The sequence below is a fragment of the Tasmannia lanceolata genome, unplaced genomic scaffold (assembly GCF_043159265.1).
Source record: "Tasmannia lanceolata isolate RefF3 unplaced genomic scaffold, GAP_Taslan_0.1 ptg000011l, whole genome shotgun sequence".
In the NCBI taxonomy this organism is placed as follows: domain Eukaryota; kingdom Viridiplantae; phylum Streptophyta; class Magnoliopsida; order Canellales; family Winteraceae; genus Tasmannia; species Tasmannia lanceolata.
Window position 1 is genome coordinate 22,382,694 of NW_027518688.1, and position 72,089 is coordinate 22,454,782.

Sequence of the window (72,089 nt, forward strand, 5' to 3'; positions counted from 1 at the left end):
AATATGCCTCTTCATGTTAGAATAGCGTCCAAGGTTAGTTAGATTGCCTCTTAACAGTGAGTTTGAAGATATAATTGTTATTTTTTTTTAATGATTTCCTTATTAAGATTAGCTTCTTTTTCTTATTGAACGGTTTTTGAACAGCATGCTCTTGCGTGAGAATACTCGAAGAAATATCGAAGGTTGGGAACTTGTATGTTTCTTTTCCTTCATATAATCATCAATTGTTTTGTTTTTATCTCCTCTATCCTTCAACTGTTTAGGTTAGGATCTTGGAAGGGAAAGTAAACTTTTACTACCCAAGATTCCTTTTGGTCCTGTCTCATAATATCTAAAATATACTGCTCCATTCTTGAATAGCAACATAATTAAACCGAAGTTGCTAATTCCATTCTTGTTCATAGCTTCAATTAAGAGACATACTCTGGGTTACATGTAAGATTTGCGTACTCATCACATGATAACATGAGAAAAACTTGTTTCTTCTTCTCACTTACTGCTCGCCATTCGTTGGTGGCTGCTAATTAATTTTGCACTTTGGCCTTAACTCAGTATTCATTTCTCATCATTATGACCTAAATTTTTATCAATCTGAGATTTCTAGACTTGTACAAGTATGCTTTTAACCGATAAGATTTTCCGGTCAGTACAAACATTGCACGCAAATATAGTGGACCAGTGGAGATCTGGTTGTCAATCCTATTCTCCCTCCAATACCCATCCTTATAAAAGCTTTCTTGCAAGGGCACGGCATGGGAGCCAATGGGTTTGGTAAGTAAAGCCTTCCTTTGTCATTCATTTTATGAAAATGCTTGATTATGTTGGTGTGTGGCATTGAAGTTTGCTAGATTATTATGAAATTACTAAAATATGTTTGGTAGAAAAGCTTTTTATGCTTTCTTGTAAAATGGCTGTAAGAGCTGATTGTGGAGCGAATGTCATAAGCGTTATGTTCTTGTGCTTGGTCAATTCAGCTTGGGAAGTTAGGAAAGGACTTGACTTTGATTTTCTTTCCTAGCAGAGACCTGCACTTCTTAAAAGTTGTTAAAACATTTTTAGGAAGGCCTTTAAATAATTAAGATCTTGATATATTGGAACTTGCAGCCAAACCCTGGGTCACATAGTAGAGTCAGATCTGTTTTGTATATTGCAAGGAGAAGGAAAGGCCCTTGATTTTTAGAGATTTCTGAGTCATTAGGGTCTTTTTACTGTTATTTTTTAGATGCAGATCCGCATTTCTGTAAAGCACATGTTATATATGGTAACAAGTTTTTAAAAAATTGAGATTTTTCCTTGTGAAATTGCTGTCTTGTAATTTCATTATAGTTTCAACATTTGATGGTTTCCAAAAAGAAGCATATTTTAGGAATTCTGAAAAATCAACCTTTTATGTTACTATATTTGCACAAGAATGATTCGAGGGACACATGCCAACAATTAAATACATGTGATCCTGATCACTTTAGATGGGAATATGTTTGTATTTCTGACAAATAATCCTTTACTGTTAGGTACTCCATCAATTTCATTGGTAAATGTTGATACAAGCCAGTACGATTCTATCCAGAGAGAACATGATTTGTATTATATGCCAATGTGTAGATGAACATCTCGCATATATTTCAACCAGCAAGTGCGCATTTCTCTGATACATTACCTTGTACATTTACCGGTAGTATCTTTATAGAAATCTCCATTTCAGGTTATCTTTATCATTCTTTTGTTAAAGTAAAGTTCAAGCTATTTACACCATATACAGGCTTGTAACTATAAATCTTCACTCTCCAATGATCTGAATTATGTGTTTACATATGATGGGGTGTGTATGCGTGGCTCCATTTTAAGCCCTGAACTTTTGGGCGGTGATTAAATTTATGACATTTGCATCGTCCTCATTGGTTATATTTGTTTTAGGGAGCTGATATTTCCGCTCCACTTTTAGACTAATCCACTCCAACTTGGAGTGGATTAGTCTAAAAGTGGAGCGGAAATATCCAAAGCATAGGGGAGTTGTTATTTCCGCTCCCCTTTTAGAACAATCCACTCCAACTTGGAGTGGATTGGTCTAAAAGGGGAGCGGAAATATCAATTTCCTTGTTTTATTAATTTTGTCATTTTTCATCTAGTACACATCATGTCAATTAGGAGTTTAAGCTGAAATTAGAGGGCTTGCAATAATTTATGCTTCAGAAAATAGGGTTGAAAGGAGTAATTTCCTCGTTTTTATTGATTTTTTTTTTCTTGTGATGTTGCAGGTTCCGGAAGCTGTTTGTGTTGTTCTCCAGTTACGCTTATGTGAACACACTTAGAAAAATCAATGTTTAGTGGTTTACAAGGTAAAACTACTGAGGGGTTGAGTATCTAGCTGAATTCGTAAAAGATTATATTCTTCAACCTTGAGATCAGAGGTTTGATCCCAGCTTACCTACCCAAAAAAGGTAACACTACTCATGGATTCATTTTTGTTTCATCTTGCTTATAATTGACTTGCCTAATTACCTTTTATAATATTTTCATCGTAAACTTCCAAAGTTATACGACCCCAACTAGTTTGGGACAAAGGCTTAGTTGAGTTGAGTTAAACTTTCAAATTTATACTTGGGGGTAAACTATGAAAATGCTGACTGAGAGGTTCAGAACTAAAAAATGGCCCTAAATTTTTGAATGAACAGAATACCTTTAGTTGCCTGTCAATAGTGTACTTGGATTCAGCTTAAAGATTCAGAAAGCTCGGTGTTAGATTTTGGTTACGTAAGGGGAGGGAAGGGGGTCTTGGGTAGACCTTTTGTTATGGGAAGTCCCATTACACTGTATTTTCCCATCTTTTTAATCTTCTTGTTAAGGGTTAAGGATGTTGGGTTGTAGGTGTCCAGATGTTATGATAGAGTCGTGGGTGGGTGTGTGTGTGTGTGTGTGTGAGAGAGAGAGAGAGAGAGAGAGAGAGAGAGAGAGAGAGAGAGAGAGCGGGGGTGGGGGGGGTGGGGGGTCGGTCTCGTAGTATTTTAAGAGTCTGAATCTACTTGTGTCCTTCGGCATCCAACAATGATTGGAGGGTTTTGGCCGCTAATGCCCACGATGATTTTTTAGTGAGATCTTTCTTCTCCACTCTCATGGGATAAGGAGGCTCAGAGACATTATGTTGACAGATGTGGAAGTCAGCCATCCCCTTCCTGATCCAATGCTTTGTTTGGAAGGCGATTTTTGAGAAGATCGCCATCTTGGATATTTTAGAAAACAGGGATTTCGTTTGGCCAACCAGTGTCTCCTATGCAATCAGAATGAGACTGAGGAACGAGTCTTCATTCATTGCATAGATAGATGTCGTGGTTGGTTCTTCGAGGTTTTGGGGTTGTTGGTAATTTTTCTCCATCTCTCAAAGAGTTGGTAGAGACCTAAGTCCTTTGCTAGGACTGTATTCATATGCAATGTGGTTCCTTGTTTCATCTTTTGGATCATTTAGAGTGAGAGGAATCAACATATGTTAGAAGACTGTTAAGAATATTACGATGCGAGGTCAAGTTTTTTGTTGCTACTTGGGCTCTTGGCAAGGAGGATTTCAATGTTCATATTTCATTTCTTATCCTTAAATATACACATTACCCTAAAACGAAACATGTAAGACCTTACTATTAAATAGACACTACCTTGATTTTTAGTAGTTGTCATTTGATTATTTTTTTAGTCATATTGTCTTCTTATTCTCTTTCTTCTATTGCAACTCACTCCAGTAAGACAGATGTAAACTTATATCTTTGCGACTGTTGTCCTAATCACTTGCCATGTCATTCTTTGCCACTCTTAGGCCCTGTTCATATTGGATTTTCAGAATTGATTATGATTCCAAAACTGATCATTAGCCACAAATTTGCATTTTATTTTGCAGGATTTGCTAGGGACTTCCACAGATAGGCATTTTGCGGCTGGCTGTTGCATGAGAGAGCAGCCACCTCAATGATTAAATGAATAAGACAAAAACTGCTGAAAAGTGAGCCTGTGTGGCTGCTCTCTCATGCAACAACCAGACGCAAAATGCCTTTTTGTGTTCGCCCCTAGCAAATCCCTAATTTTGCTCTATGGATTTCAAGAATTTTGTTGAAAATTTTGGAAAGGAAAAATAATTGTAAAATTTCCTACATCATTCAAAAAATTTTTTGTAAAATTTCCTACTGTTTTTTTTTACATGAAAAAGATATCTGGAACCAATCATTTTCAATTTTTATATAGAAGGGCATTCGATTTATTATATTATTTCCCTTTAAATTGTGGAAAGAAAAAAAATTCGCAAGAAAATCTTTTTCTTGCAATCCAAACAGAATGTATTTTTAAATGAGAGAAGGCAAGTGTTGTAAAAACAAGGTGTATGTTGAAGCAATAGCTGTGAAGAAAATCAAATTTTGGGCTACAATGCACAGAGGTTTGTCCTTCTCTTTTTTCTGATTCTTCTGATATGTTTGATTCTGTTGAATGGATTTCATCACTCTAATGTTTGCTACAACACGAGAAGATACTGCATCGCATCTTTATCAAGACATTGGAGCGCTCAAATCATTTACAGCCCTTTAAATACTACACGACAAGATGCTGGGTCGCATCTTTATCAAAACATTGGAGCGCTGAGATCATTTCCCTTCTGTTGTGCTGTATATCGAAGATATGGAAGGGAGAATTCTGCTAATGGGGTGTTTGCTTTTCCCTACAGTGAGTTGACTACTTGGAACATGACTTGGATAAGAATTCTGCTAATGGGGTGTTTGCCTTTTGTTCTCAAAAAATTTAATGGGGTGTGTTTGACTTTTGTTCTCAAAGGAGGTGTGTTTGCCTTTTGTTCTCATAAAATTTAATGGCTGTCTCTATTGCTTTTGTGTATTTTAAGAGGATGTGAGTGAAGTTTAAGCCAATGAAGTTCAATACTATTTGTCTATATCCCATACCCACGAAGTTAAATATTTGCATGTGCCATGGGTGAGACAAATATTGATAGCGAAAGCAATATTTATGAGAGTGACCCACGCCGTGGAATTTGTCTCTGCCATGGTGGAACAAATATTGATAGTTTGATACTACTCTAATAAAGCAATATTTGTGAGAGTGGGTGGAATCTTTGCCTCTGCCATTGTGGAACAAATATTGATACTACTCTCATAAAGCAATATTTGTGAGAGTGGCCCACGCAGTGGAATATTTGCCTCTACCATGGGTTGAACAAATATGTGGAACAAATAAGTATAATATTTGCCTCTACCATGGGTTGCGGCAAGAATCCGCCGTTAGAAATCCGGTTATTGGCGACTACTCCAACCAAACAACGACAAATAGCCTCCGGCAACCCACAAAATTAGCCCAGATGAGTGTGTGCAACAAATAAAGAGTGTAGTGAAATAAAGAAAGAAAATAATAGAGCAAGTGATACAAGAGATTTACATTGTTCGGCACTTTGGCATACTTCACGGGCAATCCGGCATTAGACTTCACCGATGAGAAATTACAAACAAGGGTTAAAAACCTTACCTCTCCAACAATAGTGAAAACCCCACCAGCACTCTCTTCTTGTAACCCAAGCAAAAAACCCAATTCCCTCTTACAATATTTTCAACCCAAAAACATCATAAAAGAACCCAACAACCTTGGATCAAAGTTGCAAGAGAAGAAGAACAAGGAGGAACCCTTGTAGAGAGGAAAAAACCCCTTTCTTGTGTAGAGAAAAGCTCTTAACCTTTTTAAAAAAAAAAAATTTAAGCCACCCACTAAAAGATAAAAACCCTTTTTAGTGGACTTAATAAACACATTCCAAAAATGCCCCTCACAAAGAAGATATTACCAAGTGATTTTATTTCACTAATCCAACAATCTCTACCTTGATAAAAAATCACCACTTGCCATTGCCAACATTCTGCCATGGGTGGAACAAATATGTAGACTATATGTATACATATTGATACAAAAGTAAATATGTATATTGATAGCGAAAGCAATATTTGTGAGGGTGGTATTAATATTTGTGTATACCCGATCCCCACCCAACAGTCAAATATTTGCCTCTGCACAATTTGATACCACAAACAAACAAACATAACTCCATTTCGATATCATTTTCCAATATTTAATGACACACAAAAGTGAGAAAAGCCCCATGCCATTTGCTTTAGATTCTTCTTGTTGAGAGAGAGAGAGCACCTAGCTTATTGGATCCAAATTGGCCATGAATTGGTTATTACAGTTCATGTTTTGTTATATGCACGAGTCCTAGCTTGTATTTTAGTATTTCAGGAGAGCTGTTAAAAGGTTATTACAGTTCCCAAAAAGCTCTCACAAGCCAATTAAATACTAAAATACAAGGTGGGAGCATGCAAATAACAAAACACTGTCATGCTAATTTCATTTTCCCTCTTTGACTAATGTGCTCAGATTTTCTAACCCCTCTCTATTTTAGTCGCCTCTTATGTAATTACCCTTCAGTTGCTAGCCTATTTTAGTTGCCACCTACCTAATTACCCTTAGTGGGAACTTTAGGGCTATTTTATTCATTTGACAGAAATATATTTCGTGGAAGGAAACGTACAGCCAAGAGTAAGAAGCAGTATCACCGATGAAAGCGGCATAGGTGTAGTCACATTCGATGAAGGATACCCATATATAAAGGTTTCAAAATGTGGAAAAAACCCTTTAGTTGAACGCCCGTGGTCTCCTACCCGATAAAGTATATTACATAGTCCTTTTTAGGGATTGGGACTTTCCTCGGTGGCGGACAGTCCCAAAATCACTACAACAAAAAAGGTCTTTAGCCGCGGTTCGGGTTTCCACCTTATTCCATTGGCTCGGGGGAGATTGACTATTCCACCTATAGCCACTTGCATGTGCAAAGGAAGAGAGGTTAACGTCCCTTTCAAACCTATGTGTTATGTGTCGTTTACTTCAACGGTTCCACCTTTATTCTTCTTATTCCTTTTCATATCTATTTAAACCCGGCCCCTATCCACCCCACATGGAACTCCATTTTCCAAATCTCTCTGAGTTTCTCCTTTCAATTCTCAATCTCTCTCTAGTCTATCATCAGTTTCTTTTTCAAATCTTCAACTAGCTAGATGGCAGAGGCAATGCCTTCGAGGGAAGAGAGAAGGAGGGAGAAACTTAGCGAGCTGAAATCCTTAGCTAATATCGTGGCAACCCTGTACTTGGGCTACCAAGGTGGTCTGTTGATATAAATTGGAGATAAAAAAGACTTAATTACATGCCGTAAAATTCATCTACTAAATGAAACGGACTCATAGTGCCTAATTGGACTCGTATAATTACGTGTAGCTATGCACTGTTCATTTTAGATCCTGAGAACAGAGTTTGACTCCAAAACATACTACTGGACACATATTTGCCCGGAAGGATCTAATTTCGTGACCCACCTGTATGATTTTGGCTTCCATAACTTGACACCTTTCTAACTTTGGAATTTTCTAAAAGTATATAATTTCGTGACCTACCTGTTTTGATACCCTAGTGAAATATAGACACCTTCATTGGCTCATATAACTCACTCTAGGCAATGCATGGAGTCGTAAGAGATAAAATTTCAAAATCTCCATCATATTCCAATTTGATTTAGACTCCCACTGTCTTCCTATTTTTTATGGTATTGATGACTCAGAAAAGTGAGAAGACTCCCATTTGATTTAGACTCCCACTGTCTTCCTATTTTTTGTTTGAAATGGTGAATCATATTAGAATGGAAAGGGAAGCCCGAGGTGGGACAACCCAACATCAACGGACCAAGACATGGCTACAGACTCTTTTTGCTACTTAGCTGCCTATTTAAATCCCTTCATCCTTCCCACAAACAAACACACCTCCATTTCCAAATTTCTCTCGTGTCTCTCGGTTTCTTATTCAATTCTTAACTCTATGGCAGAGGCAAACCTTTCTGAAGTAGAAATGCGTTCGAGAGAAGAGAGAACAAGGGAGATAGTTAAAGAGTTGAAAACCTGGGCTTACTGTGTGGCTACCATTTACATCGGCTACCAAGGTGGTCTGTTAACGATAATTTCAGATAAGGGAGCCTCAGTTACATGCAAACATTGGTGGATTCCTTTTCTTTTTTCTCTAATTGCAACCTTCATGAGCTACTTTTCACTCATTTACATAGTCTTCAAGTACGTAAGAGCAACAGAGATGGTCCAGGTGGACATAGATCAAGGACAACAAGTGAGATCGGCATTAAATTTCGCCATCACGCGCTATATATATATGGGTGTGATGATGCTGTGTTGGCTTATCTTCACCATTCTCGTCCTAATCACTTGCCATCTAATTCTTTGTCACTCTTAATGCACTGTTGCTTTTAGATTTTGAGAACTGATTTTGATTCCAAAACATATTATTGAACTCAAATTTATTCACATATAATTTTGAGCCCAATAGTCAGTTTTGGACATAATCAATTCTCCAAATCCAATCCCAATAGGACCTATATATGCTACTAGAATATATTTGAAAAAACAAGGTATGTGTTGAGGAAGCGGCTGTCAGGTGAAAGAGATTTTTTTCTTCCTTCCAGGTCTTCGCTCTTTTCTGATTTTTTTAATCAGTTTTATGGAGCAAAAGTGTGTATGGTGAGGTAATGGAGAAAGTCAGATATTTGGCTACAGTTCATGAGGTGTTTTTCCTCCTCCTTAGAACACTATGTTTGGGTTATGGGCCTCTAGGCCCTCTACTAATAAATGTTGAATGGATGTAAACAAACTTGCTCTGTTTTTTTGTTTTTGATCTGTTTGATTGTGTAGAATGAATTCCTATGTATGAACTGCAGTTGCATAGAAATCGGAATATGGTTCAATTTTTCATCTCTCTCTCTCTCTCTCTCTAACCAGCCCCAGGTTTTAGAAGGCAGATATATAAAAAATACGCAGAGAACCCACTGCAAAGATACTGCAATCGGACCAACCTCACATTTCTCAATCTGTCATATAGTCACATTTTTTTTTATTAATTGGGTTCCTGGTTTTATAAAGGTATTCGTTTGGATACATGGATTTTAGAAACTTGGATTTCCTCAAAATTGTACATGGGGAGATGAGAGTAGAAAGAGACCAGCCGTCGTTTTTTTAATTTCTCGCTGTTCTTTCCAGCAGCAAGAGAGCAGCATATCACCCCACATTTCAAGGTTTTAGAAATCAGCCACGTAAAATCCAATCTAATGAACATTTCTACTCTACATTATTTGTCAAACGGAAAGAAAGAAACGACCTTGATCTATTTTATTAGCATATAAGTTAAGTTGAAAGCATGTCATGAATGGAATTATTAAGGACATCTTATCATTCAGAGATCAAAAGATTTCCTACTCAAATTCCAATCCAAACCCATCACTAACCACACATAATTTGTCTCAAAAATTACCTTTTCAATGACCTTTGCCACTGCCAAAGAGAACAACAATTATATAAATATTTTGGAAAAACCCTAAAAATGTATTTCCATACGTTGATCCTAACCTTCCGATCTGAATGATAGAGGGTTGATCCTCTATAAATTGGAGGGTTAGGATCAACCTATGGAAATAAATTTTGGGGCACAACCTATTTAGGCTGTGGCCCATCTACTGGACGGTTCGGATCATCCTATGGTGCGGGCCACACCGTACTTTTAATAAACCGAGGAGTGCCATCATCAAAATACAGTAGTGCTGTTCCCATAATATATTATGCTATTCAAGAGATATTTAAGAATTTTATAATATGCTCTATAAGCATCAGGTCGGATTTCGGGTTTTTAGTTTTTTTTTTCCCCTTTAAACCCGACATGAGATTGGGTCGAGTTTTTCATCCCAAAACCCGACCCAACCCAAGAGCCAAGACCCATGATTTTAACCGGCTATGTAAGGCAACTTTAACGTCTTGCGTTAAAATAGATGTTAAAGTGGTTGGGGTTTAAATAGAGGATATGGAGGAAGAGATGAGTGGTTAGTTTAAACTGTAAAAGGAGGTCCAATAATTGAAGAAGAGGAGGGTAAAATTGTAAAAATGAGACCCTGTTAGATTTGTCTTTACAGGGGACCATTTAAGAATTTTTCTTAAAGTTTTTTTAATCTAAAAAAACGAAGATCTAGCCTCCAATTTTCCCCTCATTGAATGCTCGTCTTTCTTTGTACTAGTGGGTCTAACCGTGCGATGCACGGTTTGGGAGTAAATTAGGATTGAAAATAAAATAAAAGTTGATTAAAGAGCAAATCAGATGGGTTGAAAGAGATAGCGAAAGAAAAAAATCAGAATTTTAACACCTAAAAAGGTTAAAATCAGTTTGGAATAAGAGATGGTGAAAGAATAAATTGGAAATCCAATAACCAATTTCCCAATCACAACCCGGTCTCAAATTCATTAACAGAAAGGGCTTAAATCTACATTTTTAAAATATCTGGAAAAATCCTATCTTACTATAAAGAGGGTGAGCATAGAAAAAGCCCAAACACCAAGATTTCTCTCAATAAAACAGAAATGGATTCATAAAAGTGACATTTTCAAAAGGGGTTATCCTCATAAACACTGAGTTTTAACATGTCACATGAAAATTTAAAAAGACAAGCAAGGAAACTTAAAGATTCAGTCCTTGGTTAATCAGTACTATGATTAGACTGCCCCAAGAAATGAATAATAGATTAATTAGAATTTCTTACGTAAGTCCTGTTCGTTTGAGATTGTGAAAACTGATTGTGAGGCCCAAACCAATAATTGGGCAATAATAGGTTTGGGGCTCACAATCAGTTGTCACAATCTCAAACAAACAGGGTATAAGTTTTTTGTGTAAAATGAATGTCCCATTAACTTGGCATGGCCTACTTCGGAGCCAATTAGGATCCAAAAAGCCCACGGGCTAAGCCCATTTGAGAGCCATAATTGGTAATAGTGGAAGAACAAAATTAAAAGAAATTTATTGGGCCCACCTCTAGTGGTTGTTTATTGGGCACTCTTCTCTTTTTCTCTCTGTCACTATTTTGGTAAGGGCATCCGTACCACCCCCTATTTTGGTAATGACAGCCAACACCAAGAAACTACTTCATTTGACAACCAAACACTACTTACCACTACTTTACCAGGAGACTACTTCACTTCTATTACACCTGTTGAGTACTTCAGTTCTTCGTCACCATTACCCTACAAGGCAACTGCGTGCGGCCAAACTCACGCTTTAGAGGACATATATCTCGTGCTAAAAACCATGTTCTTTTCCATTCTTTGATTGAAAGCTTCTTGTTGAAAAAACATCTTAAATGATGATTTTTTTTCCAACTTACTGTTTAGATCAGCAAAAATCAGTCAAAAGTTCAAAACACACATGCTAAAAAACAATTTCTTTCCCCATGTTTGCTAGAAGGCCTTTTGTTGAAAAAACAGCAAAGAAAGTGATAAGTCCCCTCCAGAATATTTGTAGGTTCCGTGTGAGGACACTTCGTGATTTTGATAATGACACTCTGCTCCTTATTTTATTTTGGGGGATTCTAAACTCACAGTCTCACAGGTGCCCTTGCAGATTTGAGATGAAAGGGCGCTCCCACTTTGGTGATTTTCACCCAATGGCTTTGACTCTTTTACTTTTGACTACTTAGGGCCGGCGGCCATGGCCCGCCAAACACTAGTCTTGTTATCAAACCCTTGATCTGATTATCGGCCTCATGATGATACATAAGATCTATGGTCTAAATTACACATACATGTCCTGGTGCGGGACCCAAAAGTTGATCGTTAGTACTTAGAACTACTAATTGGGGGATATCCCTGATCAACATCTTGGGTTTAATTAAACCAAGATGATGAAGACTAAGAACTTTTTATTAATCTCCCTGTTCTTCTCTATCAATATGCCTCTTCATGGTTGTACAAAACTACAAATAATATTCTCTGTTAGAATAGCGTCCAAGGTTAGTTAGATTGCCTCTTAAAAGTGAGTTTGAAGATATAATTGTTATTTTTTTTTAATGATTTCCTTATTAAGATTAGCTTCTTTTTCTTATTGAATGGTTTTTTAACAGCATGCTCTTGCGTGAGAATACTCGAAGAAATATCGAAGGTTGGGAACTTGTATGTTTCTTTTACTTCATATAATCATCAATTGTTTTGTTATTGTTAGAATTTTTAAACAAAATAATAAAAAGATTTGAAAAGTCAAAGATGTTTTTTCTTTTTGTTTAAAAAATTTGGAGGGAAGATTCAAATTATGTTTCCCTTTCTTGTTTTAAAGCAAAAGACTTTTGCATATGTGGGGACTTGAACCCAAGACCTTGGTGAGTGTGCTTGTGGTGTGTTTTCAAAACCAAAATCGTTTTTGTCTTTTAATGGTAATTAAAAGAGAAACGTTTATATCTTTTAACGGTAATTAAGAGAGAAACGTTTTTGTCTTTTAATGGTGATTAAAAGAGAAACGTTTTTGTCTTTTAATGGTAATTAAGAGAAACGTTTTTGTCTTTTAATGGTGATTAAAAGAAAAACGTTTTTTGTCTTTTAATGGTGATTAAGAGAGAAACATTTTTTGTCTTTTAATGGTGATTAAAAGAGAAACGTTTTGGTCTTTTAATGGTGATTAATTATCCTCCAACAGTCATATTCTCATCTATAAAAAGAAGAGAACAGCACCATTGGAGATATAGTTTTTTACAGAAAAAACATCAAAGTTTCTGCTTGTCTTCTTCCTTTCCTCCGTTCTGATCTGAGCACAGTTCTACGGTGACTCTGGGTGGACCAGTCAGCGAGTGCACGTGGACTGGAGCCAACTTTGGCTGTTTTATCTTGGAGCATCGGTTCGCGGATCCCGGTTTGCACCGGTAGGGGGCGGATACGATTCTTAAGGAGAGTGACCAGTGGCACGACTCAGCCTTCTTCTTCTCGATCTGTTTTACAGAAACGTTTTCTACAAAAGCTAAGTACTGATTTATTTACATTTCTAATTTCTGGATTCAATTAAGCCATATATCAGACCCTACTGGACAACATCTAATTTGTCCAACAGTTTTTATCTCCTGTATCCTTCAACTATTTAGGTTAGGATCTTGGAAGGGAAAATAAACTTTTACTACCCAAGATTCCTTTTGGTCCTGTCTCATAATATCTAAAATATACTGCTCCATTCTTGAATAGCAACATAATTACACCGAAGTTGCTAATTCCATTCTTGTTCATAGCTTCAATTAAGAGACATACTCTGGGTTACATGTAAGATTTGCGTACTCATCACATGATAACATAAGAAAAACTTGTTTCTTCTTCTCACTTCTAACTGCTCGCCATTCCTTGGTGGCTGCTGATTGTGGAGCGACTGTCATAAGCGTTATGTTCTTGTGTTTGGTCAATTCAGCTTGGGAAGTTAGGAAAGGACTTGACTTTGATTTTCTTTCCTAGCAGAGACCTGCACTTCGTAAAAGTTGTTAAAACATTCTTAGGAAGGCCTTTAAATAATTAAGACCTTGATAAGTTGGAACTTGCAGCCAAATCCTGGGTCACTTAGTAGAGTCATATCTGTTTTGTATATTGCAAGGAGAAGGAAAGGCCCTTGATTTTTAGAGATTTCTGAGTCATTAGGGTCTTTTTACTGTTATTTTTTAGATGCAGATCCGCATTTCTGTAAAGCACAAGTAATGGTAACCAGTTTTGTGGCCCTACAAATGAACGGTTTGATCATTATATGAAGTGGGCCCCATGGTACTTTGGAAAATAATGAACTTCAAACGCGCACACAGCATATAAAATGTCCACCGATAAGCTCATACGAGTTTTAATAGGGTGTAAGCTCGTATGGTCCGGTATTTTTTAAAAAAAGTCATGTACAGTTTACCATAGGATAATCTAAGCCATCCATTTGATGGGCTACATCGTAAATATGTAGTGCCCCCCAAAATCATTTTCATGAGATGATCCTAAACCTCCGTTCTATAGAGGTCTCCATAGTATGCACTATTATCGTAGAGCTAGGATCATCTAATTGAAATGAATTTTTAGGCACAACCTATTTATGTTGTGGCCTATCACATGAACGGTTTGGATCATCCAATTGAAATGAATTTTCAGGCACAACCTATTTATGTTGTGGCCTATCAAATGAACGGCTTGGATCATCTTAACAAACACATAACAAGCACTTTAAGACATAACAACTAGGGCTGCAACTCGAGCCGGGTAAAACCCGACCCGCATCGACCCGACCCGAAAATAGCCTGGGTCGGGTTCAGGTTTCATGGGTTTCGGGTCGAGCCGGGTTCAGCATTCAAAAGCCCGCATGAATCTCGGGTCGAGCCGGGTTTGAAGGGGCCCGACCCGACCCGACCCGAGTTACATAAGTTATAGTATATACATTTTTTTCTATTGTTAGTTAAAAGTTAAAGGGATAATTACATTTACACCCCCTCTAGTTTCTGACACATCCACTTCCACCCCTATAGTTTAAAACGTGACAAATACACCCTTGTAGTTTCAATTTGTTTAAGGTAGGCCCCCTCAGCTGAAGGTTCGTCCATAGATTGAAGGGTTAGGATGATCTGATGGAGCTGATTTTTTTGGCACACCCTAACTATGTCAGGACCCATCAAATGAACGCTTTGAATCATCCAAACAATGTGGGCCCACATTATTTGGATGATTTTTTGGTAGTGTTTGGATTCGGGTAGGGGCCCACATTATTTGGATGATCCAAAGCGTTCATTTGATGGGTCCTGACATAGATATGGTGTGCCCAAAAAATCAGCTCCATCGGATCATCCTAACCCTTCAATCTATGAACGAACCTTCAGCTAAGGGGGCAAACCTTAAACAAATTGAAACTACAAGGGTGTATTTGTCACGTTTTAAACTATAGGGGTGGAAGTGGATGTGTCAGAAACTAGAGGGGGTGTAAATGTAATTATCCCAAAGTTAAAAGTGAAAACCCACACACCCACTGTTACTGTATGTGAGTGTAATTTATGCTTCTATGAGTTGAGTTGATTCAAGTGTTTGATTCAGCATTGTTTGATTGTAATTACAACATTGTTTGATTACAGCATTGTTTGATTCAAGTGTGATGTGAGTGTAATTACATCATTGTTTGATTCAAGTGTAATGTGAGTGTAATTTCTGCTTCTATGAGTTGAGTTGCCTTGCCAAACAAGAATTTTCCTTAAAAATTTGCGTCAACGTGAAAAACCCGACCCGACCCGAACCGACCCGAGATTTATCATGGGTAGGGCCGGGTTTGGGAATCGTGGGTTTTCCGAAAAAAAACCCGACCCGACCCGACCCGACCCGAGATATTTCTCAGGTAGGGTTGGGTTCTCCAAAACCCGACCCGCCCGACCCGAGTTGCAGCCCTAATAACAACCTTCTTTTTAGTAAAGTCGACACTGACATGAAAACCCGGTTACCAATGCATGCTTTTCGGGGTTATTCTTTCTTTACACGTGGAATTTAGATTTCTTTGCCATTTACCTTCTCTATTTTGTTATGATATTTTTGAAGAGATGTTTTGATGTCTTTGATGATGTGTTTTTAAGAATCTCTCGGCCAAGAAGTCCAAAAAAGTTGCTCGATAAGTCGATAGCCGAGTCAGGCTTCGAGTCTGATCCTAACATCTCTCTTTAGTTTAATCTGGCAATGATTTTTTCGGCCCCCTTAGGATAATGCGCCCCCCTTTAACATGATTTTGATATTAGCACTACTACGTTTTGATAATTGCACAAACTCAAGCTTCTCTTTTATTATTAAAACAGCTGTCAACGGCTATTACAGTTCCCAAAAAACTCTAAGAAATCAATTAACAGGAAAAAGACAAGCTGAGTTAGTACAATTATCAAAACATGGTAGTGCCAATGGAGGCTCATCTATGGTAATTACCCTTCAGTTGTATGGTAATCTTAGCTGTCTCTTATGGTAACTACCCTTCCGTTGATCAAGCATCAAAGATGGTTTTAGACCCTACCAATAACCAGTGCGGAGAATGTAACCTGAAGTCACTTCGAACGTTTAGCATGAGAGATAATGAGACTACTAAAGGCTGTGTTCATCAGGACGACCTTGGTAAGCAAACTTGTCTAGGGTGGTTATTCAGTTATAGCCGAACCGAATAAACCGAAATTTGATAACCGAAATAATTTTGGTTATCAAATTTCGGTAACCAAAACCGAACCGAAATTCCTAAAAACCGAACCGAAACCGAACCGATTAACAATTCGGTTGGGAGAAAAAGAGGAAAAAAAAGAAAATCTTAGTTTGGATCGAAGGGCTAGGAATATCCGATCGAAATGATTTTTTGAGCACAACCTAATTAAGTTGTGATCAATCAAATGGACGGGGAGTGCACATATAACACTTTTTTTTTAGAAAAAAATGGTTTTCATCCAAAATTTCAGTTATTCGGTTAACCGAATTTCCAAAAAAAAAAAAAAAAAAACCGAAACCGAACTGAAAAGATAAAAAAGGGAACCGAACCAATTCGGTTATAACCGAATAATGAACACCTGAAAACATTTTTAAAGAAGAAACGCGAAGTGAAGCCTTCTTCCTAAAGCTCAAGCCAAAGAAGGTAGCGGATCTGAGGATCTGAGGACTATTCGAAGGATAACAGCAGATCTTGGTTTAGATTGAAGAAAATCATGAATCAACAGATTTTTAACTTAGAAAACAAGATTTAGAGGTATGGATCTAGGGTTTCTAGAGGAGAAACAGATAGGATTTCACAATGAAATTAAGAAATGAAGCGAGAAAACGAAGATTAGCAGAGAAATAAAAGGGAAATACTGGCCGGAGTACAGCCGGAGGTTAATCGGAGTATACTGGATAAGAAGATGATCTGCCGGATTCTATGTTCGTCGGAGAAGATCGATCGGAGAAAAGAACGGCGAGATCTACTTTCTCTCACCAGCTTTCTCTCTCTTCTGTGTTCCTTTAAATTTCACCACCGCCATAGCCTTGCAAGGGGAAATCACCTTTTTTCTGCCTCCGATCTGATGAGAAAACGAAGATTTGTTTGAAAATGCAGAAAATCTGAGAGAAAAGCCTCCGATCGGATTAGAAAATCAAAAAATCTGTTGGAAAAAGTAACAGATCTGAGAGAAAAGGGAGATGAAAGGTTCGGCTTTAGAGATAAAGAAGGAAGAGAGGCACGGCCGGAGGTTTGGACCGGAGCTCGCCATAGATCCCGTCGGAGAAGGTAGGTTTGGGGATTTCTCTCTCTCTCTCTCTGCCGATTTTTCTTTTTTCTTTTTTTAAAAAAAACGAGCGAGCTGCTCTTATATAAGAGGAAAATGAAAATTTTCCACCCTTATCAGCTTACTTGGACAGCCCTTTCTATGATAATCCACTCCCTTTTCTGGTTTACACTACGGTCTTCTCGCAGTTTGTTCGCTAAGCAAACGCACTCCGATTTCAACGAAATTTTATGGGGACCTAGCCGGGACCTTGACCTAGCTAAGGGTGGAGTTTGGGACCCTACCTAGTTGATTTAATGGGGTTTTGCGCAAAATCGGAAGGATTAGGGCACAGTCAAAATGGGGTGTCTACAGATGCCCCTCTTTGGCAGAGCGTGCTTGTCGCGCGAATGTCAAAGCTGAACAGACAACACATTTTGACTGGCCCAAAATTAAAGAGTTTAAAATTTTTGATTTTTGATTTTTGAAAATGATATCAACAAGATAACACGGTGAAATAGCCTTTCGCCGGACTCTGACTCTGCAAACGCTGGTGAGATAGCCTCTCTCCAACTCTTAACTCAGTACATATTGACGAGATAGCCTCTCTTGCAAAACATTAAAGGATAGATTTGATTGTAAATGATCTTGAAATTTGAAGAGAAAATGAATCTAGATGCCGTGTGAAAACGGTCTTGAATGCCGTGTGGAAACGGACTTGGAATGCCATGTGAAAATGGACTTGGAATGCCATGTGAAAATGGACTTGGAATACTTGAATGCCGTGTGAAAACGGACTTGAAATGCCATGTGAAAATGGACTTGGAATGCCGTGTGAAAACGGACTTGAAATACTTGAATGCCGTGTGAAAACGGACTTGGAATGCTTGAATGCCGTGTGAAAACGGACTTGGAATGCCATGTGAAAATGGACTTGGAATGCCATGTGAAAATGGACTTAAATGACTTTGAATGCCGTGTGAAAACGGACTTTGAATGACTTTGAATGCCGTGTGAAAACGGACTTTGAGTGCCATGGCGAAAACATTTTTTTTAAATCTTTCAAATGGTGAAAGAAATGACCAAACTCCAAATCGCGGAGCCATTGGCGAAAACAACTTTTAAAATCTTTCAAATGGTGAAAGAAAGGACCAAACTCCAAATCACGGAGCCATTGGCGAAAACAGCTTTTAAAATCTTTCAAATGGTGAAAGAAATGACCAAACTCCAAATCGCGGAGCCATTGGCAAAAACATCTTTTAAAATCTTTCAAATGGTGAAAGAAATGACCAAATTCCAAATCACGGAGCAATTGGCGAAAACAGCTTTTAAAATCTTTCAAATGGTTAAAGAAATGACCAAACTCCAAATCGCGGAGCCATTGGCAAAAACATCTTTTAAAATCTTTCAAATGGTGAAAGAAATGACCAAACTCCAAATCGCGGAGCAATTGGCGAAAACAGCTTTTAAAATCTTTCAAATGGTGAAAGAAATGACCAAACTCCAAATCGCGGAGCCATTGGCAAAAACATCTTTTAAAATCTTTCAAATGGTGAAAGAAATGACCAAATTCCAAATCACGGAGCAATTGGCGAAAACAGCTTTTAAAATCTTTCAAATGGTGAAAGAAATGACCAAACTCCAAATCGCGGAGCCATTGGCAAAAACATCTTTTAAAATCTTTCAAATGGTGAAAGAAATGACCAAACTCCAAATCGCGGAGCAATTGGCGAAAACAGCTTTTAAAATCTTTCAAATGGTGAAAGAAATGACCAAACTCCAAATCGCGGAGCCATTGGCAAAAACATCTTTTAAAATCTTTCAAATGGTGAAAGAAATGACCAAACTCCAAATTGCGGAGCAATTGGCGAAAACAGCTTTTAAAATCTTTCAAATGGTGAAAGAAATGACCAAACTCCAAATTGCGGAGCCATTGGCAAAAACAGCTTTTAAAATCTTTCAAATGGTGAAAGAAATGACCAAACTCCAAATCGCGGAGCCATTGGCGAAAACAACTTTTAAAATCTTTCAAATGGTGAAAGAAATTACCAAACTCCAAATTGCGGAGCAATTGGCGAAAACAGCTTTTAAAAATCTTTCAAATGGTGAAAGAAATGACCAAACTCCAAATTGCGGAGCCAAAGGCAGAAATATTTTTTTTTTAAATGAAAGGAAAATTCATTGAAATGATTGAAGAAATGACCAACTTTGATCGATTTCACAAGGTGAATAAGTCATTCTTCGCCAAGAATGATTGAAAATGCATGATCTTTGCTGAAGATAAAACTCAAGAAACTTGAAGAAAATTCCAGGTATTGACCCTTCTTTAACAGGTAAAAAGCATTATGCTGAGGTTTGAAGGTTGGGGAGCAAATTCTAGACTCCACTGAGGAAATTGATTTTTCTTGGGAAGTTGACTCTTCAGGAGAGTGGACTCGTCTAAGGAGTTTAGAAGTTTGGTTCGAGATATACTCTTACATCTCTTATCTCAACTTATTGAAGACATTGACACTGATTGCCTTTTTTGCTTGATATCTTTTATGACGCAAGTCATAAAAGATGCCCTTAGTGTATTGTACTTCCATAACAAGAGTCCCAAGGAAAGTAAAACCAGGATAGGTAGGAAAATTTGGGTTTGTATAGGTTCTTTCTTTGGAATAAAGATGGGATAATGGCTAAGCTCAAAGACTTCTCCTTTCATTGACCACCTTCTGCTTGAAATTTGACATCTTCAACATTTCTGAACAAGATATTTCTCGCTTTTCTCTGGTACTTAAACCAGGGTCTATTCTGAGTTTTTTTTTTCACTTTGGAAGGTATACACTCATTCTTCCAGTGCCAGACAACTTTAGACCTTGAAAGGAAAATGGATAAGAATGAGGAACAGACTTCCCAGACTCTATCAAAGAAGATGTACATTATTCAAGGGACTTGACCCACTTTTGATTCACCCTTAAACTAATGTGTTTTTTTTTTTTATGGTAAAGTTAGCCACTCTCAAAATAATTTCGAAAAACCATGTCAAGAAGTTCTAATTTCCTCCATCAGGAATTCTGTCATGGTTATTACCCCTTTGGATTGCTCAGTTTTAATGCCCCTAGTTTAGAAAGGAGTCAAAGTAAATCTCACTGACACTACTTGGATTCCAAGATCCTGCCCTGTGTAGAGATTGCTTCTTCATCTCTTCGAATTTCCTCTGGTGGGAACTCATGATTATTGCATTCCAGGTTTCTGGTCTAGCAAACCATTTGCCTTAGCTTTTGCCTGGAATTCTCACACTATTCAAACATCATAGTTCTTCATAACCGATGAACTCCTTCCATGTCTTATCAGCTCACTTTTTGTGGGAAGTCTTTACCTCTGACTGGATTGCCTCTTCAATTTTCAACCCATCAGACCGCTACCATCACTTTCGCATAAGCCAACCCTTTTGGTTGTTGACTTAGCAAACGCATGACTCTAGGCCGCCCTTTCGGGTTTTCAACCTAGTGGGTCTTCAGACTCTCGTTCTTTTCATTTCTTTCTGTTTTTGTTTTCAATTGCCTTGAACCTTTGCTTGTTTCACCAGAAGAACTTTATAGGTAGGCTTAGGTTCAAAAGGGTTAGATATCAAAAGTTCAAACGATTTGGACCGAATCTGGTCTTGCCAGACTACCTACGTACCCCAAAAATGGAGGATCAGATCCGCGTAGTTCGCTTTGGGGTTTACAAAGAATGGTTTAGCTTTTTAGCTTCAAAATTTTGAAAGGGGAATGATTTAGCTTTTATCCCCCAAGGTTTTGACCGAACCTGAGTTGATCAGGTTGCCTACGTACCCCCGAAGAGTTGGGGATCAGGTCCGCGTAGTTCGGGTGCATAAAATGCCCCTGGTTTATAATGTGATTGAAAGAATTGTTTGGTTTTAAAACGTTGGCTCAAAGGGCTCACAAAAGGATTTTTTTTTTTTTTAACGTTGGGATTTTGGCTATAAAGGCTCAAACGTCCAAAGATGGCCTCCTGGTGTTTTGATGTACAAGCTTTTTAATGTTTACGGTTCAAGACTTTGAATTTTTTTTTTTTTTTTCGAGAGTCTGGCGGTATTTGCAAGCAAGACTTCTATCACAATACTCCACTTTCGAATCTTGAAGATCTTGAATTGGTACTCAAGATTCTACAACTCTTACGAGTCTCCAAATGCCGAAGACAATTCTCATATTCAATCTATCTCATCGACTCCATCATTTGGATCTTTGATTTTTCTAAGGAGTTGTCTTAAGGACACATTCCCTTCTCCTTCTTATTTTTACATGCTCTTGTTTCTTTTGGACATAAGAATTGTCCGTACTCTCTGAATACAATGACTTGAAATCCCACCAAGATGTACAACTTGAGCGTTCTTCTTGGGGATCAAGTTCTATGAATACAACTTTGCATCTGAAACCTTCTCTCAATGTTCTCATCAGCTTCACTTGATGTCTGATATTCATATCTCTTTCGAATCTTACTTTTGACTAATATCTAAAGTTGATGGAGTCTTATTTTTCACAACAACAGGGCGTTCACCTGGTTTATCCTTATAGGATCAAACAAGACTACCTCAAACCCCTATAAACAGGTTTATCAATTCCTTGCTCTCCTCGGGAGATAAAATTTTGCCAATCCATCTTTCCCGAGTTTTGAATTTCAATACCACTATCAACAGCTTTGATTTCTTCTTTGAGTGGCTATGCTCGACGCTCTTCCTCTCGTTTGATCATGTTTCAGATCTCGAGGGGAATTTCGTCTGCATTCTCATTCGAGAAGGGTGTCTTTAGTTTTAGTTTAAACATTAGATCTAAGAGTGAATCATAGAACATCAAAGATACAAAATGAACATTTTTATTGAATTGAAGACTCTTAAGTACATCAGTAACTCTCTTTTTTTTTTCGACGCACCTCAACGGGCTTTACATTGAACTTGACAAAGGATGGAAACAACAAACTGTGAATGAACACGACTGACAAACATGACACTTTTTTCTTCTTTTTTTTATCGACACAATAAGACTTACCAACTTTGAGAGAAGAAAGTTGGTGTACACTCAACGAAAGAAAAACCTAACAAAACATGACACTTCTTCGATGGTAAATGCACTTGCACTGAAAGGTTATGGGTGGCACTCCTTCCTCCATGATGTCCATAACTGGGGGTTCAACCCTAGTGTAGATCCTGTTGACCTGGCTTTAGCTGATCTTCACTAACTGGCATCGGCAACATTTTTCTTGACATATAACCACCTCCTGACATTTCAAGCTCTAACACTCCCAAGTTTGAAGATGAAGAATTCTCTGACTCAAAAGTGGGACGGGTGATGATAATTGGATCTTTAAAAGGCTCAACCATCGAGTTAGCTTGAGCAATAGTTAGAGGAATATCAACACGTCTAGGTGAAGGATTCTGGTTAGCATTAAACCCAGGCCAAATGGAACGGTCCCTATCTATGAGGTCCTGAATCGCAAATCTGAGGGAGCGACAACGATTGGTGACGTGACCAGGGCCTTGGTGATATTCACAATATTCCTCCTTGTTGTAGAACCTTGGAAGAACCTTAGGAGGTGGCTTTGGAGCCATAAGTTTCAACTGTCCATCCTTAACAAGTTTTCGAAGAATGACCGCTGGAGGTTTCGGTAATGGAGTAAACTTCTTCTTCGGCTTCTATGCTGGGTTCTCATCTCCTGGACCAGACCTCTGCATGACAGGTTGAGGTGCTTGATGAGATGCCTCAACAATGTTGATCTTCTTAGAATCAGCAACTGATTTGCTATCATTCCTTGGATTCTTTACGCTTTGGTGATCAATGGTCAATTCTTCAATTTCTTTAACACGCTCCCTCACCTTTCCTACTGAAATGAGAGATGAGAGACACTTCTCTTCGACATGTTGCTTGCCCTTGGAATTATCAATATGTGATACCGGGACCGAGACAGGAATAGGGATCACAGGAGACAGCTTCTCAACCTCGTCAGCAAATTCTTTCTCCTTTCCTACGACAGTAGGTGTAAAACACTTCTCTTCAATAAGCTCTTCTTTAGAATCACCAATATGTGCTATCATGGCCTTGGTAGGATCAAGGGTCACAGGAGGATGATTTTGGACTACAAAGTCTTCAGAAATCACAGATTTACCCTCATCTTTTGTTTTCAAAAATGCCACTTCCTCCTTCACACTTGACATTTCTCTAGATACTTCATTCAGTAATTCTACCATTTCAGAAATCACGGATTGTCCATCATCTTTTGTTTTCAAAAGGGCCACTTCCTCCTTCACACTTGTCACTTCTTTAGATACTTCCCTCAAAACTTCTACCACTTCCGCTAGGATGTCCATAGGTAGAGCCATTTTATCAGGGTAAAATGAAAGGAAACCGGTGCAGCAGATGGGTAAAATCAATTAGGTCTGACTCCTGTCATGGAAATGACAAACACTAATTTTAGTGTGAGACAATCTCGTTGAATGTTATACACAAGTTGAAACAAGAGATAATACAAACACATCTCTTCCTTGGGTAAGAAACAACAGCATAACAATTGTAAGAAGGATCATGGTAAGATAAACACATGATTTATCAATATCGCTAAAGGATAACAATCACACTGAAAAATGTACTGGGTAAAATCCGGCAGCATGACAGCTATATAAAGAGACCCCACAAGTCATCTCAAGGGTATATGAATAATCTCTGTAGTATAGAACTCCCAGCAAGGATACTTGCACTCAAATGATGGTGGCAAGATAGGCTCATGAGTGAAAAACAGAATATGGTCATCGGAGGGATGTGAGGGACTTACCATGAATGACGACATTTAGAGATGGGTTGAATTTGCAACCAAAAGATCTAAGGATAGATCGTGACCATAAGAATGATGATTAGAAGCCATCGATCTGATCATAATCTAAAAGAATGAATAGATAAGGATAATTGATTAGATTAGGAATGAAAACCTAACTAAGAGGTAAACCCTAATCTAACAATGAAAAACACGGATCAATTTTAAGACCAATAGATCAAGGAATAGATTCTGGATAAAGAACCAATAATCTAATGATAATCCACAGAATGGATAAAATAGAAAGGATTGATTAGATTACGAAGGAGAACCTAACTAAGAGGTAAACCCTAATCTAATAATGCACATATAGGATCAATGATACAAGGTATGAACCAGATCTATGATCGAAAGATCAGAACAAAGACCATGGTCATAACGATGACAAATAGAAGTCACTGACCAAATCTAAATCTCAAAGAAAATGACTGATTGGATTAGATAGGAAACATTACAAAGGAGTAAGCCCTAATCTAATAATCAATATATACATATATACATATATATCCTAACCAGGGGCACCAGCCGTAAATATAATTCAGCAGAGTCAAGAAGCTTGACTCAAGACAGACATGTGAGTGTGCTAGGACTGCGCTGTAGCCATATAAAGCGAACTACAATAATCTATAGACAGGACATGGCTCCTAAATCTAGGCTCCAACATGTGTAAGCAACACATATTCGTCCCTATATGAATACATATATATATTGGGTTCCCTAATTTTGGTTCTAAAGGGAGCAACTAATATATATATACATAATATAATGAAATAAAAGTAGGGCCCAGGCATTTCTGCAGGGTACTATGCTTATGACCATACCCTTGATGTATAACGCCAGCACACCCAGCATTATACAGAGTATGTTCATTGCTCATCGGCTGCTGTAGAACACCAGCACACCCAGTGTCTACGGCTGCAGCTCTGGCGCATAGCTTGGTAATAGATACAACAATCCCATCCAGGTAATGACATCCCAGATGGCATGTACTGTATCTATCCCATGGAGCCAAGAATAATAAAATCAATAAAAGAAAAATAAAAAACAAAATGATGTATGTTGTGCAGTGTGTGAATCCCTTGTTTCAAACACCTATTTGGTGCCCCTGGATTCTAAGCGATTAAATTCCCATTTATAATGATTTTAGCCCAAAATTCTTCAAAATTAGTAATAAATGACATTTTAACAGAGTTAGGCAATATCTCGAAAGAGTATCCCCAGCAGAGTCGCCAGCCTGTGGACCCCGATCCGAGAGAGAGCGGCTGTGAGGGACGAGCCCCACACGCGAACAGTCTCACTGGATCATCCACGTGAATGGAGAGCTCTACTAAGGAACTAAGTGCCCCTCACAGCATGAGTGGCGATACAAAGGTGAGATACCTCTCGATTCGGGGACTAGCCCAGATTCGAGGCGTACCTTAAACAAAGAAGAGTCGCCATCCAAGGAAGTGGGCCAAGGATCCCATACTATGCTCTGTTGCAACGGATAACCAGAGATTATAAAAAGAGGGTTCGTGCCTGGTTACGAATTTGGAAGGTCTAAAGAGCACCTCATCCGCCCAAGTGTAAACACCTGGTCTCTTATGCCATTTATTTAATGATTTTGAAGAGTTTTGGGCAAAAGTCATATGAAATGAGAATCAATATCTCCGAGAAGACGTCTATCTAATCATGCATGTCTCGGAGATGAATAATAATCACACATAAAAGAAATAAAATAAGTGCCACCTATGAGTAACTAGATTCTGAGTGACAAGCCTAAAGAGCTAGGTTATGAGTGTCATACCTAATTGGTGTCTGAGTTCTGATGTGCAAACGCATGCATGCTGCAGCTAAAGGTATAAGATCTGTACATGAAAGTAAGAAAACACAGCAAAACACACAACACAATTCAATTCTATACATGACTGGACAAAATGAGTCCTAACTCTAATGCGACCTGACTCGGACCAAGATGGCCGTCCATCCCAGCTGCTCTACGTATCCCGGCCTCGGGAAGAATCGGAGTCAACGTAGTTCGATGCCCTATTCTAAACTACTATGCATAACCATCTAGAAACGCTATCCTAGACTCGATCCACTAGACTCGACTGATTTTTAAAGCTTTTTTGTACAATTGCTTAAGTTCATGTGAATTGTAATTTTTAGGACTCTCTATGCCCTAACTAATGCAAGTTGGTTAACCTTAAGCTAATGCAGGTGGGCCCTACATCCTATGTGTATCTAGGCTGTGCAACCTAATGAAAACCATGGGCTGACTATATGCTTCCTAGTCTAGCCATCGGTTCGACTAGATGTCTAACTGATCGACTCGAGGCCTCCTAACTCTAGGGACACTCACACGACAGGACACACCACATCAATACAAATCAGGACAGACTCCTACCTCTAAAACATCCCATATATCTAGGACATAATCCTAACTCTAGGGGAAGATCTTTTTGAAAAGGGTTTGAATATTTTTGTAATTTTGAAAGGTTTGAAATGCTCTTTTTTTTAAAGGTTTGGCTGGACTTGGGATGTGAATCCCAAGCTGCACTACGTACCTCGTGGAAGAGGATCAAGCCAACGTAGTTCGGGACAGATTTCCTAACTACTTCTAATGACTCAAGATTTTTGAGATTTTTGGTTTTTCAGATGTTTTTGTTGTTTTTAAGTGTTTTTGACTCAAGGGGGACAAATCCTATCATCATAAGGGGAGGACAGACTCCTGATATCCCGCAAAGGTTGGACAGCATCCTATGCTTTGCGGGAAAAAGAACAGAAACACAGCTCTGCAAGGGTTGGACAGCATCCTATACCTTGCAGGAGCGGATAGAAAAAACACATGATACGATGAGAGGTTGGATAAAATCCTAACTCCTATGATGATAGAATTTGATTCCTGAACAAGAGGACTGACTCTCTAGACTAAGGACGGATTCCTATGCTAGTGGACTATCGAACTAAGATAAAACTCAACAAGTAATAAGGAAAAAGAGACCTTGTGCATATTTGGCAAAGGTAAAACACCCAGCCGGGCTGGACAGCTACCTAGCCCTAGGGTGCAACAAATGTGCAACCCAATACCCATAAGGGTCGGGGTATGATGCCAAGCCGAGTAAGGTGTTCTCCCAAAAACCAAAAGACGCACAAAGAGGAGGATGCTAATAAGAAAATGAGACTGGATAAGTCTCTTAGACATAGAGGTAGGATAAAGAAAAATGCTAGCAAGACTGGGCAAGTCTCCTAAGCACAAGGATGGTCTCCAAGAGAGGTGCTGACGAGACATGGCATGTCTCCTAAAGGTGAACCCTCTAATGAGACAAAGCTTGTCTCTAAAGGGTATAACTTTTCTTATATGAGACATAGCCCGTCTCTCTAAATTGAGGCTCTAAATGACAAAGTTTAAGGGTATCTCAAAAGACTGGGCACGCCTTAAAAAAACAAACGAGGGGAGGGTTACTCGGACTAAGAGAGTCCCCTAAGGATGGGCTTAGGCTAGCGCCTTCATCGCCCTACAAGAAAAGGGATTCTAGTATCTAAAGAAAATTAACAGCAATCTATAAGACTGTGTTAGTCTATCAAAGAGAGAAGAAAAGGCTACCAGATAATCGCAAATTCCACTCTATTCTTATAAAAATAACTCAAGTACTAAACAAAGAAAAAATTTCAATAAAACAATACACGATCTATAGCAATTATAAAATGATAAACAACATTAATTAGTCCAGACCAGCCGCTGGATAGCCTAATAAAGTAAAAACAATATCAAACACTTCAAAACCAACCACAAACCCCAATACGGGGACTCCAATGAAATCAGATGATGCCAAAGTAATCATCTGATATCAAATACACATGATAATATTTCTATATCCCGCCTTGAGATCAGACAGTACTCATGTCGATAATATCGAATAGAGTAGTCATCTGATCTCCTTCTTCCTATTAAACAATTTATTTAAATAAAAAGGAATGAGTATAATAAGCTTTGAGATAATCTCACCTGAATAATCCATTTATCTTCAGAATCTAACTCAAAACTATAAGATGAAAGAGAAATATTAAATTTCCAACAGATTATAGAAACACATTAAATGATATTTACATCACCCTAAAAGATGGGCTTGGGATAACTCCTTCATCGCCCCATTTAAATCTTACACAAAAATAATCAATTCACCATTCAAGGAATACTTCTAAAGTTCATATCTTATTCACATGTCATTATGCTACTAAAATCACGACATCAGAAAAACAATTTAGGACAAAAATATGTTCGTCATGAGCAGCACAAGATGTAACTGTAGCTTATGGAAATTAACTTCTTATGAACAATGGATTAAATGAAAATGAACATTATATATCTGACATGTAAATAACCAAACTTATAGAAAATGAATTTCATAGTAATTAACCTAGAAGCATAATTTGGGTATGAGACTCTGCTCCTGTCTCTTCTATGTGATAAGGTTTTTGCATCAAATGTTAAGTATTTGAAAAACAGCAAGTTACCCAATCAGATCCAATCTAAGCCTTAAGAGCTTGGATCAAATATGGGACTCATTCCCTTGAATTTCCGCAATCAGATCATGTTGGATTTGCTAGACCAAACAAATTTTACTATCAACAGTGATTATAAACAAACCAAATGTAGATCCAAACTAACCAAATCAGCAAGAACTACACATTAAGCATGAATTAGAGAGGAGGAAAAAGAAGTACCTGAGTTGTTAGTGATATTGCCAAAGAACTGAATCAATCAAAAGTTGCAGGTACTCACTAGATCATTAGGCTGGCCTTCAGATGTCTTGATTACTCTCATATCATTAGGTTCAGTCACAAACTTCTAATCCGATGTCGAAATGATTTCATGATCTTGCGGGTTGCCGGTTGAATATGGAGAAGCATTCCAGTGCACAGGCATGTCGGGCACATAACCTTTCCAGCCCTTGAGCAGTTTGAACACCTTTGAGTTGTAAGTGCCCGCAACGGACGATCAGAGCCACCGGAAATTGAAATTGCCTCAATGCTTAAAGAAACACCACTCGCAGAACATCGAGCACATGCCAAATATATGGTTCCAAGGCAGTACTTGCATCTTTTCTTTTCTTGTTGCTCAACATTGTTGACCTCAACCAACATTAACGCTGAAATGATGCTCACTGCCCCACCCGAAAAGGATGCCATGATGAGATCGACCTGACTTAGTTGCAGTGGCAAGTGCAAGTTGCATATAAAATCTTCATATGAGGTATCTCCCAATCCAAGTTTCAGCTCCAGAGATGGTGCAAGTAGGCCTCCAAAGACAATTATCCCAGATATAAATGCAAAGCTTGTCAAGTAGAGCTGCTTCAATGCTTTCATTGTCATATTTGGTAGAAAGGGTATAGATGATGGAATGTCTAGCATCTCATTCGTTGCCTCGCAGTTCTCGTAGATATGCTCAGCATTCCTTATGCATTGTTGTACCCTCAATCTCCTGACCTCTTCCATAAACAATAGATGCATCAGAAACTGCCCATTCCCCTCCTTTTTCTTCAAGAAAAAAAAAATGCGCATTCCAGCATTTACAATTGCAATATCATCTTCCCTCCGGTGAGCCTGCTTGAATTCTTTTACAAACTCAAAAGGCCTAGTCCATGGTAAGAAAATAGAGAGTAAAATTTCATTATGTCCCAGATCCACCTTGCAGTAACCCAGAAAGAAATCCTTCGCCAAAGTAGTTCTGAGCTTCCCTTTGCAATCCACAATACAAAATTTTGCTCCTGAGGCCATCCAAAGAGGATTTAAGTCTGATATTGGACTGGCAGTACAAATATTTCCACCAACGGAAGCAACATTTCTTATCTGTTTCCCAGCATACCATTTTAGCTGTTCAACAAACGCCTCACAGGATGAAATCGCATGAGAATCAAACTCTGCTACAACCTTCTTAAGAACTTGTAGGAGCACTGTAAGTCTTACACCAGCACCAATCTCCAGCCCGTTGTCCTCAATATTACCAATCACTAATTTTGCATATGGATATCTTAATTTAAGATCCAACACATGTTGAAGTCTAAGAGGTCGATACCACTTGAGTCCACCAAATCCACCCAAACTCAAAGGCACAATCTTTCTCAACAAAAGCTCTGGAGGAAAAATAAGCTCATTTTCACTATATGAGCTTCCATCCATGTCGCTGTAAGAAATACGTTGGTAAATGTTGGAACAGGTTATAAGTTCAGTGGATGTTCCATTATGGTTTACAGCATTTTCTCCATATGAACATGGTTTCCCAGTTGAGGGGCAAACAAAACCACCACCCGAAATGCTAGCAGAAAATTTAGTAGACATGGCATCATCTGTTTTAGCAAAAACACTGAATGCATCAATAATTGGTCTGTATCCTGTGCAACGACACAAATTTCCACCAAGGCTTTCTTCTATTTGCTCTTCACTAGGTGGCATTTCACTTGATCTCAATAATGCATACATGGACATGATAAACCCAGGAGTACAAAATCCACATTGTGAGCCGTGAGCTTCGGCCAAAGATTCTTGGATTGGATGCAAGCAATGGCGCCGATTCCCAATGCCCTCCACTGTTATTATGTGCATCCCTTCTACAGAATACAATGGAGCCAAGCATCCATTGATTGCATAATGCGCAGTTTTCTTCAAATGTGGATCATAATAAGAAACCATAACAGTGCAAGTCCCACAACCACCTTCACCGCAGCCTAGTTTTGTTCCTGTGAGATCTATATCTGAGATTTCAAGACTCCCTGCAATAAATCCACTCCGAGACTTTCTCCAAGCAACCAATCTTTTATGTGAAAAAAAATTTAGAATCCGCTGATAATTGCTAGCTTAAGAGGATGAGCTCGATCTATACAAATTATTAGCAATTCTTTGGAACAAAGATTAGATCTAACAGAGGAAAGAAATAATCAGTTGATTTTAAATTTTTTTGAGGCATGGATCTGAGGACTATTCGAAGGATAACAGCAGATCTTGGTTTAGATTGAAGAAAATCATGAATCAACAGATTTTTAACTTAGAAAACAAGATTTAGAGGTATGGATCTAGGGTTCCTAGAGGAGAAACAGATAGGATTTCACAATGAAATTAAGAAATGAAGCGAGAAAACGAAGATTAGCAGAGAAATAAAAGGGAAATACTGGCCGGAGTACAGCCGGAGGTTAATCGGAGTATACTGGATAAGAAGATGATCTGCCAGATTCTATGTTCGTCGGAGAAGATCGATCGGAGAAAAGAACGGCGAGATCTACTTTCTCTCACCAGCTTTCTCTCTCTTCTGTGTTCCTTTAAATTTCACCACCGCCATAGCCTTGCAAGGGGAAATCACCTTTTTCTGCCTCCGATCTGATGAGAAAACGAAGATTTGTTTGAAAATGCAGAAAATCTGAGAGAAAAGCCTCCGATCGGATTAGAAAATCAAAAAATCTGTTGGAAAAAGTAACAGATCTGAGAGAAAAGGGAGATGAAAGGTTCGGCTTTAGAGATAAAGAAGGAAGAGAGGCACGGCCGGAGGTTTGGACCGGAGCTCGCCGGAGATCCCGTCGGAGAAGGTAGGTTTGGGGATTTCTCTCTCTCTCTCTCTCTCTCTCTGCCGATTTTTCTTTTTTCTTTTAAAAAAAAAAACGAGCGAGCTGCTCTTATATAAGAGGAAAATGAAAATTTTTCCACCCTTATCAGCTTACTTGGACAGCCCTTTCTATGATAATCCACTCCCTTTTCTGGTTTACACTACGGTCTTCTCGCGGTTTGTTCGCTAAGCAAACGCACTCCGATTTCAACGAAATTTTATGGGGACCTAGCCGGGACCTTGACCTAGCTAAGGGTGGAGTTTGGGACCCTACCTAGTTGATTTAATGGGGTTTTGCGCAAAATCGGAAGGATTAGGGCACAGTCAAAATGGGGTGTCTACAATATGTAAGGGTTTTCTTCCATTGATTCTCTTTTGCTATATGTAAGGGTTTTCTTCCATTGATTCTCTTTTGCTATATGTAAGGGTTTTCTTCCATTGATTCTCTTTTGCTATATGTAAGGGTTTTTCTTCCATTGATTCTCTTTTGCTATATGTAAGGGTTTTCTTCCATTGATTCTCTTTTGCTATATGTAAGGGTTTTCTTCCATTGATTCTCTTTTGCTATATGTAAGAGTTTTCTCCATTGATTCTCTTTTGATATACTGGATGTGAATATTTCATATTCTTTGATTCTCTTTATACGCAATTGCTATAAGAGTTTCTATCCTTCTAAGATCCACAACTGATGAGAATCCAAGGGGGATCCTTTCTTTCAGACCCCATTCCTTTAAGATAAATGATTTTAAAGCTATAATTCTATTTTGTATCCTCGAAACTTGTTTCCGTGAGATATGTTTATGTTTAGGGTTTATCTTGTGATACCCTAATTCTGAATATGGACTGAGTTATGATATGATGACGGGTTGACGCGTTATAGTCCTCCATGTGCACGTGGGTAAAGACGACTCTAGAGAGTGTAAATCTAAAGGATTATGAGCCGAGGTATGGCTATGAATGGGCCGAGATATGGCTATGAATGAAAGCATCTATGCTTAATGAAGTCTATATATATAATTCTATATATAATTCTTGATATCAAGTTCTGTAAGTTTTCTCTATACGTTTGGAAAGTATGTTGTGCTTATTCTTTCTTTCCATGTTTATAATGTGAGATGTCCTATCTGCAACATATCATGTTCTTATGAGCTTGACAATTCTACATCACTTGTTGTTTATACCCTACTGGGCTATTTGAGCTCACCCCTTTTTCCTTGTTTTATTGTTCCAACCCCCAGGTGAAGTATAGATGAAAGATGAGGAATGCTAGAGTTGAATCCAGAACTGTTCTAAAGGACAAAAATGTTTTAAATATGTATCAACTATGTCTTGAATTAAGATGTAATAAGTTAGACCTAATTTCTGTAAACCCTCTAAACGTAGTTGTTGTATTTGAGATCTTGGGAATAATGAAAGTTTTTGAGAAAGATGATGTAATATTCTTCTACGCACCGAGTTGGTATTTCCAAAAATCCGGGGCGTTAAGTGCGACATCTACCAAAGAAATAAATCAGAGAATGTTGCATCTCCTGGTTTATTGCAGCCCCTACCTATTCCAGAGCGAGTGTGGACAGATATTTCGATGGATTTTATTGAGGGCCTTCCGGAGTCGCAAGGGAAGCAAGTTATACTTGTAGTGCTAGATCGCCTTAGTAAGTACGGTCATTTCCAGGCTCTTTCTCACCCCTATACAGCACTCGACGTCGCTTAGGTGTTGATGGATAACATCTTTCGTCTACATGGGATGCCATCGACAATTGTTAGTGACCGTGATCCAATTTTCACAAGTGCTTTTTGGAAGGAACTCTTCAAGTTGCATGGTACTAAGTTGTATTTCAGTTCTGCATATCACCCCCAAACGGACGGCCAGATCGAGGTTTTGAATCGTACTTTAGAAACTTATCTGCGATGTATGACAGGTGATCGGCCACGATAATGGGTCAAGTGGTTACCGCTTGCAGAATGGTGGTACAACACAACCTTCCACTCGGCTACTAAGGTTACTCCTTACGAGGCAATATATGGCCAACCCCCTCCTACATATATCCCTTTTGTACCAGGTGATGCAGTGGTTGCCGCTGTTGATACATCGCTTCGTGATCGTGATGCCCTCATACGCCTATTGAGGCATAATTTGCAGTCAGCTCAAAACCGCATGAAGAAGTTCGCTTATGCACATAGAACTGAGCGCGAATTTGAAGTTGGGGACTGGGTGTACTTACGTCTTCAACCTTTTCGCCAAACAACGGTGGCAGTACGACAGAATATGAAGCTAGCTTCACGCTATTATGGTCCTTTCAGGGTCTTGCAACGAGTTGGCAAGGTGGCTTACAGGTTGGAGATGCCGGAAGGGTCAAGCATTCATTCGGTCTTTCATGTTTCGCTCTTGAAAAAGAAGTTAGGAAGCCGTTTAGTGGCTCAGGTTGATCTGCCCCATGTGGATAACGAAGGTAGGGTACGATTGGAGCCGGTGGCTATCTTGGATCGGAAGATGGTTAAGCAGGGAAATCGTGCAGTGACTCAAGTCCTTGTTCAGTGGTCGAACACTTATTCAGAGGACGCCACATGGGAATACTTGCGTGACTTGCAACAACAATTTCCAGATTTTAGACCTTGAGGACAAGGTCGTTTTGAAGGGGAAGGGAATGATATGAACGTGGCAGCAGCAGGAATATTTTTAGCATTTTTTTTTATCCTATATGCAGCAGGAGTATTTTTACAGTTTTCTTTTCTATATTTAGTTGGAACTTAGTAGCTTTCTTATTTGAATTTTATGTTCGGTAGGAGAATAGAGTGCAGTAGGAAAGTCCTTTTGATAGAAAATAAGTTGTAACCTTCATTTTTGGGGCATGAATGAAAACAACTCTTTTCTTCTATTCTTCTTGTTCTTGAGGAAATCTCCCCGGACGTGAGATTAATTAAGTCTCTCTTCCAAGCGCCATATTACAATAGCTGTGAAGTAAATCGGATTTTGGGCTACAATGCCAAAAGGTTTTTCTTTCTCTGTTTTCTGATTTTTTATTTATTTTTATCTGTTTGATTCTATTGAATGGAATACAGTTGTTAACTCCAGTTTTCATGGAAACCTTTAGGCTCGATGAATCGAGGGCATAAGATAATTCAATCAAGGTGTTCTCAAAAGCAATGGATATGATCACGCATACATGGTAGAAGTGGGCCCAATAAATTTCTTTTGGTTTTGTTCTTCCAGTATTACAAGTTCGGGCTCTCATTGGGCTTGTTGGCTTATTGGATCCAAATTGGACCTGAAGTGGGCCGGGTTGAGTTAACGGGACATTCATTTTACATAAAAGAAAATGGTTCTACAACTTTTGATTGATCAAGCCTTCCTATCTTAGGGCATGATTGGATGTAGGGAAATTTTTTTAGTGAGATCAAATATTCAAAGTCCAATAAAAAAGCATTTTCTATCATTTCTTTTTTTTCCAAAGACTCCATTTCTTTTGACGTAGAATGGGTGTAAAACAAGATCTAAGCTTATTTTTAGTAGCCCAATATCTGATTTTCTCATCAAAGCCATTACCTCACCGTACACACTGTTGCTCAATGAAACAGATAAAAAATTCTTTAAAGATCGAAGCCTTGGAAGGGAGAAAAAAACCTCCTGCTGCCACTACATCAACAACAATACAAAAAAATACGTCCATTTTTACATCGAAAAAACGGAGCCACCAGCTCCTTTCCCTTTTTGTATTCTCAATCCAAGCACAAGTAAACCCATTCTTTTCCCTTTCTTTTAGGCCACCCCACACAGTCGTTTTACCCCATCCTACCTGCGGTCAACCATCCTTTAGTTACATCCTAAAACTAACCCAAAATCCCCTCCCTCCTTCAACCCCTCTAGTTATTCTTTAACATATTGTTAACCAACCTCCTTCTCAACTCAACTCAACTAAGCCTTTGTCCCAAACTAGTTGGGGTCGGCTACTTTTAACCAACGTCCTTGACTACCCAAAACCGATTTACCCCCTCTAATCCATCTTGACATAATTGCCCAATTCTTGAATATAGCCAATGACCCTCGTCCTTTCAACCACTTCTTTTTTTTCCCTTAACCTCACTAGTCCTACCATTTTTCGGATATGGCGACTGCGAAGTCGAGTGCTTGCCATGGATTGGTGCAATTGAGCATAATATAGATAAAGATGGCCTGAGCCACGCCGAGGCAATTAAGTGTGCAAAAGCAACCGTTGGCCTTCATGCCAGATCATTCTTGATAAAGATGGAATGGGAGTGATATAGATCGATGCATTCACCCTTCAGTGGTTGGTATGAGATGTGTGATCTCTTTATCAGAGAATCACACCGTTACGTATCAGGAGTCTTTAAAAATTCAAGATAAATTGAGATGTGAGAAAGCCCAGAAGGCCAAAGATTGTGCAAGGAGAAAAGCTGCGTGTTTTCTAATCCAAAAGACATGGTGAATGTACCAAGCCAAAAGCGAATTTAAGAGGTGTGTCACAATCAAGATTCAAAGTTGGTGGCGTCAAAAGATCATCTCTCGAGTTGATTGCTTGTGCACAAAATATGCAACCAAGAGCCTAGATCACTCGACGAAGCATCGTGAAGAAATTCTTAGCTGTTAGTGCACGAGTCAGTGGTGACAGACGGAAAATTAGCCCATCTCTACGACAATGCCTTTCATTCCGAGTAAAGTGAAGGATACGTTCTACCTCAACTACCCATGATCAAAGAGTTTATTAAGGCCTTGATTTCTAGTCGAATCAAGTCCAGCCTTCTGTCCACACATGCTGGATTACCAAGCAAATGGAAGTACCTGATTTGATGGAAAGGATTTCAATTCGAAATCGAAGCGAGCAATTCATCCGTATAGATCTATGCCACAACGGGTCTAAACTTGAGTGCGAGTTTCATTCAAGTGGGAGGGACTGACGTAGGATACTAAAATCAGTATATTTCTTCTTTTTTTTGTCAATACGAATATTATCTTTCTTTCTTTATGTTGGAGTTCCACGCAAAAGCAAATAGTCCCACATCGGTAAAGTGATGGGGATGGGGATGGGGCTGGTTTATAAGGGAATGGGCTCCCTCCCTCCAACAGCTAGCTTTTAGGGGTGAGTTCTACCCGGTTTGATTCCCTACAAATGGTATCAGAACTGCGGCGTGGTAACTCCCAGGAAGATCTCCGTAACCCCGGTGTGCCTCCGAGGACGGTGGAATTCCCTTGGAGAAGATCGCGTGGTTCCAACGTAGCCGCTGCGTGGAGGGGCGAGATGGTCCACGTTGCTTCCGCCTGGAGGGGGAGATTGTTGGGGTTCCAAGCAAAAGCAATAGTCCCACATCGGACATGTGAGATGGATGTGGATGGGTTATATGGGAATGGGCACCCTCTCTCTAAGAGCTAGCTTTTAGGGGTGAGTTATACCCAGTGTGATTCCCTACAAATGGTATCAGAGTTAGGGCGTGGTAACTCCCGGGAAGATCTCGGTAACCACGGTATGCCTCCGAGGACGGTGGAATTCCCTCGGAGAAGATCTCGTGGTTCCCACGTAGCTGCCACGTGGAGGGGCGAGATGGTCCACGTTGCTTCCGCGTGTAGAGGAAGATTGTTGGAGTTCCATGCAAAAGCAAATAGTTCCACATCGGTAAAGTGATGGGGTGGGGCTGGGTTATAAGGGAATGGGCACCCTCCCTCCAATAGCTAGCTTTTGGGGGCGAGTTCTACCCTGTTTGATTCCCTACAAATGGTATCAGAGTTGGGGCGTGGTAACTCTCGGGAAATTCTCGGTAACCCCGGTGTGCCTCCGAGGACGGTGGAATTCCCTCGGAGAAGATCTCGCCGTTCCCACGTAGCCGCCGTGTGGAGGGGGAGATTGTTGGGGTTCCACGCAAAAGCAATAGTCCCACATCGGACATGTGAGATGGATGTGGATGGGTTATAAGGGAATGGGCACCCTCTCTCTAATAGCTAGCTTTTAGGGGTGAGTTCTACCCGGTTTGATTCCCTACACTTTATATGGTAGAGTTATAGTTACTTTCTTTATGTATAGAATTCTAGGATATATTATATGATAATGTAAATCGTGAGGGGAACAATCAAGAATATTTGAACGAAAGCTTCTCTCCTATCTCTTTCTTCTTTCCTAGCAAATTTTAGGGTTCTTCTTCTTCTCTCTTGTTTCCTAGTGGGTTCTAAGATTCTTCTTCTTCTCCCCTAGTGGATTCTAGGGCGAAATTCTGGATCGTATTGCTATTCTCGTTTGATCCAAAGTTTCCAGAGCGGGAAGCGGGAAACATGAAGGGTCGGGGAAAGCACCAGGAGAAGCACTGGAGAATCGCCGCGGAAGCATGACGGGGAAGCACGATTCCCATTTCGAGGAAGTGCGATTCCCACTTTTTGGTGAAGCGCCGAGATTCCCGATTCGGAATCGCGATTCCCTGCTGCAGGAGAAGATTCCAACTTCCTTGGCTTGATCCACTGCGTTACTCAATCTCCTAGCTCTCTGGATTTTCCGCAAATTCTGGTGGTTTTTTCTACTCAACTCCTGCCACACTTTGATTTTGTTACCTCCGGTGGGAGGAAATTGAGAGTCCTTGTTGTGTACCTTTTGTGCTGATGTTGTGTTCTTGAGTGATTGTTCCTTAGTCTTTTGAGCAAAAAGTGAGGATAGATGGGGGGTATATATATGAAGGGAATGGAGACTTTTGTATCGGTTCTAAGAAACAGGTGTTAAAAAGAAAAAGAAAGAAAAAAAGTTGCTACATGTGTGTATTGGGTTTTTAGGGTCGATCTTCTCCTCAACTTGTCCTTGTTTACCCCTATCCCCATCTTTGATTCTCCATCTCATTTCAACCTAGTTGTTAGAGCGATAGAGAAAGATGGACTGGACACTTTTGTGAGAATGATATTAATATTTGTCTATACCCGACCCCATCCAAGTTTCCTCAACTTGTCCTTGTTTACCACTATCGATCCCCCATCTTTCATTCTCCATCTCATTTCAACCTAATTGTTAGAGAGATAGAGAGAGATGGACTGGACACCTTTGTGATAATGGTATTAATATTTGTCTATAACCGACCCCACCCAAGTTTCCTCAACTTGTCCTTGTTTACCACTATCCCCCATCTTTTATTCTCCATCTCATTTCAACCTAATTGTTAGAGAGAAAGAGAAAGATGGAATGAACACTTTTGTGAGAAGGGAAATGTTATCCACACTACTGTATTTTGATGAGGACACTCCTCACTTAATTAAAAGTACGGTATGGCCCCCACCATAGAATGATCCAAACCGTCCATTAGATGGGCCACAGCCTAAATAGGTTGTGCCCCAAAAAACATTTCCATAGGTTGATCCTAACCCTCCGATTTATAGAGGGTTAGGATCAACCCTCTATTTAGGTGTGGCCCATCTAATGGACGGTTTGGATCATCCTATGGTGGGGGCCATATCGTACTTTTAATTAAGTGAGGAGTGCCCTCATCAAAATACAGTAGTGCGGATAACATTTCCCTTGTGAGAATGGTATTAATATTTGTCTATACTTGACCCCACCCAAGTTTTCTTTACTTGTCCTTTTTTTGAAGGGAAATGTTATCGGCACTACTGTATTTTGATGAGGGCACTCCTCGATCACTTAATTAAAAGTACGGTATGGTGGGGCCCCCACCATAGGATGATCCAAACCGTTCATTAGATGGACCACAGCCTAAATAGGTTGTGCCCCAAAAAACATTTCCATAGGTTGTTCCTAACCCTCCAATCAGAATGTTAGAGGGTTGATCCTAACCCTCCAATCAGAATGTTAGAGGGTTGATCCTAACCCTCCATAGATCGGAGGGTGAAGATCAACCTATGGAAATGATTTTTGGGAGACAACCTATTTAGGCTGTGGCCCATCTATTGGACGGTTTGGATCATCCTTTGATGCGGGCCATACCGTACTTTTAACAAAGTGAGGAGTGTCCTCATCAAAATACAGTAGTGCGGATAACATTTCCCGAGAAGGGAAATGGTATTAATATTTGTCTATACTTGACCCCTCGCAAGTTTTCTTTACTTGTCCTCCTTTTTTTTAAATGGAAAATTTTCTCCCGTCCATGTCAGGAGAGATGCCAACCGTCTCTCCTTTCAACGAACACAGTTTTCTTTACTTGTCCTTATTTACCCCTATCCCCCATCTTTGACTCCATCTCATTTCAACCTGAGAGAGAGAGAGAGAGAGAGAGAGAGAGAGAGAGAGAGAGAGAGAGAGAGAGAGAGAGAGAGAGAGAGAGAGAGAGAGAGAGAGAGAGATGGGTTCTAAGGAATGGAGATTGGCCCTCACATAGATAGTGAATGGAGACCTTTGTATGGGTTCTAAGGAACAGGTGTCCAAAAAGACGAGAGAGAAGAAAAGTTGCTACATGTGTATATTGGGTGGTCCTCCCCACAACTTGTCCTTGTTTCAAACCAGGGTGGTATTAAAAAACTAGCAAATATTTGTTTATGGTATCAAAAAACTAGGGTGGTATTAAAAAACTAGCAAATATTTGTTTGTTTATGGTATCAAATTGTCAAGAGGCAAATATTTGTTTATGGTATAAAAAAACTGTCAAATATTTGCCTCTTGACAATTTGAAAAAAAAAAACTGTCAAATATTTGCCTCTTGACAATTTGATACCATAAACAAACAAATATTTGTTTATGTTATCAACATTTTCGTTATTATTTGGAAATCTGTCAATGTCATGGCATTTCCTAGTTATCTTTTATTCTCCATCTCATTTCAAACCAGGGTGGTATTTATATATATTGTCATGCGACGAGAGTGAGGTCTTGGTAGTTATTTGTTTGAAGGGGCATCCGAGAGGGTCATCTATAACCTTTTCTAACAAAGGGTTATAAGAAAGTCGTGATTCTATCTATTTTATTAGCATATAAGTTAAGTTGAAAGCATGTCATGAATGGAATTATTAAGGACATCTTATAATTCAGAGATCAAAAGATTTCCTACTCAAATTCCAATCCAAACCCATCACTAACCACACATAATTTGTCTCAAAAAGTACCTTTTCAATGACCTTTGCCACTGCCAAAGAGAACAACAATTATATAAATGTTTTGGAAAAACCCTAAAAATGTATTTCCATAGGTTGATCCTAACCCTCCGATCCTAACCCTCCGATCTGAATGCTAGAGGGCTGATCCTCTATAAATTGGAGGGTTAGGATCAACCTATGGAAATAAATTTTAGGGCACAACCTATTTAGGCTGTGGCCCATCTACTGGACGGTTCGGCTCATCCTATGGTGCGGGCTACACCGTACTTTTAATAAACCGAGGAGTGCCATCATCAAAATACAGTAGTGCTGTTCCCATAATATATTATGCTATTCAAGAGATATTTAAGAATTTTATAATATGCTCTATAAGCGTCAGGTCGGATTTTGGGTTTTTAGTTTTTTTTTTTACCCTTTAAACCCGACATGAGATTGGGTTGAGTTTTTCTTCCCAAAACCCGACCCAACCCAAGAGCCAAGACCCATGATTTTAACCGGCTATGTAAGGCAACTTTAACGTCTTGCGTTAAAATAGATGTTAAAGCGGGAGTGGGCGGATTTATCAGCACTAAAAAATAATCGCTTATATTAGCAGAAACATGCTTGATAAAATCAAGGAACTATGATCATTAGATCAAGGTGTTCTCTACGGCATTTGGCGGCACTTATAGTTGCAGTTCATATCAATGGCTCAGATAAACGTATACATGGTAGAAGTGGGCCCAATAAATGTCTTTATCTCTGTTGTCTGATATAACAATTCAGAGCTCTAAATGGGCTGAACACATCGGCTTATTAGATCAACATTAGCCATGAATTGGTTCCGTGCTGGTTACAGTCCATTCATTTTACACGAGCACTTTGGTTGGGCACAGCCCATATAATTTCGCCAAAATGGATATCCCATCCATTATAAAGGGCCATAAAAATCATCTACTAAAGAAACGGACTCCAACCCAATTGGACTCGTATAATTAGGTGTAGTTCCTTTTACTATTGGAATCATAATTGCCCAATAATCAGTTTTGGACATAATCAACTCTCCATATCCAATCCGAACAGGCCTAATTAAGCTGAGGATTTTCAGCTCCTTAAGTGTCTCCCTCCTTCTCTCTTCCCTCGAAGGCATTGCTTCTGCCATGTAGCTAGTTAAAGAATTGAAGAAGAAACTGAGAGATTAAGAATTGAAGAAGAGACTTACAAAGACTTGGAAATGGAGTTGTGTGTGGGGTGGATAGGGCCATCGGGGGCGAGGTAGAAATAGATTTAGAAAAGGAATACGTAGAAATGGTGGAACCACAGAGTAGAGGTTGATCCTAAACCTCCGAAATAATTTTTGGGGCACATCCTATTTAGACTGTGGCCCATTGCCCATATAATGGACGGTTTCGATCATCCTATGATGCGGGTTTAATAAAGTGAGGAGTGCCCTCATCAAAATACAGGAGTGCATTTCAAAATTGGTTGTATGTGATACCACCCAAAAGTTGGGGTTTGGTTTATTAAAGTGAGGAGTGCCCTCATCAAAATATAGGAGTGCATTTCAAAATTGGTTTGGTGTGATACCATCCAAAAGTTGGGGTTTAATAAAGTGAGGAGTGCCCTCATCAAAATACAGGACTGCGTTTCAAAATTGGTCTTATGTGATACCATCCAAAAGTTTTTTTAATCTAAAAAAACATTTTTTATCTAAAAAAACGAAGATCTAGCCTCCAATTTTCCCTTCATTGAATGCTTGTCTTTCTTTGTACTAGTGGGTCTAACCGTGCGATGCACGGTTTGGGAGTAAATTAGGATTGAAAATAAAATAAAAGTTGATTAAAGAGCAAATCAGATGGCTTGAAAGAGATAGTGAAAGAAAAAATCAGAATTTTAACACCTAAATAGGTTAAAATCAGTTTGGAATAAGAGATGGTGAAAGAATAAATTGGAAATCCAATAACCAATTTCCCAATCACAAACTGGTCTCAAATTCATTAACAGAAAGGGCTTAAATCTACATTTTTAAAATATCTGAAAAATCCTATCTTACTATAAAGTGGGTGAGCATTGAAAATTGTGAGATATTTTCACTCCCCCCTGCATGGGGAAAGTGCTCTTAGATAATGATGTGACATATTTTCACTCCCCCACGCCCGCCATGTAATCTAGGGGGAGTGATTTGACGAGATATAAGGGGAAAATATCATCACCCTTTTTTCGGTCCTCTATCGGAGTCTTTCCATTTTCTCGTCCTCTCTCTCTCTCTCTCTCTCTCTCTCTCTCTCTCTCTCCTAGGGGTGTAAATGCATATTCGGAAATTCGATTACCGTCTGCATCTGAATCCGTTTAAAGCGAATATTATCCGAATCCGTTTCAAGCGGATATTATCCGAATCCGTTTATGAGATATCCGGCTCTTAGCGGATGCGAATCTGGTAAATGGTATATCCAATCCGTTTAACATCCGAATCCGAGAAGTAAATCCTTTTTATTTATTATTAATAATATCATTAATATTTATTTTTAGTAATGACACACTATCTTTTGTTTCTATAAGAAAAGTGAATATTCTTTTTAGAAAAAATATATAAAAACAAAAATAGCCCAAACCCATTCCATCAAAATAGCCCAAACTCATTCCATCATATACAAAAAAAAAAGGGAAAACCCAAAGACCACTATCATCCATCCCCATCGCCTCCCTCTCTCTCTCTGCCTTTGTTTTAAAAGGAAGAAGATGATCTCATATATTTTAGGGTTTGAGAGTTAATTTTGTGAAGAGAATATAGAGGTCTAGTTTTAAGGTTTGGAAAATTCATTCGAGTAAGTAGGAGAAAAAAGATAAAGTGCTGCAATAAAATGTTCGAATTTACCGGATAAACGGATATGGATAATATCCGAATTCGAACAATATCCGACGGATACGAATTCGGTAATAGATATTAAATATCCGTCGAATCCGAATCCGAATCCGAATTCGGATAATGTATACTGTAATCGAATTCGGATATAGCCATATCTGCTCCGAATTTGATCCGTTTACACCCCTACTCACACCTTTATATGGTATGAAAAGAGATCTTTCTTGTATGTGGGATTTTGCTACAGAGGATTGCAAGAAGGAACTTTCTTGTCTGTGGGATTTTGGTATTGAGAATTGTTTTTGTTTCTTTGCGTGGGCTAGTCAAGCATTGTTTTTGTTTCTTTGCGTGGGCTAGTCAGGAAGTTACAAGTTTGTTTTTTTAGGGGAAATGTTATCAGCACTACTGTACTTTGATGATCTCACTCCTCACTTTATTAAAAGTACGGTATGGCCTGCACCATAGGATGATCCCAACTGTCCATTAGATGGGCCACGGCCAAAATAGGTTCTTCCCCAAAAATTATTTCCATAGGTTGATCCTAACCCTCCGTTCTGAATGTTGAGCTTTGATTGAGGTTTAGGATCAACCCTCTAACATTCACATCGGAGGGTTAGGATCAACCTATGGAAATGATTTTTGGGGCACAACCTATTTAGGCTGTGGCCCATCTAATGGACGGTTTGGATCATCCCATGGTGCAGGCCATACCGTACCTTTAATAAAGTGAGGAGTGCAATCATAAAAAAACGGTAGTGCTGATAACATTGCCCCTTTTTTAGACAAAACTCTATTTCTCTTTAGTTGCAACTAGGGGTGCAACTCGGGTCGCGTTGAGGCCAATCCGAACCCGACCCGACCCGAGTTCCAACCCGACGAGGTTCAACCCGATCCAACCTGAGATTTTAAGCTTAGAAAATTTTAAAAAAAAATTTATTAAAAATGCTGAGTTCACCCGGGTCGGGTTGCCCAAGTCCCCCACCCGAACTCAACCCGCCCGAGTTGCACCCGTAGTTGCAACGTTGGTTTCGTGACTGGGCACTGGGTTTTACCGATATTCAACCCAAGCACCCAAGGCTTTTTATAGAATATTTTCCGTGGAAACTATGATCTCCCATAATTTTCCTTTCACTAGATCCAAACACTCCCTTAAGCCATGCCAAGAGATCACTACTTTGATACGGTCGGTTCCCTTGGTCATTCTTCAGGAGAAGTCCCGAAACTGAACTAGCGGATTGATAGGATCATTTCTAACCTAGACCTGGCAAACGGGTGGGTCGGGCCGGGTCAACACGCGGGTGATGCGGGTGCGGGTCACATGGGTCGGGTCAGGAGATGACCCGCATTTTTGCGGGTCAGAATTTTGGTGACCCGCGCGGCCCGCGGGTGGGCCGGGTCAACCCGCGGGTCACCCGCAAATTGAAACAGTAGTTTATTTTGGAAAATATTATCACCTGATTTTGATGAGGGGGGTATAGCCGGCACCGTGGGATGATCCAAACCGTCCATTAGATGGCCCACAGCCTAAATACGTTGTGCCCCAAAAATCATGTCAATAAGTTGATCCTAACCCTCCAATCTATAGAGGGTTAGGATCAAGTGATCAACCCTTTAACATTCAAATCGTTGGGATCAACCTATGGTGCTAGCCACAACTATTTATATTCTATGGTGCCAGCCATAACCTATTTAGGCATCAAACCCTTAAAAAATAGATTAGCATGACAAAATCACCTAGAAGAAAAAGCCATCTAACTAGATTAGCATAACAAAATCACCACCCTTTAAAAAGCCAAGTGACTTGCGGGTGCCCGCGGGTTGACCCGACCCGACCCGTGTTTTTTTTGCGGGTTGGGTCACCCGCGGGTTAGTTTTGACGGGTCACTAAAACTCAGACCCGTGCCCGCAAATTTGCGGGTGGGTCGGGTCGACCCGCAGGCACGGGTCCCATTGGCTTCACCGAGATCGGATAGCGCATAAGAGGGCATTTTCTCAAATGAGAAGATTCTCTCTCTACACTCTAGAGCATGACTCTGCTGCTAATTGTGCCGCGGTTAGGCCTGCAGCCAGTAAATTGAGAATGTTGAGTTTTTTGACATCTCGTCAAATAATTCAACATTCTGGATGATGCTAGCCCGGCTAAATGCCATTGAGAACACCTTGATCTAATGATCGTAGGCTCTTGTTCCATCAAGCATGTTTCCCCCAAGAAAATATAAATGACTAGTTTCATACCAACCTAGAAGCCGATGGTATAAAAATTTGCATCCATATTCTCATATATACACAAAAAAAGAAAAAAAATACTTTTTATTGAAAATGCAGTTCATATATAGGAATTCATTGTACACAATCAAACAGAACAAAATTTTTTAAAATCAGAAAAGAGCAAGTTATAGGAAGGAGGGAAAAACCTCCTACATGGTAGCCATTATCTGATTTTCTCATCACAGCCATTACCTCACCATACACACTATAACTCATATACAGAGATACATTCTACTTAATCGACACCCACTACCTGAACACAAATTCTGTTTTTCAAATCCATTCTACTAGCTTATTTTGGCCCTGTTGGGATTAGATTTGGAGAATTGATTATGCCCAAAACTGGTTAATGGGCACAAAATTAAACTCAATTAAATTTGAGTCCAATAGTATGTTTTGGAATCAAAATCAATTATCGAAATCTAAAATGAACAGTGACTTAAAAGTGGCAAAGAATTAGATGGCAAGCGATTAGGACGAGAATGGTGAAGATAAGCCAACCCAACATCATCACACCCATGTATATATAGCCCATCGTGGTGGTGCAGTAGAAATTTAATGGTCTTCCTTCCTCTATATCCGCTTGGATTGTCTCTGTTGCTTGTATGTATTTGAAGACGATATAAGTGAGTGAAAAGTAGCACATGAAGGTTGCAGTTAGAGACAAAAAGGAAGGGAATCCACCATTTTTCACATGTAATGGAGGTTCCTTTCTCTGCAACTAGTGTCAACAGAGCAAATTGGTACGTAATGTAAATAGTAGTCACCCAGTAAGCCCGGGATTTGAGCTCCTTAAGTGTCTGATTTGTTCTCTCTTCTCTCGAATGCATTTCTACTTGGGACATGTTTGCCTCTGCCATGGAGTTGAAGAATTGAAGAAGAAACTGAGAGATGAAAGAGATATTTGGTAATGGAGTTGTGTTAGTTTGTGGAAAGGATGCAGGGGTTTAAATATAGTAAGGTTACAATCGCAAGAAAGATAGATAGAAATGAACTTTCTTTAAAGGTAATGCCCAATGAAAAAATTTCTTTGCCAGTAAAAGGATGGCTAGACACTGCCACAAAAGTGACTTCTCACTTCAGGATCTTAACATTTGTTTAGGGAAATCCTTATAAGCACTTCCACATCCTTATAAGCACTTCCACATCTCATGTGGAATCTTTTGCTTTTGCATGAAACCCCCCAACAATTTTTTTATTCTAATTTTTTATGTCACTGCCAGAAATGTCTGTAAGGATCTTCAAACATTTGTTTATTCTAAGTTCTCTCTTCTTTAAGGATTTTCAAACATTTGTTTATTCATTTTTTTTTTGGAATGGCAAACATTTGTTTATTCATAGACAAATTAATATGTAACTAAAAGTCTAAATAATTTGGCTTTGAGCTCTGTCTTCTTCTCTCTTTTTTTTCCGGGGAAGAATAGCGGATGCTTTAATAGTGTATAGATCCGGGCACACACACACATGAATGCTACACCGAAGACCGCCCTTGCAAAAGCCCAACAGCAAGGGCACCCCATTGGATCCACCTCCCTGCTGCAAAAAACGTTTAATTTCGCAAATTCAGTAACATTATAAATGTGGCTGGGTGATGTGGATCCAATAGTGCGCCCCTGCTTCTAGGTTTTTACAAGGGTACCCATCAGCTTAGCAATCCATTTCATCTATTAAATGAAATGGACTCGTAGTGCCTAATTGGACTCGTATAATTACGTATAGCTACGAAATTGGACTCGTAAGCCACTAGATGAAGAGCCCATTTAGAAGTGCTAATTCGGTTGGATTAGACTTCATTTAAGAATGTGGTTGTCCCTTGAATCAATAAGAAAATAAGTGCTAATTTTCATATTAATGAATAAACCGAATGAAAGAAGAGCCACTTCTTGCTCGCCCCTAAACCGCACTATGCCCGCTTCAACAAATGAGTGTGTATGGTGAACCATGCAATCTGGTTAGATGCGTCGGATAGAGGGCTAGCATTCAAGTTTCGGCCTTTCTAAGAGACCCTTCTAACTTTTGAATTTTCGAAAGGGGTCTAATTTGAAAAACAGAGTGAGTGTTGAGGTAGTGGCTGTCGATTATGTAGAATCTATTACTGTATATGAGCAATAGTGTGTATGGTGAGGTAATGGCTGTGATGAGAAAATCAGATATTTTTTATTTGTTTGATTGTGAAGAATGAATTCCTATATATGAACTGAATTTCCAATGAATAGTATTTTACCTTTGGTATGAAAATAATAGGGGAAAAATGTTCGATGGATCACGAGCCTACGATCATTAGATCAAGGTATTCTCAATGGTATTTAACCTGGCTTATGATTGCACTTCAGATCAACGGATCTGATCACGTATACATTGAAACCATCAGGCCCAGGGCCTTGTTTCCTTCTCCTTCCAAACAATTTCTTTAATTTCCTCATGCGCGTAATAGGACTAATAGCAAGGTGTTTCTAAGAATCTCTCGGCCAAGAAGGCAAGAAGTCCAAAAAAGTTGTTTCAAAAGCCGAGTCAGGCTTGGCGTCTGATCCTAACATCTCTCTTTAGTCTTATCCAGCGATGATTTTTTCATCCCCCTTAAGATAATTCGCCCCCCTTGTAACATGATTTTGATATTAGCACTACTACGTTTTGATAATTGCACAAACTCAAGCTTCCAAGTTATTATTAAAACAGCTGTCAACAGCTATTACAGTTCCCAAAAAGCTCTCAGAATCCAATTAACAAGAAAAAGACAAGCTGAGTTAGTGCAATTATCCAATTGTCTCATAAAGCTGAGTTAGCTGCCTATTTAAATCCCTTCATCATTCCCACAACAAACACAACTCCATTTCCAAATTTCTCTCACGTCTCTCGGTTTTTTATTCAATTCTTAACCCTATGGCAGAGGCGTTAGAGAGAAGAGACAAGGGAGATACATAAAGAGTTGAAAACCTGGGCTTACTGTGTGGCTACCATTTACATCTGCTACCATAATTTCAGATAAAGGAGCCTCAATTACCTGTAAACATTGGTGGATTCCTTTCCTATTTTTCTCTAATTGCAACCTTCATGTGCTACTTTTCTAAAATCCGCGTGTCGAAACTGCCCCTAAGAGATGCGACACAGAGTGAATATTTCAATTCGGCTCGGGTGAATTAACGTGGCGATATAGAGGGAATATTTCAATCCACCTCAGGTGTGGCCGGGTTGGGTTTAGGTTTTAAATGTCCAGTTTAGGGTAGTGACTAATTTTCAAGATTGTAAAACACAACTTAATTTTAAGTCATCAGGGACATAAATTTAAGAAGGAAACTGCCATGGGATGTTTGCCTTTTGAGAATTCTCAAAGGACCATGGAATTTTGTCATGGAATCGTCCTTTTCGTTTTAGCTGTTTTTTGGAATTCTCAAAGGACCCTATTTATATAATTGTTTGAAAAAGGAATAACTTTACTGACTATGAAAAAGGAAAGATTGTAAGCTAGCTCTCACTAACAGAAAGCTGGCACGTGAGAGCACGGATCAAATTATATGAGTGGGCCCAGTGCACCCTCATGCGTGAGAACCCGGATCAATCAATGGGCCCAATGCACCCTCATGCCTAGGATTTTCCACAAATGGGTGACGGGATGTATTACTTGTACAAATCTTTCCATTGTCCCCACTCTGCTTCATATTCTTACAAGTCTGACTCGGGAGATTTGAGGGAATTCCAGTTGAGATTTTACCATAAAATCAAGTCCGATTCAGGTTGATTCCAATTCATTTTTTTTAGGAAAAGCCCAACCCAAATTGTTCATCTGATGGGCCACCACCATGCTTCCCTATTAGCCATTTAGCCTGAAAATGTTGGATCAAACATGTGGGCCACACTTATGTCGGTTACCAATTATGTGTAGGCAATGGAACCCAAACCAAATCTTGAATTTTATTCCCTATCTATAAGTGCTTGTTTAAAGCACATGATTGTATCAATGAAAATCATATGAGAATAATCAAATCCCAAAATTATATACACCTTTATAAAACCCATGAACCCAATTAATAAAAAAAATAAGAGCCCTCCATTAGAACAATAAAAACCAAGAACCCAAATAAATAATTAAAAAAAATGCTCCAACACTGAACTCAGGAGGATGATCATAGGCAAGAACTCAAGGAATTAAGGCCCTGTTCGTTTTAGATTTGGAATTGCAATGCGATCGGATCTCCGGTTGGTCAACATTTAACGGCAGCAGTAACAAAAGGACAAAAGGACAAAAGGTGAAATCTGAGACGGGGTGGGGAAGACTTGCGGCAACGGATGCAACAGGGCCCTGCTCACAAATCACAAGGGACAAAAGGTGCCGGCCCGGTCGGAATTTAAAAAGTTGTAATTTTATATTCGTGTCGGAATTTAAGGGAAATCTCCGGTGACCCCGACTGCTGATGTGGAAGTAACACGGTTGTTGGGGGTAACTTCGTAATAAAATGTAATTCCTTGGGTTTATTCCCATTTCTTTCTTTCCGTTTGACAAAATAGGTGAAGGTGGTTTCCGTCTTTCCGTCTCATCAAATAGGACAAAAATGTTTGACAAAATAGGTCAAGGTGGTTTCTTTCTTTCCGTCTCATCAAATAGGACAAAAGTGTGCCGTATGGGTTTTGGAGTTTAGAGTTATTTGATTTCCTTCCACCGTGAGAGCTGTATTTGTTCTTCTGTAGTATTTATTTTTGTCTTGTAGTGGTCTCTTGCAAAAGTGACTCGTGAAATTGTCTTTACCCAAAATTGCGTGGGAAATCCCTTTTTCTAATTTTAAACTTAAAAAGTTAGCTCCATAATAAATTCCCAGCTACTGTAGGATAATTCGCACCCCTGTAGACATCAAAAAGCTTTAAATTCACAGCCACTGATCCTACAGACACACTACTCCAATTCCAAATCCCTCTTCCTCTGCCAGTTTCTCCTTCAATTCTTAATCTCTGCCCACTCTCATTCTCTTCTTAAATTCTTAAACTCCATGGCAATCATCATGAATTGGAGAGAAGAGAGAACAAGAGTGGCATGCAACGAACTGAAATCCTGGGCTTATCGGATCGCTTCCCTTTACATCACCTTCCAAGGTGGTCTATTGACGATGATTGCAGAGAAAGGAGCCACCATTACATGTAAGTGCTGGTGGATTCCTTTCCTTTTTTCTCTAATTGCAACCTTGATGACCTACTTTTCACTTATTTACATCATCATCAAGTACATCAAAGCAACAGTTATGATCCAGGCCGACATAGAACAAGGACAAGCGGTGAGATCGCCATTCGATTCCACCATCACACGCTACATATATATGGGTGTGATGATGCTGGGTTCGCTTATCTTCGGCGTTCTCATCCTCATCGCTTGCCCTCTAATTCTCTGTCACTCTTAACGCCACTGGTCGTTTTGGATTCTGAGAACTGATTTTGATTCCAAAACATATTATTGGACTCGAATTTAATTGACTTTTAATTTAGAGCCCAATAGTCCATTTTTGAGTCACATAATCAATTCTCCAAATCCAATCCCAACAGGGCCTCTGTATGTATTTTTGGTTTTTGATCTATAATGTATCTCTCTCTTTATTGTCCTCTGTGATTTGTGGGATTTTGCTTCTTGTTGTTATCTCTTTACTAAACAAAGGTATCAAAGCTGTGTCTTTGATCTCTTGATTTTCTACATGATGATGTTGCTGGGTTGGCTTATCTTCAGCATTCTCATCCTACTCGCTTTCCATCTAATTCTCTGGAACTCTTAACGCGACTGTTCGTTTTTTATTTTGAGAACTGATTTTGATTCAAAAACATGTTATTGGACTCAATTTTAATTGTGTTTAATTTTGAGCCCAATAGTCCATTTTTGGGCATAATCAATTCTCTAAATCCAATCCCAACAGGGCCTTTGAAAAACAGGGTATGTGTTGAAATGTCTGTCAGGTGCAATAGATCTTCTTTTTTTCTTCCTTACAGGGCCTTGCTCTTTTCTGCATTTTTTTTCTTTTTTGATCTGTTTGATTGAGCAAAAGTGTGTAATGTGAGGAGTTTTTTTCCTCCTTCCTAGAAACTTACTATGTTTTTTTTTAGGTTTTTGACCTGTTTGAGGGTGCCGAATGAATTCCTTTGTATGAACTGCAGTTTCGTAAAACACCGCCAAATTTTAGACAGAAGATCTATTAAAAAAAGGGCGCTGATATTTCCTCCGCCCCCTTGTGGGCAATTCCCCCCCCCCACCCCCCATGAAATTTATCGAACAATAGCCTGAAATTTTCAGGCTAAATGGCTAATAGGGAAGCATGGTGGTGGCCCATCAGATCAACAATTTGGGTTGGGCTTTTCCTAAAAAAAATTAATTGGAATCAACCTGAATCTGACCCCATTTTATGGTAAAATCTCAACGAGAATTCCCTCAAATCTCCCAATTTATTGGGCCCACTTCTACGGTGTATAAATGATCAGATTCGTTGATCTAAACTGCAACCATAAGCCCCGCCAAATGCCGTTGAGAACACGTGTGTAAAATTAAACACGTGCAACGAGGAAAAAAGACAACAGAGGATGTAAATGGGATTTATAGTAAGGATGAGGATACGATTGTCCTTTTCTGTGCCCTTATTTTCACACCGATTATATAAAAATTTGCACCTGTATTCCCATTTTGACACAAAAAAAGAAAGGGATAATTACATTTACACGCCCTCTAGTTTCTGACACATCCACTTCCACCCCTATAGTTTAAAACGTGACAAATACACCCCTGTAGTTTCAATTTGTTTAAGGTTTGCCCCCTCAGCTGAAGGTTCGTCCATAGATTGAAGGGTTAGGATGATCCGATGGAGTTGATTAGACTTCATTCAAGAATGTGGTTGTCCCTTGAATCAATAAGAAAATAAGTGCTAATTTTCGTATTAATGAATAAACCGAATGAAAGAAGAGCCATTTCTTGCTCGCCCCTAAACCGCACTATGCCCGCTTCAACAAATGAGTGTGTATGGTGAACCATGCAATCTGGTTAGATGCGTCGGATAGAGGGCTAGCATTCAAGTTTCGGCCTTTCTAAGAGACCCTTCTAACTTTTGAATTTTCTAAAGGGGTCTAATTTGAAAAACAGAGTGAGTGTTGAGGTAGTGGCTGTCGATTATGTAGAATCTATAGTCAGATCTTAGGCGTCCATTTATATACTTTTGACGTCACTGAAATGACGTTGCTCTTTTTTTGTATTTAACGGAGAACTTACTGGATAAATCGGATATGGGCTTTGTTCTTGTCTGATTTTTTTGATATGTTTGTCTGTGGGGAATTGCTAGCGTCCATCACAAAAGGGTTTTCACATCAGACCAGCCACCTTGTTAATGAAGACAACAGCTTTTGCCTCCATTCACGAGGTGGCTGGTCTGACGTGCAACAGACCAGCCGTGAAAATCCTTTTGCGATGGACGTTAGCAATTCCCTTGTTTATGTAGGTTGTATTATAGAAGAGGAATAACATATTGAAGGGGAACGTTGCGAAAAAAAAAAAAAAAGGCAAAAAAGAAAAACAGCTGAAAAGGCGCCCCTATTATCTTCCATAATTTTCCTTTTGCTAGATCTAAACACCCCCTTGTGGATTATGAAAGAGTAAATTGAGAAAATTGATTTATTTGATGCTTGGGGTTCAGCAAATAAAAAGTCTAGTGGGCCCACAAAATTTTACATATTGGAACCTTTGTTTATTTATTCATTAGGGACCCAACTTTGGCTGGGCCATGTCACTAAAACTCCACAGCTGGATGGTCCTAGCCATAGATTACCACTAAAAGATGCTTGGAAATAATATATCCAACGGTCCACATCCAAAAAATCACCTATCAAATAAATAAGATACTTCTAAGGGAGGCTCATGGAGCCCACTAGATGAAGAGCTTAGATCAGTAGATAGTGGCCTTGCCCACTTAGAAGTGCTAATTCGGTTCGAATAGACTTCATTAAAGAATGCCGGTGTCCCTCGAATCAATTAGAAAACTAGTGCTAAGTTTCAGTTTAATGAATAAACCGAACGAAAGAAGAGACGTTTATTGCTCGGTGCCTAAGGCTCACTGTGATCTGTTTCAACCAATGAGAAGTTTGGTTTTTCGGATAAGTCCCAAAAAAAAAAACTCTCCTCATATTTAGGACTTGTTTCATTTTTTTTCATGTCAGCGGCCCACAAAACTCTTCTCCCTCTGTTTCCAAAACACTTCCCTCCCTCTCCATCTCCCTCTCCCTCTGTGACTTAAATAGAGGAGCTGTGTGTTTGGTCTCCGTTACACAACCCTTGCGTCGTACTGCCCGGACATGAACCAGTGGCCTGATAAATACTTTTATAGCCGTGATGTCTACAATCCTACAAACCTGGGTTTTACCCCTTACTAGAAGAGAAAAAAACCCTAAATCTCAAAAGGGTTTTGGTGGATTTTGAGGAGAATTTGGGAGCTGAAATTGCAGGGGTTCTTGAGGGGAAGGGGTTGGGGTTTAAATAGAGGATATGGAGGAAGAGATGAGTGGTTAGTTTAAACTGTAAACGGAGGTCCAATAATTGAAGAAGAGGAGGGTAAAATTGTAAAAATGAGACCCTGTTAGATTTGTCTTTACAGGGGACCATTTAAGCTTCTTTGACCTGTTTTTCTTAAACATGGAGGAGTATACATTTTCTTAAACATGGAGTTTTCTACTGCTAAGGCAGGCCGGTGGGACCAATCCGACCCATGTTTAACCTCCATCTTTAAGAAAATGCATATATTCTGGGTAGAGAAACATGTTTCACTAAAAAAATAATCTGTTCGTGGGACCAGGCTCTAGACTCCAATTGGAAATTCGTTGCCAGAATAAGATAACCGTGATCGCACGGTTTGGGAGTAAATTAGGATTGAAAATAAAATAAAAGTTGATTAAAGAGCAAATCAGATGGGTTGAAAGAGATAGTGAAAGAAAAAATCAGAATTGTAACACCTAATTAGGTTAAAATCAGTTTGGAATAAGAGATGGTGAAAGAATAAATTGGAAATCCAATAACCAATTTCCCAGTCACAACCCGGTCTCAAATTCATTAACAGAAAGGGCTTAAATCTACATTTTTAAAATATCTGAAAAATCCTATCTTACTATAAAGAGCGTGAGCATAGAAAATTGTGAGATATTTTCACTCCCCCCTGAACGGGGAAAGTGCTCTTAGATAATGATGTGACATATTTTCACTCCCCCCCCCCCCCCCCCCCCGCCATGTAATATAGGGGGAGTCGTCCCCTCTCTCTCTCCCTCTCTCTCTCTCCTTTATATGGTATAAAAAGAGATCTTTCTTGTATGTGGGATTTTGCTACAGAGGATTGCAAGAGGAACTTTCTTGTCTGTGGGATTTTGGTATTGAGAATTGTTTTTGTTTCTTTGCGTGGGCTAGTCGAGCATTGTTTTTTGTTTCTTTGCGTGGGCTAATCAGGAAATTACAAGTTTTTTTTTAAGGGGAAATGTTATCAGCACTACTGTACTTTGATGATCTCACTCCTCACTTTATTAAAAGTACGGTATGGCCTGCACCATAGGATGATTCCAACTGTCCATTAGATGGGCCACGGCCAAAATAGGTTCTTCCCCAAAAATTATTTCCATAGGTTGATCCTAACCCTCCGTTCTGAATGTTGAGCTTTGATTGAGGTTTAGGATCAACCCTCTAACATTCACATCGGAGGGTTAGGATAAACCTATGGAAATGATTTTTGGGGCACAACCTATTTAGGCTGTGGCCCATCTAATGGACGGTTTGGATCATCCCATGGTGCAGGCCATACCGTACCTTTAATAAAGTGAGGAGTGCAATCAAAATTTGTCTTATGTGACCATCCAAAAGTTGTTACCAATCACCACATCACCTGGACCCACCGAGAGACAAGAAACCCACCAACCTCCTAATCTTTCTTCCATTTGAAGAAGGTTAAGCCAAGCTACGTCAAACCTAAAAGGTGGAGGCCCCAAGATTCATAAAGAGTTGAAAACCTGGGCTTACTGTGTGGCTACCATTTACATCTGCTACCATAATTTCAGATAAAGGAGCCTCAATTACCCGTAAACATTGCTGGATTCCTTTCCTTTTTTTCTCTGATTGCAACCTTCATGAGCTACTTTTCTAAAATCCGTGTGTCGAAACTGCCCCTAAGAGATGCGACATAGAGTGAATATTTCAATTCGGCTCGGGTGAATTAACGTGGCGATATAGAGGGAATATTTCAATCCACCTCAGGTGTGGCCGGGTTGGGTTTAGGTTTTAAATGTCTAGTTTAGGGTAGTGACTAATTTTCAAGATTGTAAAACACAACTTAATTTTAAGTCATCAGGGGCATAAATTTAAGAAGGAAACTAATTTTTCTCATGTAACAAAGTTAATCACCTTTAATTGAAAACAATTATATAAGTAGGGTTATCTAAATGTTTGGCATTTATTAACAAGATTCGGGCAATTTTGTCATGGAATCGTCCAAAAGAAGCACGAAATTGCCATGTTTTCTTATCCGTCATGCGATGACGACGAGAGTGAGGTCTTGGTAGTTATTTGTTTGAAGGGGCATCCGAGAGGGTCATCTATAACCTTTTCTAACAAAGGGTTATAAGAAAGTCGTGATTCTATCTATTTTATTAGCATATAAGTTTAGTTGAAAGCATGTCATGAATGGAATTATTAAGGACATCTTATCATTAAGAGATCAAAAGATTTCCTACTCAAATTCCAATCCAAATCCATCACTAACCACACATAATTTGTCTCAAAAATTACCTTTTCAATGACCTTTGCCACTGCCAAAGAGAACAACAATTATATAAATATTTTGGAAAAACCCTAAAAATGTATTTCCTTAGGTTGATCCTAATCCTCCGATCTGAATGATAGAGGGTTGATCCTCTATAAATTGGAGGGTTAGGATCAACCTATGGAAATAAATTTTGAGGCACAACCTATTTAGGCTGTGGCCCATCTACTGGACGGTTCGGATCATCCTATGGTGCGGGCCACACCATACTTTTAATAAACTGAGGAGTGCCATCATCAAAATACAGTAGTGCTGTTCCCATAATATATTATGCTATTCAAGAGATATTTAAGAATTTTATAATATGCTCTATAAGCATCAGGTCGGATTTCGGGTTTTTAGTTTTTTTTTCCCCTTTAAACCCGACATGAGATTGGGTCGAGTTTTTCATCCCAAAACCCGACCCAACCCAAGAGCCAAGACCCATGATTTTAACCGGCTATGTAAGGCAGTAAGGCAACTTTAACTTCTTGCGTTAAAATAGATGTTAAAGCGGGAGTGGGCGGATTTATCAGCACTGAAAAATAATCGCTTATATTAGCAGAAACATGCTTGATATCAAGGACCTATGATCATTAGATCAAGGTGTTCTCTACGGCATTTGGCGGCACTTATAGTTGCAGTTCATATCAATGGCTCAGATCACGTACACATGGTAGAAGTGGGCCCAATAAATGTCTTTATCTCTGTTGTCTGATATAACAATTCAGAGCTCTAAATGGGCTGAACACATCGGCTTATTGGATCAACATTAGCCATGAATTGGTTCCGTGCTGGTTACAGTCCATTCATTTTACACGAGCACTTTGGTTGGGCACAGCCCATATAATTTCGCCTAAATGGGTATCCCATCCATTATATAAAGGGCCATAAAAATCATCTACTAAAGAAACGGACTCCAACCCAATTGGAGTCGTATAATTAGGTGTACGTTCTTTTTACTATTGGAATCATAATTGCCCAATAATCAGTTTTGGACATAATCAACTCTCCATATCCAATCCGAACAGGCCTAAGTAAGCTAGTAGAATGGATTTGCAAAACATGGTGTCTGTTTATGGGGAATTGCTAGCGTCCATCGCAAAAGGGTTTTTGCGGCTGGTCTATCGCACATTAGACCTGCCACCTCGTTAATGAATACAACAGCTTTTCCATTCACGAGGCGGCTGGTCTGACGTGCAACAGACCAGCCATGAAAAGCCTTTTGCGATGGACCTTAGCAAATCCCTTGTTTATGTAGAATGTATTATAGTAGAGGAATGATATATTGAAGGGGACCGTTGCAAAAAAAACAGGAAAAGGAAAAGGAAAAAAGAAAAACAGCTGAAAGGGCGCCCCTATTATCTTCCATAATTTTCCTTTCACTAGATCTAAACACATCCCCTTGTGGATTATGAAAGAGTAAATTTAGAAAATTGAATTATTTGATGCTTGGGGTTCAGCAAAAATCAGCATTGAAATGAATCATCAAGCTCAATTCAATAGGGCTTGATGTTGACCTTACTTGAATTGAATTGAATCGAGGCCGATCATTTGGATCAACGAACGTAAATAGGTTGGGCCCCAAAGATATCACCAATGGATGATCCTAACCCTACGATTTGCAGTGTTTATATAATGTGTTGTCTTTCTACAAATCAAAGGGTTAGAATCATCCCGTGGACATGATTTTTGAGGCCCAATCTATTTACGTTGGGGCAATCTAAATGAAGGATTTAGATCTTCGAAGAAGTTAAGATTTAAAATGTAGGAATTTATGGGCAATCTAAACGAGAGCACGTGATGAATGCCACGAGAGCTAGTTTATAACTAGATTAGACTTAATGTGCTCTCGTGGCATTTAGAAGAGAGATTAGTTTATAAACTAGATTTGACTTAATGTTGGTGGGTAGCTCACGTGAAAAAAAACACGGCTTTAATGGCGATGAATGACATGACCTTCGGAACATCTTTTCCCTCATTCCTTTATCTCCTTTTCCTTTTTTGCGCTTCTTATCGCTGCAGTTTTATGTGGCCATCCATAAATATAAAAATCCAACATTTGCATGTGCCATGGGTGAGACAAATATTTATAGCGAAAGCAATATTTGTGAGAGTGGCCCACGCCGTGGAATTTGTCTCTGCCATGGTGGAACAAATATTGATAGTTTGATACTACTCTAATAAAGCAAAACTAGTAAAAAACCCGTGCGATGCATGGGCCGACAAAGAACTGTACGGACCACGTCATAGGTTGATCCAAACCGTCAATGTGATGGAACACAACATAAATAGGTTGTGCCCCAAAAATCATTTCCATAGGCTGATCCTAGCCCTCCAATCTATAGATGTTTCCATAATTCCTCTAAATCGGATGGTTAAGATCACCCTATAGATTTTTTATTAAAAAACCATAAAGGAGGGGGGTAAGATTGAAATTATATGGCTTTAATGGGTGCCTTTGTTAAAAGCATAAAGGAGGGGGTAGGATTGAAAATATGTGAGTTGAATGGGTGCATTTGTTAAAAAAAGTCAAAAAAAGTGATGTGTAATTCTCATATAATTTTCAAGAAAATAAAAAAATTCACTTCTTTTCCTCCCGGCTTATAGTAGTAGATTTGTGAGAGTGGGTGGAATCTCTGCCTCTGCCATTGTGGAACAAATATTGATACTACTCTCATAAAGCAATATTTGTGAGGGTGGCCCACGCAGTGGAATATTTGCCTCTACCATGGGTTGAACAAATATGTGGAACAAATAAGTATATTATATGTATACATAGTTGTTGCGGCAAGAATCCGCCGTTAGAAATCCGGTTACTGGCGACTACTCCAACCAAACAACGACAAATAGCCTCTGGCAACCCACGGAATTAGCCCAGATGAGTGTGTGCAACAAATAAAGAGTGTAGTGAAATAAAAAAAGAAAATAAGAGAGCAAGAGATACAAGAGATTTACATGGTTCGGGACTTTGGCATACTTCACGGGCAATCCGGCATTAGACTTCACTGATGAGAAATTACAAACAAGGGTTAAAAACCTTACATCTCCAACAATAATGAAAATCCCACCAACACTCTCTTCTTGCAACCCAAGCAAAAAACCCAATTCCCTCTTACAATATTTTCACAACCCAAAAACACCATAAAAGAACCCAACAACCTTGGATCAAAGTTGCAAGAGAAGAAGAACAAGAAGGAACCCTTGTAGAGAGGAAAAAACCCCTTTCTTGTGTAGAGAAAAGCTCTTAACCTTCTTTTTTTTTTAAATTTAAGACACCCACTAAAAGATAAAAACCCTCTTTAGTAGATTTAATAAACACATTCCAAAAATGCCCCTCATAAAGAAGATATTACCAAGTGATTTTATATCACTAATCCAACAATCTCTACCTTGGTAAAAAATCACCACTTGCCATTGCCAACATTCTGCCATGGGTGGAACAAATATGTATACTATATGTATACATATTGATACAAAAGTAAATATGTATATTGATAGCGAAAGCAATATTTGTGAGGGTTGTATTAATATTTGTGTATACCCGATCACCACCCAACAGTCAAATATTTGCCTCTGCACAATTTGATACCACAAACAAACAAACATAACTCCATTTCGATATCATTTTCCAATTTTTAATGACTCACAAAAGCGAGAAAAGCCCCATGCCATTTGCTTTAGATTCTTCTTGTTGAGAGAGAGAGAGAGAGAGAGAGAGAGAGAGAGAGAGCACCTAGCTTATTGGATCCAAATTGGCCATGAATTGGTTATTACAGTTCATGTTTTGTTATATGCACGAGTCCTAGCTTGTATTTTAGTATTTCAGGAGCTGTTAAAAGGTTATTACAGTTCCCAAAAAGCTCTCGCAAGCCAGTTAAATACTAAAATTAAGGTGGGAGCATGCAAATAACAAAACACTGTCATGCTAATTTCATTTTCCCTCTTTGACTAATGTGCTCAGATTTTCTAACCCCTCTCTATTTTAGTTGCCTCTTATGTAATTACCCTTCAGTTGCTAGCCTATTTTAGTTGCCACCTACCATATTACCCTTAGTGAAAACTTTAGGGCTATTTTATTCATTTGACAGAAATATATTTCGTGGAAGGAAAGGTACAGCCAAGAGTAAGAAGCAGTATCACCGATGAAAGCGGCATAGGTGTAGCCACATTCGATGAAGGATACCCATATATAAAGGTTTCAAAATGTGGAAAAAACCCTTTAGTTGAACGCCCGTGGTCTCACACCCGATAAAGTATATTACATAGTCCTTTTGAGGGATTGGGACTTTCCTCGGTGGTGGACGGTCCCAAAATCACTACAACAAAAAAGGTCTTTAGCCGCGGTTCCACCTTATTCCATGGGCTCGGGGGAGATTGACTATTCCACCTATAGCCACTTGCATGTGCAAAGGAAGAGAGGTTAACGTCCTTTTCAAACCTATGTGTTATGTGTCGTTTACTTCAACAGTTCCACCTTTATTCTTCTTATTCCTTTTCATATCTATTTAAACCCGGCCCCTATCCACCCCACATAGAACTCCATTTCCAAATCTCTCTGAGTTTCTCCTTTCAATTCTCAATCTCTCTCTCTAGTCTATCATCAGTTTCTTTTTCAATTCTTCAACTAGCTAGATGGCAGAGGCAATGCCTTGGAGGGAAGAGAGAAGGAGGGAGACACTTAGCGAGCTGAAATCCTTAGCTAATATCGTGGCAACCCTGTACTTGGGCTACCAAGGTGGTCTGTTGATATAAATTGGAGATAAAAAAGACTTAATTACATGCCGTAAAATTCATCTACTAAATGAAACGGACTCATAGTGCCTAATTGGACTCGTATAATTACGTGTAGCTATGCACTGTTCATTTTAGATCCTGAGAACAGAGTTTGACTCCAAAACATACTATTGGACACATATTTGCCCGGAAGGATCTAATTTCGTGACCCACCTGTATGATTTTGGCTTCCATAACTTGACACCTTTCTAACTTTGGAATTTTGTAAAAGTATATAATTTCGTGACCCACCTGTTTTGATACCTTAGTGAAATATAGACACCTTTATTGGCTCATATAACTCACTCTAGGCAATGCATGGAGTCGTAAGAGATAAAATTTCAAAATCTCCATCATATTCCAAGTGTTCAACCCACAATATAAAAAGTCCCCAACTCAACCTTCGTCTCTATTTTACTGTTAAAAAAATAAAAATAAAAAATAAAATCCTTCATCTCTTTTCTAAGTCTGCATTTTGTTCCACAATAAGTGTCTTTTAAATCGTTGGTTCAATTATTTGGGAAATGATGTGATCATTTCCCAAATAATAACGAAAATGCCATGGGGGTGCCGTGGCCCGTGGATGTTTGGAACTCTGTCAATGTCATGGCATTTCCAAATAATAATTTGGAAATCTGCCGTCAATGTCGCATTACCTAGTTATCAACATTTTCGTTATTATTTGGAAATCTGTCAATGTCATGGCATTTCCAAATAATCTTTGATTCTCCATCTCATTTCAAACCAGGGTAGAAGTGGGCCCAATAAATGTCTTTATCTCTGTTGTCTGATATAACAATTCAGAGCTCTAAATGGGCTGAACACATCGGCTTATTGGATCAACATTTTTTTTATTGGATCAACATTAGCCATGAATTGATTCCGTGCGGGTTACAGTCCATACATTTTACACGAGCACTTTGGTTGGGCACAGCCCATATAATTTCGCCCAAATGGATATCCCATCCATTATATAAAAGGCCATAAAAATCATCTAGTGGAAAGGATTTGCAAAACAGGGTGTCTGTTGAGGTAGGTAGCTGTCATTTATGTCCAATAGACTTCATTAAAGAATGCCGATGTCCCTTGAATCAATTAGAAAACTAGTGCTAAGTTTCATATTAATGAATAAACCGAACGAAAGAAGAGACGCTTCTTGCGCGGTGCCTAAGGCTCAATGTGATCTGTTTCAACAAATGAGAAGTTTGGTTTTTCGGATAAGTCCTACCCAAAAAAAAAAAAAAAAAAAAAAACCTCTCCTCCTATGCAGGACTTGTTTCATTTTTTTTCATGTCAGTGGCCCACAAAACTAATTTTTGGCGGTGTTCTCTCCGTACTTTTTTCCTTTTTTTTTTTTGAGAAAAAAAGTAGGTCATCAAGGTTGCAATTAGAGAAAAAAAGGAAAGGAATCCACCAGCGTTTACTTGTAATGGTGGCTCCTTTCTCTGCAATCATCGCCAATAGACCACCTTGGAAGGTGATGGTAAAGGGAAGCGATCCAATAAGCCCAGGATTACAGCTCGTTGAGTGCCACCCTTGTTCTCTCTTCTATCTGATTCATGATGACTGCCATGGAGTTTAACAATTTAAGAGAGAGAGATTAAGAACTGAAGGAGAAACTCAGAGGAGCTGTGTGTTTGTGGGAAGGATTTAGAGTAGGGACTGTGACTTAATAGAGGAGCTGTGTGTTTGGTCTCCGTTACACAACCCTTGCGTCGTACTGCCCGGACATGAACCAGTGGCCGGATAAATACTTTTATAGCCGTGATGTCTACAATGCTACAAACCTGGGTTTTACCCCTTACTAGAAGGAAAAAAAACCCTAAATTTCAAAAGGGTTTTGGTGGATTTTGAGGAGAATTTGGGAGCTGAAATTGCAGGGTTTCTTGAGGGGGAGGGGTTGGGGTTTACATAGAGGATATGGAGGAAGAGATGAGTGGTTAGTTTAAACTGTAAACGGAGGTCCAATAATTGAAGAAGAGGAGGGTAAAATTGTAAAAATGAGACCCTGTTAGATTTGTCTTTACAGGGGACCATTTAAGCTTCTTTGACCTGCTTTTCTTTGACCTGTTTTTCTTAAACATGGAGGTGTAAACATTTTCTCAGATCTATTTGTTTACCTTTTTTGTCTTATTGGAACTAGTTTTATTGAGTTTTATTGAGTTTTCTTAAACATGGAGTTAGATGAACAGGCTAAAACCCTAAATCGGGTTTCCGTTAAAGGGGGCGAATTTATCAGTGCCCTTATTTTCACACAGATTATATAAAATTTTGCACCTATATTCCCATTTTGACACAAAAAAGAAAAACAAACATACTTTATGGGAGCTCATACACACTGTATCAATAAAAAAAAAAGAACAAAAAAAAAAAAAGCCTATTGCTCTGTTGGGATTGGATTTGGAAATCTAAAATGAACAGAGAATTAGAGGGCAAGCGATGAGGACGAGAATGGTGAAGATAAACCAACCCAACATCATCACACCCATATACATATAGCGCATGATGGCGAAATTGAATGGCGATCTCACCTCTTCTTGTCCTTGCTCTCTGTCTTCAGCCTGCATCGTCTCTGTTGTTGCCTTTATGTATTTGAAGAGGATGTAAATGAGTGAAAGGTAACCCATGCAGGCTCCAATCAGAGCAAAAAGGAAAGGAATCCACCAACGTCCGCAGGTAATCAAGTTTTTTTTATCTCCAATATATATCAACAGACCACCTTGGTAGGCCAAGTAAAGGGTTGCCACGATATTAGCTGAGGATTTCATCTCCTTCAGTGTCTCCCTCCTCTCTTCCCTCGAAGGCATTGCTCCTGCGATGTAGCTAGTTAAAGAATTGAAGAAGAAACTGAGAGATTAAGAATTGAAGAAGAGACTTACAAAGACTTGGAAATGGAGTTGTGTGTGGGGTGGATAGGGCCATCGGGGCCGAGGTATAAATAGATTTAGAAAAGGAATAAGAAGAAATGGTGGAACCGCGGAGTAGAGGTTGATCCTAACCCTCTATAGATCGGAGGGTTAGGATCAACCTCTGGAAATAATTTTTGGGGCATATCCTATTTAGACTGTGGTCCATCTAATGGACGGTTTCGATCATCCAATGATGCGGGTTTAATAAAGTGAGGAGTGCCCTCATCAAAATACAGGAGTGCATTTCAAAATTGGTTGTATCTGATACCATCCAAAAGTTGGGGTTTGGTTTAATAAAGTGAGGAGTGCCCTCATCAAAATATAGGAGAGCATTTCCAAATTGGTTTGATGTGATACCATCCAAAAGTTGGGGTTTAATAAAGTGAGGAGTGCCCTCATCAAACTACAGAGTTCATTTCAAAATTGGTCTTATGTGATACCATCCAAAAGTTGGGATTTAATAAAGTGAGGAGTGCCCTCATCAAAATACAGCAGTGCATTTCAAAATTGGTCTTATGTGATACCCTCCAAAAGTTGGGGTTTGGTTTAAGGCTCGGGGATCCGCCCCGCCCCACCCCGCTAGGGGAGGGGATTCCCCGATTTGAGCAGGGAAGGGGATTTAAAAAATTCCCCAGTGCGGGGATGAGGAGGGGAAGGGGAAGGGGATGGAGTTGGCCCCACCCTCATTAATTCCATTTTTTTTTTGTATTTTTTAAGTGTTTTTTGTTTTTGGAAAACTACTAGAAACCCCTTGGATCGAAACATATCTACAAGATTCCCCCAAAATTTTCATAATTACCATTAGTACAGTTTTGTCCCTGAAATAGCTTTTTATACTTTCTTTTACCCATAACCCATTAGGCATTGGCCCTCATTATATTAGTATATTACCCTTAGAAATCCTTAAAATCTCTCCATCAAACCATCACTGAAAGGCAACATTAAATTCTTTGAAAATCTCCCTCCCTCAAATAAAGGCAACATCTCTCTGATGAGTGATGAGATTTTATATGGTGTACGCTCGATTAATTCATTATTTTTCAAAAATCAATGTATGGGCTACGCCATAGGATGATCCAAACCGTCCATTTGATAGGCCACAATTTAAAAGTACTTTACAGGCCACACCATAGATCATCCAAACCGTCCATTTAATGGGTCACAACGTAAATATATTGTGGCCCAAAAATCATCTGCATAGGATGATTGCAACCCTCCGATCTATAGAATGTACCATAATATGCAATTCTTCTATAGATCAGAGGGTTGGGATTATCATATGGAAATGATTTTTGGGCCACACCCTATTTACGTTGTGGCCCATCAAATGGACAGTTTGGGTCATCCTACAGTGTGCCCATCAAGTGGAAGGTTTGAATCATCCTATGCCTATGGTAGTATGGTGTGCCCATCAAATGGATGGTTTGGATCTTCCTATGTTGTGGCACGTACAGTACTTTTTGACAAGTGGGATTGAGAATTAGGGATCTGCTAGGGATTATCGAAGGATGCGGGGCAGGGAAGGGGAGGGGATGGGGATTAGATATTCCCCGCGGGGATTCCCACCATCCCCGCAGTGGGGAGGGGAAGGGGAGGGGGGAATGGGTATGGGACCCCAACATCCGGCCCCGCCCTGCCCCAGGTGAAATTGCCAGCCTTAGTTTGGTTTAATAAAGTGAGGAGTGACCATTTAAAAAAAAAGAAAAGTGAGGAGTGCCCTCATCAAAATACAGGAGTGCATTTCAAAATTGGTTAGATGTGATACTAGGGGTGGTAATGGTTCGGTTTCGGTTCGGTTTGACCCCCAAACCGAACCGAACCTAAATTTGAATCGGTTTGGTTTTACCGAACCAAAACTGAATTTTCGGTTCGGTTTCGGTTCGGTTCCACCAATTTTGCCACCCCTTACTCATAATAATTGCAAATATTCGGTTTCGGTTCGGTTTGATCCCCAAACCGAACCAAACCGAAATTTGAATCGGTTTGGGTTAACCAAACCGAAACCGAATTTTCGGTTCGGTTTCGGCTCGGTTCCGGTTCGGTTCGGCCAATTTTGCCACCCCTATGTGATACCATCCAAAAGTTGGGGTTTAATAAAGTGAGGAGTGCCCTCATCAAAATACAGGAGTGCATTTCAAAATTGGTTTGATGTGATACCATCAAAATTGGCGTTAGGATGATTTCATGGTAAGATATCATGGTAAGACCTTCAAGATACATGTCTATATTTTTTAGTATGGATCTGAATGCGCATTAGGATGATGTCACGGTAAGACCTTCAAGATACATGTCTATTTTTTTTTATTTTTAATTATGGATCTGATTGCGCATTAGGATGATGTCATGGTAATGGTAAGACCTTCAAGATACATGTCTATATTTTTTAGTATGGATCTGATTGCGCATTAGGATGATGTCATGGTAATGGTAAGGACCTTCAAGATGCATGTCTATTTTTTTTAAAGAAATTTTTGACCCTCCTCTTCAAAGCTCCTCTCCAATTCTTCTTGGATGATTCATGATAATTGAGCCTTCTTCTCTTTTTTATCCATGAAGAGCAAAGAGAGTCCCCACACAAAAAAAATAAAAAAAAATCCAAAGAGGGTCGCACGATTCTCCCCTCTCATCTATTCGATGACCCCCCAACATAAATTTCTGCCAAATTGGAATTAGTAAGGAAATGATATATTCTGTCACTTTTTACAAACGGCCTGCCTTTTGTGGTGTCAAAAAATTGTTATTTAATTTCTATTACCATCAATTCAAAATAGCTACTTTCCTTTTATTTGTCTTCCTCTTTCTTATTATAACATGTTTTCCCTTTTTTTATCTCTGTCTCCAACAGGAACGTTGGTGGGCCCATCTTTTGAAAGAATTTGCAACTTATAAAAAAAAAAAATCCGATTCTATAATGGTGGGTCCTAGCAATGGTGACCGACTCTCTACTTCTCATTAATGTTCAAAATATCTCATTCCTAAACAAGCTTTAAATATTAGCAGGCCCCATTCTTCAACCGAGCACCACAATGACCAAGTCCCATTCTATTTCTTCTTCTTATTTTATTTTATTTTTTATAACCAATCTCAACCGTCCAATCTATTGGGTTACACCTAATTGATCTACTGACCAATTGTTGGGCTACAATTTAGATTGGTTGTGTCCCTCCTATCATTTCCCAAAACTGATCTGCACCATCCATTTAATTGGGCTACAATATATAGATAGGCCCCTCTCTTTTTGTAGGATGATCCAAACCGTCCATTTGATTGTCGGTTGGAGAGATGGAACGAATGAGGGTGAGAGATAATAGGAATTGTGAGATGAAATAGGGGAATTACTCTTTCGGTGGGAGAGGTAGAAATGATTTAGGAATTGGGAAGAGAGATAAGTGTCAATTTGTAAGCCATAAAGGGGAAGACGAAATAGGGGAGGAGAGAGAAAAAGTGAAACATCTAAAGGAGAGAGGGGGTGAGATAGTTCGTTGGCTTCTTTTCCTATTTCTTATCTTGGTTTTTTTGGTGAAACTACCAAGTTGCCCCCACTTTTCATTTGAATTGCAATTGTGCCATATATTTTCGCAAATGCCTAATCTACCCTTCCTTTGTATTTCACACAAAATAACTATATTAGCCTTCTCCCCTCTTTTGTCTTCAAGGAGCAATCCTAGCCATCCATTTATGGTCCACTTGTTATCGGCACTACTGTATTTTGATGAGGGCACTCCTCACTTAATTAAAAGTACGGTATGGCCCCCACCATAGGATGATCCAAACCGTCCATTAGATGGACCACAGCCTAAATAGGTTGTGCCCCAAAAAACATTTCCATAGGTAGATCCTAACCCCTTGGATCGAAACATATCTACAAGATTCCCCCAAAATTCTCATAATTACCATTAGTACAGTTTTGTGCCTGAAATAGCTTTTTATATATTCTTTTACCCATAACCCATTGGGCATTGGCGCTCATTATATTAGTATATTACCCTTAGAAATCCTTAAAATCTTTCCATCGAACCATCACTGAAAGGCAACATTAAATTCTTTGAAAATCTCCCTCCCTCAAATTAAAGCAACATCTCTCTGATGAGTGATGAGATTTTATATGGTGTACGCTCGATTAGTCCATTATTTTTCAAAATCAATGTATGGGCTACGCCATAGGATGATCCAAACCGTCCATTTGATAGGCCACAATTTAAAAGTACTTTATAGGCCACACCATAGATCATCCAAACCGTCCATTTGATGGGCCACAACGTAAATAGATTGTGGCCCAAAAATCATCTCCATAGGATGATTGCAACCCTCCGATCTATAGAAGGTACCATAATATGCAATTCTTCTATAGATCAGAGGGTTGGGATTATCATATGGAAATGACTTTTGGGCCACACCCTATTTACGTTGTGGCCCATCAAATGGACAGTATGGGTCATCCTACAGTGTGCCCATCAAGTGGAAGGTTTGGATCATCCTATGCCTATGGTAGTATGGTGTGCCCATCAAATGGATGGTTTGGATCTTCCTATGGTGTGGCACATACAGTACTTTTTGACAAGTGGGATTGGGAATTAGGGATCTGGTAGGGACTATCGAAGGATGCGGGGCAGGGAAGGGGAGGGGATGGGGATTAGATATTCCCCGCGGGGAGGAGAGGGGGATTCCCACCATCCCCGCAGTGGGGAGGGGAAGGGGAGGGGGGAATGGGTAGGGGACCCCAACACCCGGCCCCGCCCTGCCCCAGGTTAAATTTCCAACCTTAGTTTGGTTTAATAAAGTTAGGAGTGACCATTTAAAAATAAAAATAAAGTGAGGAGTGCCCTCATCAAAATACAGGAGTACATTTCAAAATTGGTTAGATGTGATTAGGGGTGGACATGGTTCGGTTCGGTTCGGTTTTGGGGTAAACCCAGAACCGAACCATATATAATAGGTTCCCTGAAATTGGAACCAGAACCGAACCATATATGTTTGGAACCGAACCGAACCAGAACCATATATAATCGGTTCGGTTCGGTTATATGAACTACAAAGACTAACATGCACGAATTTGGAATAATCAGGCACAAATTTGCACAAATTTGGATAATGCAAAAATTATATATGACTTACAAACATGCACAAATTTGGAATAATCTAGCACAAAGTTTCATATTAATGAATAAACCGAACGAAAGAAGAGACGTTTCTTGCTCTTGCTCGGTGTCTAAGGCTCAATGTGATCTGTTTCAACAAATGAGAAGTTTGGTTTTTCGGATAAGTTTCATTTTTAGGACTTGTTTCATTTTTTTTCATGTCAGTGGCCCACAAAACTAATTTTTGGCGGCGTTCTCTCCGTTCTTTTTGTCTACTTTTTTTTAATAGATCTTCTGTCTAAAACTAGTTTCAACCAGTCCCATTCCTACAACTTGCACCGAATTAAAAAAAGGCAATTTGACTTGAAAGGCCACTCAAATTTATCAATAAGGCCATAAGGACTCCACGACCTAAGGCCATTTTGGTCATTTCCCTCAAGCACGTGCGACCCGTTTCTTTCCCATGTTTTTGCCTCATAGATTTCCCAAATGAAATGAGAAAGACAAATGAAATGAGGACAAGTATATTTCATTTGTCTCATTTCATTTGTCTCATTTCATTTGTCTTTCTCTCTCCCCAAATGAAATCGATTTCATTTGTCTCTCTTTTGTCACCACACTCTATCTTTGTTGAGACTCTCTCGCAGCAATCAGGGAAAGACAAATTAAATGAGGAGAGAGTTCACATTTGTCTCTCTCTCTCCTCATTTCATTTGTCATTCTCTCTCCCCAAATGGAATCTGATGGGGTGTAAAAACTGCAGCCTCTCACAGGCCGTCACCTGTCCCAGAGTAGGTGAGCTGCAGCCTCTCACAGGCCACCACCTGTCCCAGAGTAGGTGAGCTGCAGCCTCTCCCACGACGATGCACTGGTTTTAACCATGCTCGTTGCCAACTGGGAGGTGAAGAAAATCCTCGTAGACAATGGGAGTTCGGCGGACATTCTATACTACCACGCCTTTGAAAAAATGATGATAGGCGACGACCGTCTGAGTCAGGCGAACTCAGATTTATTTGGCTTCTCCGGAGAGGTCGTGAAAGTGGTGGGGCAGATCGAGCTCCCTGTTCTTGTCGGAGATCTACCTTGTCAAGCTTTCGTCATGGTCAACTTTCTGGTAGTAAGGGCCACTTCGGTCTATAATGCTATCTTGGGACGGCCTGGCCAGAACCTCATCCGTGCAGTAGCCTCGGCCTACCACCAAAAAATGAAGTTCATAACCCCCAATGGTGTGGGGGAAGTTCGAGGAGATCAGCCTCAATCTAGAGAGTGCTACGCAATGGCACTCAAAGGCAGAAATGCAGTGGAATCACTGCCAATCGAACTGCTTGATGTAAGGGACGAGCTCAGAGGGACTCAACCCACTGAAGACCTCCTCTCCATCCCGCTATGCCCAGAAGATAGTGAGAAAGTCCCTCTGATCAGCTTCTCTTTCAGCAACAGGACTCAGCACCAACTCACTAAGTCAAATCGTCCTGCATGAAAGGTGATTTTGTAAATTAAATTTATGTTAATATGAATAATATAATCTTTTTGTAGCCTCAGTCTCCCTCTTGTATCTGGAAACCCAGTTCATAAAACTTGGGTACTCTCTGGAAACCCAGTTCATAAAACTTGGGTACTCTTTGGAAACCCAGTTCATAAAACTTGGGTACTCTTTGGAAACCCAGTTCAATAAAACTCGGGTACTCTGGAAACCCAGTTCGCTAAAACGGGGTACTCGCTGCTTGGTTCGCCACGGCTCGTCTCCGCAAAGATCGGGAGCTCACTCCTGGTCCGGAACCAGCCCGGATGCAAAAACCATCGCCGCCTGGAAACCCAGTTCACTAAAACTTGGGTACTTTGGAAACCCAGCTCAATAAAACTCGGGTACTCTGGAAACTCAGTTCGCTAAAACTGGGTACTCGCTGCTTGGATCACCACGGCTCGTCTCCGCAAAGATCGGGAGCTCACTCCTGGTCCGGAACCAGCCCGGACTCAAAAACCAACGCCGCTTGGAAACCCAGTTCACTAAAACTCGGGTACTCTGGAAACCCAGTTCGCTAAAACTAGGGTACTCGCTACTTGGAAACCCAGTTCGCTAAAACTAGGGTACTCGCTGCCCGGAAACCCAAGTTCAATAAAACTTGGTCATCCTAAGCCGTTCAGAACATCTCAAGCCGAACTGGATATGACGAGTCTCGCTACAGGACAAAATTCAGTCCGGCCCCAGCCGGACTGGATATAACGCGTTTCAGCAAAACGACAAAAAACAGTCCGGTCCGAACCGGACTGGGCGCAAGATGACAAAAATCAGTCCGGCCCCAGCCGGACTGGATATAACGCGTTTCAGCAAAACGACAAAAAGCAGTCCGGTCCGAACCGGACTGGGCGCAAGACGACAAAAAATCAGTCCTGTGCAAGCCGTACTCCGAACTCCGGATTGAATACGACGCGTCCTACAAAACGTCAGAATCAGTCCGGTCGAAGCCGAACTCCGGACTCCGAACTCCGGACTCCGAACTCCGGACTGAATACGACACGTCCTACAAAACGTCAGAATCAGTCCGGTAGAAGCCGAACTCCGAACTGCTCCAAGCTCCGGACTGACAAAATCCGGACTGACAAAATCCGGACTGATAAGCTCCGGACTGCTCCAAGCTCCGGACTGACAAAATTCGGACTGATAAGCTCCGGACTGCTCCAAAAGCCGAACTGACGAACTCCGGACTGGATCTCCGGACTCATTTCCAGCCGGACTGGCTCAAACTCCGGACTGGATCTCCGGACTCATTTCCAACCGGACTGCCGAACTGGATATAGCGCAAAGCGCTACAGGACAAAATCCAGTTCATCTCAAGCCGAACTGGATATAGCG

The 72,089-nt window shown here is 39.6% G+C and overlaps 4 pseudogenes; 1 reads left to right on the forward strand and 3 right to left on the reverse strand.

The window, feature by feature from the left end:
• Positions 1 to 2,423, forward strand: part of LOC143886270 (uncharacterized) — an 18,904-nt pseudogene extending 16,481 nt beyond the window's left edge.
• Positions 2,424 to 28,798: 26,375 nt separating this feature from the next.
• Positions 28,799 to 29,455, reverse strand: LOC143886047 (protein ORANGE-LIKE, chloroplastic pseudogene; annotated as a pseudogene).
• A 1-nt stretch (position 29,456) lies between these two features.
• LOC143886048 (xanthine dehydrogenase pseudogene) lies at positions 29,457 to 31,292 on the reverse strand (annotated as a pseudogene).
• An 8,329-nt stretch (positions 31,293 to 39,621) lies between these two features.
• LOC143886976 (U6atac minor spliceosomal RNA) lies at positions 39,622 to 39,680 on the reverse strand (annotated as a pseudogene).
• Between the last annotated feature and the right edge of the window lie 32,409 nt (positions 39,681 to 72,089).